We start from the raw sequence: 61,726 nt of genomic DNA, 5'->3' as shown, positions 1-61,726 counted from the left end.
AAGGTCCTGTCTCCAAATACAGCCACATTCTGGAACACTGCGTTAGGCCAACATACAATTCGCATTTGGGGGTGGGAGCACAACTTAGGCCAGAGCAGGAGGTCTCGGCTCTTCCACCTGGGCCCCTGTACAGGCTGCCAAGCTTCCTCCCGCCCTGGCGATGGACTGCTCTCTGAGGACAGCCCTGAGGAGCGCAGGCTGAGGCAGCAAGGCCTTCATCGCCTCACGTCCGAAGTCACACGTACCCTCCGCTACCTGCCGCTGTTACGCGTGAGCACGGAGTCTGCTCACAACCAGGGAAGGCAAACGAGGCTCCGCTTTACGAAGGGAGGTCTGTCTACTGCAGGCTGCCCTCGACTATGTCCCCGTGGTCTCTCTTAGGGCCCAGTACAAAGAGTACGGCCTTTCCTGTTTTTCTCCTCGGTCTTCCACTGAAAGCCAATGCAGATCGAGGGCCCATCCCATGGAGTGCATTTTTCTTAAAATCGCAGGGGCATCCCTATTAACTCAAGTGTTTTTCTTCTCAATGATTTCTCTGCCGTGAGGAGATGAGTACCGTCTCCTTGGAGTGGGTGAGGGAGCCTGCTGTCCTCAGATTGGCAGCCTGGCTCCAGCTGGAGACAGTCCACAGTCTTAGGGAGGAAGACGGTGTGGGGTAATAATAGCCAACGGGAAATTTTTTCCAGTTAAATCTATGCATGCCTCAGCTTTTAGAGTGCGCCTGCACGGCTGGAGTTCTTGTTCAGAGCATTCACCCTGTCATTCTGCACTGAGGCTAAGACAGTGCAATTCACACATCAACGTGGTTCGGGGGAAAACTATCTCAGGACTTTTAACAATAAAGGCAGACCTGATTCAACTGTGTAGTTCTAACAGTTAGAAAAACAATTATTCATAAAGAAAAAAATGCAATCAAAGTATCAAAACTCAGTGTATGAGGTCTTACTAACTCTAATGGCTCAATGCTCACAGCTATATACATATTCCCATGGAGATTCGCTTGTTCAAAAGAACAAATTGGAAATGTTTTTAAAAATAGAGGTATTATGTAACTGAGACATGATTCTGAGATTCCCAAAATATATGCTCTTTCTCTGCTGGCTTTTCCACATTGTGTATTCATGAACCATCCTGGCTAATAATTGAAAATCTAGTTTTTAATAGAAATAAGCAAGTTAGGTAAAGAATTGTAACATTTTGGGAAATCTCATAGTCTTATATGTTGTACAAATAGATGAGAAGAGGAAAAACACCTATATTAACGTCTGGTTTCCAAAATAAACACCAACATTTTATTGGGAGAAAAAAGTCTAAGAAAAACCCAAACTCCAAAATCAACCCAACGGAGATTTACAATGAGATCTGCGTTAAATGAAGCACTGTACTTCCTTTCACTCAGGGCTGAGGACGCTCTCTCAATGTGAGCAGAAACAACATCTGACAGGAGCATGTTTGAAAGCTTTTATTGAACAGGCAATGAATATGTTGTGCAACGGCTAAGGACACAGATGCCTAGTGGAAAATTTTAAAAATTATTGTTGGAAACGGTCTGCGAGTTGATGCGCCCTGCTGTGCTCTTCCCGCCCCTTCACAGAGCGTCTGTCTTCAGGAAAACTGGCTGCTTTATCCCTGTTCTTGGACGCGGCATCCTTACGTACCACAAATACCACGCCCACGAGGGAAGGAGAGGAGCAGGCAGGACCCGCAGGCGGGGCTGTGGCCGCAGACACAGCCGATCTCAGGGGGAGGCACAGACACACGCTCTCCGGGTCCCGGTTTTGCATCCGTGTTTCACGGCTTCTTCCGTGTTGGAGCTCCTTTGATGAAGGCGATCCTGAAAGACTGGCATTCAGACCTCCGGGCACCGGGCCTTGCTCCTCGAACACCTTCTCAATGGTGTTCTTGTTTGCGGGCCCTGCTGGCCAGGCCCGTGGCTGTGTGTCTGTCCTCCCTGTTGGCCTGGCTCCCTCCTCCCCAGGCCCGCCCTCCCATAGCCGGATGATAAAAACCACTCCTACGGTTCAGCGTCTTTGCCTTCAGTGGCAGTTTTTTCACGAACGTGACCCATCAGTCAGGGTGGTGGGCATTTTTGTCACACGCTGTCAGCCTATTTTATGATCTGGGGCATGTCACTCCACGCCTGAGCCTTCTTTCTGGCGAGCTCCATCCAGGACGGCTGCTCGGCACTGGCATAGCTGGCTCTCTTCAGCTGGTGCAACTCCCTCTCCGCCATCGCCGCCGACTGGGCTGCTGGGGTGAAGACAACACAGACACACACACCAGCAACGCATTTGAATTTTCACTCACGCCTCTGCATTTCTTTAAGACACGCATCGAGGTCTAACTGTGGTCTCAAATGTGAAATCCTTAACGTACAAAAATGTAGAGAAGGTTTAGGCACAGAAAACCTGCTGTGACAAACAGACTGTCAGGAGGCTCCCATGCGGTGAGAGAGAATTTTCCAGAGGAAAACTACAGCCTGGGGGACTGTGTACAGGTGTGAATATTCTTAACATGACTGACCTGCACACTTAAAAATGGGTTAGGAGGTAAGTTTTGTTATGTGTATTTTACATAATTAAAAAGAAATTTAAGCCAAAACCAGTTTGGCTCAGTGTATAGAGCGTCGGCCTGCGGAATGGAAGGTCCCAGGATTGATTCTGGTCAAAAGCATGTACCTTGGTTGCGGGCACATCCCCAGTAGAGGGTGTGCAGGAGGCAGCTGATCGATGTTCCTCTCTCATCGATGTTTCTAACTCTCCATCCATCTCCCTTGCTCTTTGTAAAAAATCAATAACATATATTTAAAAAAATTTTAAAAGGTGCTAATGCATGGAATGTCAGAGATGAATGCTCTGCGAAGGAAGCCAGACACCCAAGAGTACGTGTTTTGTGATTCTGGGAATAGGACATGACTAAGAAAGGCAGGACGGTCGGTCAGCAGAGACTGAAAGTAGTTGTCATTGGTGGTTGCCTGGAGTGGGCGGGAATGGTGAGTGCCTGTAGGTGGTCCCAAAGCTGCTTTCTGGGTGAGGCTCTAAGACTGGACTGCGATGGTTGGACAACTCAGGAAACATGTGCTCACTGTCCGTTAGTACTCACTGACTGTACCTAAAACAGGTGCGTGATATGGCAATATCTCAATAAAAGCTATTTTAACAAATCCGTGTGTCAAGTAATTCAGAAAAAACAAACAAACAAACAAAACAAAAAAACAAAGCCAGTGGGCCCACCCCAGGAGGGGATTTCCGAGTGTTCGGGGCTGTTGGCAGGTTTCATACCCAAGTTCTGGTGGGACAAGGAGATCCCTCTTTGCAGCCCCTCCTGGAGGCAGAGCTTGCTCCCCTGCCGGCGGTCCGCGGGCTTTGCTGGGGTGATCAGGAAGGACTTGCTGCGGATGAAGTCGGCTTGCCTCACGGGCCCCTGTGAGGACACAAGGAGGACACTCTGCCCGTCACCCGAGCTCAGTGGGTCTGAGCAGAACCAGGCGGAGCCACGCGGTCTGTAACAGGAAGCATGTGGCTGGCGCTGTCTCGGGCTCTGCTTTGTGCTCTCACTGGCCCAGCCTTCAGCACCAGGAGCTCAGATGCCCTGGGACACACACAGGCGTCCTGGGTTCTGCCCTGTCCCCACCGCGGCCTCAGCCCGGACACTGGACCGCAGGGATCCCATTGGAAAGTGTAAATGAATGGTGTTTGCAAGTAGTTTTGAGGTTTTTACGACACGTGGTCTGCTCACAGAGCCCCAAACCAGATCGCTGGCTCACACTTGTTTATAAATGCTGTCTGCACGCAGGCATGGGGGCGATGAGATTTGGGTTAAGATGAAGAGGAGCGGGTCCTGCGGGTTCTGCCTCCCCCTCCTCCGCCCCCACGGCTGAAACAAGCCATGGCTTCACCGTGGTGGCTACTTTGGGGGGATGCGAATGTCATGATTCTCAGCCTGCTTCCAAGCACAGCTGTTGGGGATGAAAAAGTTGTTTTGAGTCCAGACTGCGAATGGACCCTGGGGCAGCCGCAGCCCTGGCTGGGAGGAGGGGACCCTGACTGGGAGGAGGGGACCCTGGGTGGGAGGAGGGGACCCTGGGTGGGAGGAGGGGACCCTGGGTTGGAGGAGGGGACCCTGCCTGCCCTGGCATCACTGCAGGCACTGGGCAGCAGCAGAGGCGGGGCTGGTCCACCCGAGCCAAGAGGCAGCTCTGACCTGGTCCCCGTCTGACTGAGGAGCTATTTTAACCTGCTCCACTTCTCCAGATGCTTGTTGCCTAGGAGGCAGGAGCAAAGCTGTCCCTCCCACCCGAGTGATCCACCTGCTCCTCCGCCTCCCTGACAGCCCTGCAGCCGAGGGCAGCTGGCAGCACGCAGCCCGGCCACGGGCTCTGTATCACCAGGCAGGAAGCATGGCCAGCGGGCCTCGGCCCCAGCCCGGCCACGGGCTCTGCGCCACCAGGCAGGAAGCGTGGCCCGCGGGCCTCGGCCCCAGCCCGGCCACGGGCTCTGCGCCACCAGGCAGGAAGCCTGGTTCCCGCGGGCCTCGGCCCCAGCCCGGCCACGGGCTCTGCACCACCAGGCAGGAAGCGTGGCCCGCGGGCCTCGGCCCCAGCCCGGCCACGGGCTCTGCACCACCAGGCAGGAAGCGTGGCCCGCGGGCCTCGGCCCGCCTCTCCCCCGCACCCACAGGCTCAGGAAGGCGTTGCTCTCTGCACCCACCTGGGCCCTCTCGGGGGCCTTGGCTGGCTTTCCTATCTCGGGCTCCAGGGTCTGGGCCCCAGGCTTGTCCTCCTGGTTGGGCGGCTGCTCCGGGGCCCCTCGCCGCTTCTGTGGGGTGATGGTGATCCAGGGTGGCCCAGACTGGCCCTCGGCTCCAGGCCCCGGGGCTGCGGGAGGCAGGCCCTTCTCTGTGGGTGGAAACACAAGGTTGTCAAAACACGCCTGGTCCCTCCGCAGTCTCACTGTCGTGGCTCCCACACCGAGGACCCCGGGGGCGAGGGGCGCAGGGGGTGGCAGGAGGGGGACTGACGTCGGGGAGCCTCTCTGGGGGGACTATTCCTTTTCTTTAGGGAACTCTGCTTCCTCATTTAAGGGTGCACCAAGGAGACTGTGCTTCTCTGGTCTGAGCCACAAACACTTAAATGCAGTCGCTCCTATACACACATTTTAGAGCTAACTTCCTCATAAGGGGTATTTTCTGGAATGACATGAAAGTACACAAGTAGATAAGATTTCTGTAACACAAGACCGTCATTTTACACACTTCCTGATTGCTTTGGGAATTGTAGACACATTCTTCTGTTTTTTCTTTTAAAAGTTGTAAGCATGCCCTTCCATTTGTAAAGAACGACACCCAAAACAGCCGCAGCTGTGTCCCTCCGTGTTCCGGAGAGTGGAGAAACAGTGCCTGTAAAACCATCACGTTTTGCTGAATTTTCTCCCACATTCACAGTGATCTTTGGGTGGTAAGGCTGTGGGCCATTCCCCTCCTCCTTTTTAACTCTCCTGTATTTTCATATTTTCTACAATGGGAAGTTATTACCTTCATTAAGAGAAATGGAAAGCAATCTTATTTATTTTTTTCAAGGATGAAATAAGCGGCTTCTCAGAGGTTCAAAAGTACTTTCTCTCTGAAGTACCCGAGACCCAAACATTGCAGCAGCTGCCCCCTGAACCTCTGCCTCCAGCACAAGGAACCAAGCCGACCTCGTGTCCACACGCCCATCCAGGCCTCCGGGGTCCCTCCCAGCGAGCGCCTGGCCAGCAGGCGAGGCAGCCTCATTGCAGCCGATGCCCCAGGGCAGGTGGCATCATTGTTCTCTGCGCTCTGCTCTGCTCTGCTGTGTTTGGGTGCCACTCTGTTTGTTCTTGTCTCTGCCTCCAGTTCAACCTGGAGTCCTTTCCCCTCCGTTGCCTGGTCACCAAGGAGGGATGAGGGACAGGAGCCCCTGAGCACCGGCCTCCGGCCAGCCGAGAGGGGCCCCTTGGGCCAGGCCCCTGGGGATGGCCCCTGCGCTACTCCTGGCTGCCCCCGAGGCCTTCACCACCCCATTCCCCGGGAGCCCTATCCCCCAGGAGCCCTGTCCGTCTGTCTGTCTCATCCATCCCTGGTCTCTTCCTGCAACTTCACCTCTTCCTGACCACAGCCATCCTCCCTGCTGCTTTGCATAAAGCTTGGGTCTCCCAAGCTCAAAGGAGAACCATCTCCATTGAGGTTTGAGGCCCCGTGAAGCCCCAGCTCTCGGTTCCCCCCACCCTCCACTTGTGGCCTCTGCCTGAGTCCCTCCAGCCAATCCCTAAGCCAGCCGCAGTGCTGCCCCCCGCCCCCCGCTGCACCAGAAGGATGGGTGTCTCTCCCACCCCCACCTGCTCACCCTGAGCCCGGCCTGACCTCGTGACCGCTCTAGGTGCCCTTCCTCCTTGTGCGGCCGCTCTCGGCCCTGCCAGACCCGCTCCGGAACCCGCAGGCTCTTCCTGGTTCCCACACCGGCCTTCATCGCTTCTTCTGTTCCACTCCTGATTTCAGCACTCATTGGCCCTGTTACCTCCCATCCAGCCCTAGCTCCTCCTCTAAGACACAGCCCGCGTTTCCCCTCCCCTTCTTCTCGCCCTCCCTTCCTTACAAAACTCAAGTCTAGTGTGGGAGACTACCAACAAGTAACCATGGTGGACACTGGGAAACGCTACAATTCATACAGTGCTGTGTGGACAGGGCCTGAGCGAGGGGCAGCAGCTGAGGGCGCTGTCTGGGGCTGGGGCCTGGAGGAGGAGAGCAGAGCTTCTGGGCGAGCAGGGGGCAGGCAGGCCGCCCAGGAGGAAAGGCAGAGGCCGGAAAGGTGCAGGGCCGGAGGGGAACTGGAAAGGGCCTCTGGCCTCTCCCTGTCCACATGGGGGCCTCCAGGGGCCAACCCAGGGTCACACTTGGAGGCTGTGTGAGAAGAACATCTGACTGGGGGACTGAGGAGGGAGGCTGCGTCGCAGTGCAGGGAGGGGATGAGGGATTGGATGCCATTCCAGAACCACCTCTTCTTGTCCAACAAGGCCATGCCCAGGTGCCACCTCCTCCATGCAGCCTGCTCTGGTCCCTCTCCCAATTCTCTGTAACTCCCTGAGACCTTGGCCCCAGGGTTGGTACTAGACATGTCTGCTAGCTGACCGTGTTCCCTACTGGTTCATGCTTCTGGTCATTGGAACTTATTTAACAAACACACGGCACAGACTACATACCTCGTCCTGTTCTATAATAAAAGAGCCCATTTACGATGTAATTTTATTTTACATGTTATTTATCTATCCAGACCTTGGCACATGAAAGGTAAGCTGGGTGGTTGTCTGTTTTATAGAAAGTCTACACTTCTCATTCCTGGTTATTAATCCCTCATTCACAGAGTCTGTACGCTATCTTCCTGAAATGTCTTTTTTTCTTTTTTTCAATCTTTGTTGACTAGAGGCCCAGTGCACAAATTTGTGCATCTTGAAAGGAACCATGGACCACAAGGCTGTGGTGGGCCCAGGAGCGGGTCTCAGTCCATCCTCTGCCCCAACCAGGCCACTCCCGCTGTAGCCCCAGTCCCCTGTCAGCCGCAGTCCTGCTGCCACCACCACTCCCATGCGCTACCGGCACCGGCCCTGCTTGCACCTGCTGACTGCCCCAATCGCCCCTCAGGAGCAGGGGGAGGTGGAGAAGACCTCAGGGGTGACCAGGGTCGGCAGCCACCGCTCGTACCTGCTGATGGCTCTGAGCGTTGGGACCAGCGCTGGGCACCAGTAGAGGGTGCAAGTGGGGCCAGTGCCAGCAGCAGGTGTGAGTGCCAGGCAGAATTGCAGCGTGTGGGAGCAAAGAATTTTCAGTTACCACCAGTGGTTTCCCTGAAGACAGCAACCGGAACCCCACCTTGGTCTGGTGCCCCCATTCACCTGCTCCACCATTCCGACACAGCCAACATCTGGCATGTTTTGCATGCACCCCCTGGTGGTCAGTGCACATCATAGTGCCCAGTTGTTTGGTTGTTCTGCTATTCAGTCTATTTGCATATTAGGGTTTTATATATATAGAAGATAGTATTACAGATGTTCCCCTCTTTTCTCCCCATTGCCTCCTCCACCTGGTTCCCGCCCCGCACCACCCCAGGCCTTCACCACCCTATTGTCTGTGTCCACAGGTAATGGATAGCCTATATAATAAAAGTCCAGGGACCGAACGGTGGAACAACCAGAATGACTGGTCGACCAGTCGCTGTGATGTGCACTGACCACCAGGGTGCAGATGCTCAATGCAGGAGCTGCTCCTGGTGGTCAGTGCACTCCCACAGTGGGAGCACCACTTGGCTGACCAGGATGAGCGGCAGGCCATGCCCCCCCACCAGTGCACGAATCCTGTGCACCGGGCCTCTAGATAAATATGCAAATTGACCATACCTTCATGATAGCCACCAGCCAGTCATGAGTGGGTATGCAAATTAACCCAACAAAGATGGTGGGATAATTTGCATATGCAGGCATGAACTGAAGACTAAAGACTGAAGTCTGATGACTGAAGACTGAAGAGGCTTGGCTTCTCTGCTGCGGCTGAAGCAAAGGCCTGGGTCCTGTTTACCAGAGGAAAACCAGTGCTGGCAGCCAGGAGAAGGAAGGCCTATTGCACAAATCATCGTGCAACGGGCCTCAAGTCTATAATAAAAGTGTAATATGCTAATTAGACCAGACAGACGACTGACCTTCCGGATGAAGCCAAGGCTGCGAGGGCCAAGGCGAGCCGCCGTGGCTGCGAGGACCGAGCCCCTTGCACCATGTGCATCGGGCCTCTAGTCTGCATATAAGATCTTTGGTTAATCTCTTCCTGCCCCCTGCACCTCCTTCCCTCTGAGATTGGTCAATCTGTTCCATGTTTCCAAACCTCTGATTCTATTTTATTTATTAGATTTCTTGATTATTGTTTTTAGACTCGATTGTTGAAAGATATGTATTAATTGCCATTTTAGTGTTCATATTTTTTATCTCTTCTTCTTCTTCTTCTTCTTCTTCTTCTTCTTCTTCTTCTTCTTCTTCTTCTTCTTCTTCCTCTTCAAGAATACACTTCAACATTTCATATAATACTGGTTTGGTGGTGATGAACTCCTTTAGTTTTTTCTTGTCTGTGAAGTTCTTTATCTGACCTTCAATTCTAAATGATAGCTTTGCTGGTAGAATAATCTTGGTTATAGGTCCTTACTATTCATCACTTTGAATATTTCTTGTCATTCCCGTCTGGCTTGCAAAGTTTTTGTTGAGAAATCAGCTGACAAAAATATGGGTGTCCCCTTGTGGGTAATGAACTATTTTTCTCATGCTGCTTTTAAGATTCTCTCTTTGTCTTTAACCCTTGGCCTTTTAATTATAATGTGTCTTAGTGTGGGCTTCTTTGGATTCCTCTTATTTGGGACTTTCTGTGCTTCCTGGACTTGTAAGTCTATTTCTTTCATCAGGAAGTTTTCTGTCATTTTTTCTTCAAATAGGTTTCAATATCTTGTCCTCTCTCATCTCCTGGCAACCCCATAATGTGAATGCTGGTATACTTGAAGTTGACCCAGAGGCTCCTTACACTAGCTTCATATTTTTTGATTCTTTTTTCTTTTTGCTTTTCTAATTGTTTTTTTTTGTTTGTTTGTTTTTTTTTTACTTTCCCATATTCAAATTTTTGATTTGATTACTAGAATTCTCTCCTCTACTGTTGAAACCCTATAAATTATTCTTTATTTCAGTTATCGTGTATGCTTAATTTTTGACTCGTCCTTTTTCATGTCTTTGAAATTCTCTCTAAGATCCGTAAAAGTCTCACTAAGTCCCCTGAAGTTCTCATCAAGATCCTTGAGCAACCTTATAACCATTGGTTTGAACTCTGTATCTACTAGTTTGTCTACTTCCATTTCTTTCATTTGTAACATGTTTCTTTGTCTCCACAGTTTGGCTGCTTCCCTTGTTTGCTTCTATGTATTAGGTAGAGCTTCTATGTCTCTTGGAGTTGGTAAAGTGGCCTTGTGTAGTAGGTGTCCTGCTGTGCTCAGTGGCTCAGTGTCCCCTGTCACCTGAGCTGGGCACTCTAGGTACACCCGTGTGGGCTGTGTGCGCAGTCTTGTTGTAGTTAAGCCTTGATTGCTGTTGGCATCACTGGGAGGAAATGAACTCCAGGCAGATGGGCTATGAGAACCAGCTGTGTCTACAATGGAAGAGCTTCTGTGCAGGAGACCCCTATGGAACAGGACTTGCTACAGTGGGGCTTTGGTGCTCACTGAGTCAGCTCCTTGAGTGTATTGCTGGTGGATGTGTAGAATTGTAATCTGTTACGGTATGAAGCTGTCCACCGGGTGCACTGGGGGCCTCCTAGGAGGTGCAAAGTCAGCCACTTCCTGGGAGCACCTGGCAGAAGTTAGAGATTTCTACAGATGGCTGCTACTTGTATTGGGCTAGGAAATGCCCAGACAAGGCCCAGCTGTGAAGCAAGGCAGGCTGGTTCTAGTGCTGGGTCTTGAGCCTCTTATTGATAGGCATGGAGGGGTGCTTGTTTGAGATATTTGAGCAAAGTCTGAAGTCTTAGCCAGGACAGGCCATTCATGTGGGAAAGCAACTGCAAGCAGTTTAGGTGGGGCTGTAAATTGGATGTTGTGGGGTCTTAGGGAATCACCAGGGCAGAGTGAACAGTATGGGCCATGTTGATGGAACCTCAGATATGGCTGCCAGTCATCTCTACATCAAGGGAGGGCCCAGCACAGGAATAATGGCCCTTGTGAGCACCCTTGTTTGGGAGAAAGTTTCCCCTGAGTTCCTGCCTTGGTGCTAGACAGTCTATTTTCTCCCTGTATGTCCCTGAATTTCTCCTAAAAGCTAGATACTGGAGCTCAGAGGAAGTGGGACAGTGTAAATTCGTGTGCAGGCCCTTTAAGAGGAACACCTGGGACTCCAGCAGCCTCTGTGTCACTCAGCCTCAATCCCCGCTGGTTTTTACAGCTCCAAGTTATGGGGACTTCTAGTCTCAGCTCTGAAACCCTGGGCTGGGGGTCTGGTGTGCAGCTGGGACCCCCTGTTTCTCACAGAAGGCCTTGGAGATATCTCTCCTGATTAAAAGACTGCCACACGTGAGTGTCGGACCAGCCTGTTCCATGCCGCCACCTCTCCTACCAGTCTCAGTGTGCTGTGTTCTTTACTTGTGTAGTTGCAGGACTTCCACTCAGCCAGATTTGAGGCGGTTCTGAATGATGGTTGTTCTGTGTTTTAGTTGTAATTTTGATGTGTCGGTGGGAGGCAGTGAGTTCAGGCATTTACCTACACTGCCATCTTGGTTCTCCTGGACTTTTTTTTAAAGGCTTAATTCACTTCTCCAGTATCTTCTTCACTCTCAGTGAAGTCGCTGGTTGTACCCTCTGCTCCCGTGTGGTCCAGGGTGTCAGGCTGTGCTGTCCTCTCAGCAGCGCCTAGCACGTTACCTCAGTCAACAAAACATTCTGAGTAATTCGGTCAAGACAAAGTGTACCTGGAGAAAAAAATTTCATCCCGGTTTTAACCAACAGCAGAATGGCGGCTGTGAAACACCAAGGCAGCCCAGCATCCGGGGACTCTGGCTGCCTCTCCAGCCCCCGTGCAGGGCAGTGGGAGGCATTGGACATGCCACTCTTACCACAGGACATGGCCTTGGTGAGGGCCTATGCCGTGCAATTGGATTATCCTCTTTGAGCCAAAAAGAGTGCTTGACACTCACTAGGGAGAGTTCTATGAAACAGGCCACACACAGTGCTCCTGGGATGGCTCTGGAGGAGGCCTGAGTACGAGGCTGCAGCCACGGTGGGCCACGGCTGCGGCTGTGCGCAAGGCCCACCGCTCACACCGAGAGCAACGCGAGCACACGGGCACTAAAGCGATTGCTGGGGTGTAGGGGGAGGCTCACCCGTGCTGAGCGTTTAGTCCGACTTCCGTTTGAAAGTTGTGTTTTTTAAAGCACGTATTGATCTGTTGTCAGTCTCTGCTTACACAGACAGCTCCTGATCGATACACGCTGGCCGTCTGCAGCTGCCCCTCGCCCTGTCCCGGCCCGGCTGTGTGCTCACTGCTGGCAGCTGCCGCGCTCCCGCACACCTACCTCATCTCCATGCTCCGCGAGGGCTTTTCCCAGAGCGAGCTCCTGCTCCTAAGCTCACGCACGGCTGTGTCCCAGTTCCACCTCAGATTAACCGTAGCACCATTCCTTCCTTTACGGAGTCAACAAACACAGCCGTCCTCACTGTTTATGAATCCCACCTGTGAGAACATTCCTAGTGCTCACACGTACTTGAAACGCCCGATCAATACCAATGACCCGCCGGGGCACCTGCAGACACGTGCACAGCAGCACGGTCACCCGCTGACCAGCGGGTGGAAGTGTGGTCAGAGGCTCCGGGAACCTCGGCCTGTCTCTCCCCGGGGCAATGGCTCAGCAGCTGCTCATTCAGACGTCACAGAGCGTAACTACTGCGGGGAACGAGAACCGTCTGTGCCTGGTGAGTGCCCCAGGCCCAGGCCCGTGGTGCGCGCCGAGACCACAGAGAGGAAGTTCCTTCCCATTAGCACATCTCTCCAGGGCACCACACACGCTCTCCTGCAAGAGCGCCCGTGGATGGAGGGGTCCGAGGCCCGGAAATGAGTTCCAGAGCTGCCAGAGGGGGGGCTGGGAGGGGCCTCTGGCTACTGCCTCATTGTCTTCTGGGTGGTGTTAAGTATGTGAAAATCCACTCAGATGCACACACAGGGTCTGTGTGCTTCTCTGCCTGTGTATCACTCTTCAATACAAAGTTAAAAAATAAACAAAACAAAAAACAAACAAACACTGAGACAGTCAGGGCTCACTCGGGGCATGGAGAGCCACCAGGAAAGGAGTCTCGGCTGTGCAGGCCTCCACTGGAGGAATGTATGAGTCTTTTCCCACCTGGGGACCGGAGGCCTGCTGGGTTTGTTTGTTGTTTCAGCACCAGCTCTAACTGTCAGCACACAGACATGAGGCGAATTCGCACTGTGGAGCTGTTTCCAGACGGTGCGTAGGTAAGGCTGCTGCGCGGAGCGGGTCGGGGGAGATGGCTCTCCGAAGGACGTCCTCCGTCAGGGGCAGACCCTTTCCATCCTCTTCCTCCTCCCTGCCCGCAAAGGCACCTGGGGTCCTGGGCCCACCTGCCTTTCCTACTGCCGCTCCCCTGCCCACCTGGGCTCCCCTTCCTGCCGTTCTCTGACGCTTCCCCTGGATCCACTCCTCCCCCACAAAGACCCCAGAACCACAGGGCAGACCGCCTCCCTCTCTGGTCACAGACTCACTTCACAGCCTCAAGGGCGATCCCTCGTCTCAGCCACCAGCACGCGGCCTCCGGGGCCAAGTGTCCCACCCTGTTCCCTACCCCAAGTCAGAGGCCCTGCCGTGACCTCCCCACCCGGCTCCTCGGAAACCGCCTTCCAACTGACACTTCTCCTCTCTCACAACCTGCACATGCACGTCAGGAAAAACTCATGCTGTTGCTTTAAACGCTCCTGAGAGCGTGTTTGTGTCATTCCAGGTGACACAAACTGCTCACCCGCATGGGACGCTCTGTCAGAGCCCACCAATAGTATCAGCACGTCCCAGTCTGTAACTGCTCTGGGGAAAAGCCCTGGAGCCAGAGCGTCCCTGGGCCGGCCTTCCCGGCGCGCCTGAGAGCAGAGCACGTTCACCGGACGGTGGAGGGTGCCTGCCAGGTGGGGTTTGTGCAGGACTCCGTGGTAGGAATGTACGGGATCTTTTCCTAAAAGAGGACCTGGGGCTCCCTGGTCCGTCTGTTGTTACAGCACCAGCACTCACTGTCTCAAGGCTCTGCTTCTCGTAGCAGAATTTGTGGGAAAACACTTTATAAAGAAACACCAACGTGTGCGTCACGCCTGGATGTGGACGTGTGGGGCTGGTCCCATGCAGGCATGTGACTGGGTGCCCCAGGGTCAGATGCTCTGACTGTTGCTTAACTACAGAAGCAGAACCCAACCCCAGGGGAGCAAGGCTGGCAGACATCCAGGGCTGTCCAGCCCCAGGCCGCAGCTCCTGGTGGAGCCTGGGAGCCAGCGACGGCTCCAGGGCACGGAGTTGAGCCTGAGGAGCCTGTGTACGTGCTCAGCCACCATGTGCGCAATGCACGCAGCTCAGAGCTGGGGTGGGGGAGGGGGAGAGATGGCACAGTTCCCACATCCTCTAAGAGCAGGCAACTGGCCTCCACTCCCTGCCAGGTGATACACGGATCTTCTAAGTATCTGGGATGGAAAGGCATTGGTATCCTAGATAATAATCCTACCTAATAGAAGAGTAATATGCAAATTAACCACATCTTCGCTACATCCACAAGCCACGTCCACCAGCCACGCCCACCAGCCAGAGTGTGTATGCAAATTAATCCCAAACAAGATGGCTGCAGCCACAGAGAGCAGGAGGGAGGCTTGGGTTTCCCTGGCAATGGAAGAAGCCAAGCTTCTGCAGCCTTGGCTGGCCTAGGCCTCCATTCCAGGCTACAAAGTTTCAAATATAGAAGGTAAAGAAATCCAAACAGAAATGGCAGCATCCACAGAGCAAGCAGAAGGCTTGGCTCTGCTTCAGGCTACAAAGTTTCAATTGTAGAAGGTAAATAAATTCCAGATACCAGGGCCTCTGCTTGGGTGACCAGGGAGCATGGCTGGCCTGCAAACCTCCACAGGCCCCTCGCTCATGCCGCCACATGCCCCAAAGGAATCCCCACCCTGATCCAGGACACCCTTCAGGGCAAACCAGCTGGCCCCCACCCATGCACCAGGCCTCTATCCTATTTAATAAAAGAGTAATATGCAGATTGACCATCAACACACAACATGGCTGCCCCCAGGTGGTCAGAGATCCTGCCCCCATGTGGACATAAGATGGCCAGCAGGGAGTGCAGTTGGGAGGGACCAGGCCTGCAAGAGAGGGCAGTTGAGAAGGACCAGGTCTGCAAGGGAGGCAATCAACCCTGCAGGGGAGGGCAGTTAGGGGTGACCAGGCCGGCAGAGGAGGGAAGTTGGGGGCAAACAGACTGGCAGGGGAGCAATTAGACATCAATCAGGCTGGCATGGAAGTGGTTATGGGGTGATCAGGCTGGCAGGCAGAAGCGGTTAGGGGCAATCAGGAAGGCAGACAGGCGAGCAATTGGGAGCCAGCAGTCCTGGATTGTGAGAGGGATGTCAGACTGCCGGTTTAGACCCAATCCCGATCTAAACGGGCGATTAAACATACCTCAAGGGGTCCCAGATTGGAGAGGGTGCAGGAGCTGCCCCCTGGTGGTCAGTGTGCTCCTGTAGGGAGCGCTGCTCAGCCAGAAGCTGGCGAGTGCAGCGGTGGTGGCCGGAGCCTCTCCCACCTCCGAGGCAGCGCTAAGGACGTCCCGCTGCCTTCAGTCAGACATCCCCCGAGGGCTTCCCGACTGCGAGAGGGTGCAGGCCGGGCTGAGGGGCCCCCCAGTGTATGGATTTTGTGCACTGGGGCTCTAGTTTGAATATAATTGTGAGCTACAGCAGAGGAAGGAGAGAAAGTAGTGACGTTATTATATTACATACGACCTCTTACAATTCAAAATGTACACAAACGTCCTGCCTTCCCGTCCTTCATTACGCCTGGCCCTCGCCCCTCCCAGATGGAGAGGGACAGTTCTCCGACCAGAGGCATGCCAACAGCTGAGGTGTACTTGGCCTTGACTCTCAGAGCAGCTTCACATGCGCAAGGAGCCCCACACGTCTCTGTGATGTCAGGGCACTTCCAGTCCCCATTTCAGAGACAGGAATGGAGTCTCTGCAGGACAGGACTTGTTCAGGGTCCAGGGCCAACACGTAATGAAGGGGCATCGCAAAGGGGCTTCCTGATTCCCAGTCCTCACACACCTCGTCACATACCATCTCCTATGAAGGGGTACGACCCCCAACTTTTCTACACACCGTTCCCTCCCCATCATCACCTGTCACTGACGCAGCACTACTGAGCTTCAGGCTGGGTGAGTCCCGGGCACGGTGGTAGTTTAACTGCCACCACTGGATGCCGACAGCACCTCCCTCGCCCCACCAGGAGCCCCGCTGGCACAGCACACTGTGCGGGCGGCCACAGGGTGTGTTCCCACAGCTCCCCGCTTTGTGAAGGAGACTGTTGTTGGAGATTGAACTGTAGAGCATTTGCTATGACCCCTGGCACTTGGTAAGGGCCAAGTAAACATCGGCTGCTGTTGTCATTAGCCATCCACTCCCTGCCCGTGTGCAAGTCCTGGGCAAATCGGCTGCAGACTGAACTGTGGGAAGTGGGTGTGCGGGACGGACACAGGTGTGCTGTGCGGGGAGCTGAAGAGACTTGCGAAGGGAAGGATAGGCTAAAAGGAAAGGTAGGTGTGGACAAAGTTGGTTTCCTTCAAGAATTCAAGACATATGAGTATACTTTTAGCGTGCCAGCAAAAGCATCCATCCCCCTTGTATTCTACCAAATGAATCTAAGTACATTGAAACAAAGGTCGGTCAGTGAGTCTCTGAGTTCATTTTCTCCCTGATACCCAGTTAGATGGGCTCTCTCCTCACTCCCTGTGACACACAGCCCCCCCCCCCCCTCCCGGGGGACCAGGTCCTGTGCTTTCCCATTGCTGCTGGGCCAGCGCAGTGCATGCGTGTGGCGGGAGCACATGAACTATTTGCCGAATGAGTGAAGTGTGATCTGGTGAGGCCGCGCATCCAGGAAGAGGCCAGAGCCTGACTGTCATTGTCACCAGGCCAGGCCGGGTGGAATGAGCTGGATTAGAGGCTGAGGCCGGTTACCAAATGAGGCCCCAGCTACTGTCCCAATATCTGCCATGTGACCACAACCCTACAGAAAACAAACCACACACACACACATGCACACACACACACATACACGCACACACACACATATATACACATGCACACACACAGACATGTACACACGCACACGTGCATACACGCGCGCAGAAAGATTAGAAGGAAAGTCCAACAGATTTAACACCTAGACAGTGGCCTCATAGGTGACTGCTCTTTCTATGGACACCTTGTATTTTATCAGTTTTCTACACGAGAGCCACTGACTGCTTTCTGCTAATTCTAGTCCTGTGGTTTAGACTCTGGCTGAGTGTCCTGACGCCCCGGCCATCCGCCTGCTCCGGCCGTCACAGACACCGGGCGCTCTGTGGTGGCTGCGCACAAGCGCGGCCCGGGCTTGCCGCCACCTCCCCGAGGTGGCCCTGCCAGGCCCGCCCGCTCGGCCAGCCAGGATCCTGGGTTTATGGCAACAACATGGAACTCTCCCAGCTTCCCTGTGGCAGCTCCTCGAGGCCTCTGAGGAAGGAAGAGGGAGTGTGAGCGGCGAGCACGGCTAGCAGGAGCGCTGGGAAGGCAGAGGGCACCCGTCGGGAGGCCTCAGCTCCTGGCCTGGCCTGTGCCTGAAGTGGGGACAGGGAGGTGGAGCCCCCGGGCCTGGGGCAAAGGGCCTACCACCGAGATAATCGACAGCAGTAACCAGGACTTTCTGAGCAATACTGTTACTAAAACTTCTATAACCTGTACGTTTTATATAAACGGAACTGCCTTCAGCGGCTGTCCTGTGGGAGCGAGGAGGAGGAGGACGGCAGAAGCAATAATGAACCAAACCACCAGCAGATCCAGCATCTGCGAACCTCAGAGGCTCTTCGCTGAGATCCTGCTCGGCCCTGCACGAGGCCGGCCTGCGCCCGAGCCCGGGCCCCCGGCAGCAGCCACCGCCTCTCCCGGCGGCGCTCCCCCCTCAGACACCTCCCCCTCGGGAGGGCCAGCTCCTGAGAGCCCCGGTCATTCTTCCCCTTGGTCTCTGCGAGGAAATGAAACTCCCAGAAGCGAACTCCGGCCAGTGCCCCCTCACCCAGTTTCTTCCGCCCTGGAATCCATCCCCCGGGGCTATTCTGTGCTCAGAGGCTGTGAACACAATTCTCTCTGCTGTGGAAGGAAGCCCCTGGTGAATACATACTATGCTGTATTTATAAATAAAAGAAAAAAGCCCAGCACAGGCACAGGGCATTGAGGGAAGCCTTCTGTGGGCGGAGAAGCCAGGGTCATCGGTGAGCCGCTCCGCTCCCCGAGGCGTCGCTCCCAGCTCTCAGCCCTTCTCAGCGAGCCCTGGAGGGACATTTCCAATCCCAGGCCACGAAGGGACGGAGCTGAGGTCAGGGGTTTACCTGGAAGACCAAGCCCCCTCCCACCTCCCTGGTTCAGCCGAAGGCATTGGGTCCCTCTACGGCAGCTTCAGCGACCGCGCTGGGACCGGGCGCAGGGCAGCCTCAGCTCCGGCCGCCCTGAAGCTCCCCACTGACGGTCCTGACGCGGCGGCAGCAGCAGCAGGAAATCAGGTGGAGCCAGGGGCCAGGACGGGCGAGCCTTTCCCTGGCTCTTCTCCCCGGACCGTCTGCACCCGGAGGGCCCCTTAGGGCCTGAGGCACTGCACACCCTCTTGCTCCCTCGCGAAGAGGGGACAGAGAGGATGGGAGCCTCGCCTCTGTCCGGGTTGCTGTGTGTGAGCTCACGTCTTCCTCCTGAGAGTGAGTGCCCTGATCTGGCGCTCAGGATGCGAGGTCCCTAGGACCGTGGTGGGCAAACTGCAGCTCGCCAGCCACATGCGGCTCTTTGGCCCCTTGCGTGTGGCTCTTCCACAAAATACCACGGCCTGGGCGAGGCTATTTTGAAGAAGTGGCGTTAGAAGTTTAAGTTTAAAAAATTTGGCTCGCAAGAGAAATTCCAATCGTTGTCCTGTTGCTATTTGGCTCTGTGGACCAATGAGTTTGCCGACCACGGCCCCAGGGGAACAGCTGGGCTCTGATTTCTTTTGTCCCCCAATGTGGTACTTTAGTAGAGCCTGGACTCAGAGCAGCCACTTAAAATATCCTGGAAGCTTTTGTATGTGTGTTTTGTTTGTACCTTGGTTGCGGGCACATCCCCGGTAGGGGGTGTGCAAGAGGCAGCTGGTCAATGATTCTCTCTCATCGATGTTTCTAGCTCTCTATCCCTCTTCCTTCCTCTCTGTGAAAAATCAATAAAATATATTTTTAAACATTTGCCATGAAGTTTCTCCCAGGGCCCCGGTCACCCGGGTCAGAGAGCCCCGCCCAGCAGAAGGCCGTCTCGCCTGAAACTCCACGAGTCCACGGTGACCACGTCTCCGCCGGAAACCTGCCGGCCTCTCCCGGTTCAGAAGGCGGAGCTGAAGGATATGCCGTCTCTCCGCCCCATCCTCACACGGCTCCCTGTGGGACCGGGAGCCACACCCCCCGGAGGGCTCACACCGGACAGAGGCTGTATGCGGGGGGCGTCCTGCCGGACACTCAGCCCGGGAGCCCGAGCATTAGACGGAGGAACCACCTTCTTGGGGGTGAAGGCCGGGACAGTAAGGGACAGGGGCCGATGCTTCCCTTAAAACCAAGAAGGCAGGTGCTGCGGAGACCCGCCCCAGCACAGCCAGAGGGCCTCCCGAGCTCCCAGCTCAGCGGCGGGCGTGGCCTGAGCCCGCGGGGCCGCCTGCCAGGAAACAAGGCCTTGCCGAGCGAGTGTGGACCATTCCTGACTGCTCTGAGCTGGCAGGACCTCCTGGCACGTGCCTCCCCTCTGTCTCCACGCCTGACTCTGACATGCGAGGGGCACCGGGAGGGATGCTGACTCCCTGCCAGTCTCCTGCGGGCAGGTTTTCCCCGTGGCTCCTCCCCGGTGGAGGTCCAGCAGACCATTCCCGCCCACTGACTGCCGCCGACCCCCCCCCCCACGCCCAGGGCCGGCTCTTACCGGCTCCCCGGCGGGGCGGCCGCTTCTCCGCCGGCCGGCTCTCCTTCCGGGGCGCGGGGGCCGGCTCTCCGGGGCTGCCGGTGGGGTCCGCGGGCGGGCATGGGAGGGTGAGGGCTTGCAGAAGCGGCTTCCGGGGCAGGGGTGGCTTGAAGCCCGTCTGCTCGGACGCCTGGGCCTTCCCCCGGCCCTGGCCGTTGGGGGACCTGGCTCCCCGGATCGTGGGGGGTGCCCCCGCGGGACACTTGTCGTCTTTGATGAGCAGCGTCAGTCCTCCCTTCTCCAGCCTGACCTCGGCGCTGTACCTCTTGGCCGCTTTCCCCTCGGGCGCGGGCGCGTCTCTGTGTCGGAAGGAGAGGGACGTGGCCCGGAGCTTGACGGGGAAGGGGCTCCTGTCCCCGCTCGGGGGCGGCTCCTGGGCGGCGGGGCGGGGCTCGCCCGTGGCCGGCGTGGCCGCCGCCTCCGGGGGCCTCTGCCTGGGCCGGGCCGGGCCAGCCCCCCTGCCCCCCGAGTCCTGAGGGCCGTGCCCAGCGGGGTTCTGGCGCTCTGGGGGCGCCGGGGGGTCATCCAGGGCGGCCTCGCTCCTCCAGGCTGGCCGGCTCCGCGCCAGGGGCAGCCGGGCGGCGGCGGGGGCCGGGGGGCCCGGGCGCGCCGGCCGCTCCCTGTGGGCCCCGTGCGGCCAGGCCCGGCCCGAGGACACGGAGAACTTCCTCCCGCCCCGGGGCCTGCCGGCCCCCCTCCCGGCTTTCTGCTCCGGCGCCTCCCGCTCCGCTCCCGGCTGCGGGGACTCGCCCTGCTCCGTGCTGGGGGGCTTCGGGGGAGCGGCCTCCTTGTCCGGGGCACAGGGGGCGGGCTCCTGTGGGGGTGTCTGGGGGGCGGGCTCCTGTGGGGGTGTCTGGGGGGCGGGCTCCTGTGGGGGTGTCTGGGGGGCGGGCTCCTGTGGGGGTGTCTGGGGGGCGGGCTCCTGTGGGGGTGTCTGGGAGGCGGGCTCCTGTGGGGGTGCCTCGGGGGCGGGCTCCTGTGGGGGTGTCTGGGGGGCGGGCTCCTGTGGGGGTGACTGGACGGCGGGCGGTGTGGGGGACACACTGAGGCTCCTGCTCGCGGGGACCTGGTGCTTCAGGCAGCTCCTGGAGGCCGGGGGGCGTGGGGCGAGGTCCTCCGAGCACTCTGCCTCTGCGCCCTCGGGACCAGGCACTGCCAGCGTCAGCTCCGCCTCCTCCTGCCCACCGTGGCCTGGCCCGCCTGGACCTGACGGAGTCTCCACGGGGGCGGCGGGGCGGGTGCCAGGAGGTGCCCTGTCCTCCTCGGGAACATGGGGAGACGAACTCCCAGCGTCTCCAGCTGCATCCTCAGAGCGGGGACATGGGCTTTCCAGGGATGGCTCCTGCTTGTGATGTCTGCCGCCGGGATCAGGGTGCGGGGAGTCTTCAGGCAAAAGTGGGCACTCCAAGCAGGGGGCGGGGCCTGGCACGGGCTCCGTGACCTCGGTGACCTTGGTGATCTCTGTGGCCTCCGTGACCTCTGTGACCTCCATGACCTCGGTGACTTCCATGACCTCCGTGACCTCCGGGGTGGCCTGGCGGCCGGAGGGGCTGTCCCCAGGGGGGCTCTCCACCTCCTCGGCGCTGGCGCTGAGCGCGGGGCAGTGCTGCAGGCGCGCCCGCCGGGCACGGGGCCCCCCAGGCGGCAGCGCAGGGGCCGGTCCCCGGGGCTCCGCCTGCCGCTCGGCACCGGGGGTCTCCTCTGCGCCGGCTGCGGGCACCGGCCCCTCGGCGGCCTCCTCCTCCTCCGGCGTGCAGGTCAGGTCGCCCAGGGACTCGGACTGCGCCCGCTAGGAGAGGAAGAGGACACAGCGTCACTGAGGGGAGCAGCAGCCCGCCCTGCCCGCGTGTGCCAGCTGCCCGCGTGTGCCAGCTGCCCGCGTGTGTCAGCTGCCCGCGTGTGCCAGCTGCCCGCGTGTGCCTGCTGCCCGCGTGTGCCAGCTGCCCGCGTGTGCCAGCTGCCCGCGTGTGCCTGCTGCCCGCGTGTGCCAGCTGCCCGCGTGTGCCAGCTGCCCGCGTGTGCCTGCTGCCCGCGTGTGCCAGCTGCCACGTAGGCATCCACGTCTGGGAGCCTCTCCTACTCCCCCTCCTGCTCTGTCCGGAGGCCGGCCTCACTTTTCAAACAAATGTCGCCCGAGGCCCCCATGGCCAGGCCGAGAACTGGTGGAGGGTGCTCACACAGCAAGGCCACGGAGAGGGGCGTGACCATGGAGGTCCACCACGTGCGCTCTGTGCTGCTGCTGCTCTCCTCCTGGGTCCTCCCGGGGCGGGAAGGATCGCCAGTCCCTCCGAGCTCCGAGGAGAGCCAGGCCATGTGACCTCGGAGGGGAGCCGGGCTGTGTGACCTTGGAGGGGAGCCGGGCCTGTGACCTCAGAGGGGAGCCGGGTGTGTGACCTCGGAGGGGAGCCGGGCCTGTGACCTCGGAGGGGAGCCGGGCCTGTGACCTCGGATGGGAGCCAGGCGGGTGACCTCGGAGGGGAACCGGGCCTGTGACCTCGGAGGGGAGCCGGGCTGTGTGACCTCGGAGGGAGCCGGGCCTGTGACCTCAGAGGGGAGCCAGGTGTGTGACCTCGGAGGGGAGCCGGGCCTGTGACCTCGGAGGGGAGCCGGGCCGTGTGACCTCGGAGGGGAACCGGGCCGGGTGACCTCAGAGGGGAGCCGGGCCGGGTGACCTCGGAGGGAGCCGGGCCTGTGACCTCAGAGGGGAGCCAGGTGTGTGACCTCGGAGGGGAGCCGGGCCTGTGACCTCGGAGGGGAGCCGGGCCGTGTGACCTCGGAGGGGAACCGGGCCGGGTGACCTCGGAGGGAGCCGGGCCTGTGACCTCGGAGGGGAGCCGGGCCTGTGACCTCGGAGGGGAGCCGGGCCTGTGACCTCGGAGGGGAGCCGGGCGTGTGACCTCAGAGGGGAGCCGGGCCGTGTGACCTCGGAGGGGAGCCAGGCGTGTGACCTCAGAGGGGAGCCGGGCCGTGTGACCTCGGAGGAGAGTCGGGCCGTGTGACCTCAGAGGGGAGCCGGGCGGGTGACCTCGGAAGGGAGCCGGGCCGTGTGACCTCGGAGGGGAGCCGGGCCTGTGACCTCGGAGGGGAGCCGGGCCTGTGACCTCGGAAGGGAGCCGGCCGTGTGACCTCGGAGGGGAGCCGGGCGGGTGACCTCGGAGGGGAGCCGGGCCTGTGACCTCGGAGGGGAGCCGGGCCTGTGACCTCGGAGGGGAGCCGGGCCGGGTGACCTCGGAGGGGAGCCGGGTCGGGTGACCTCGGACGGGAGCCGGGCGGGTGACCTCGGAGGGGAGCCGGGCCTGTGACCTCGGAGGGGAGCCGGGCCTGTGACCTCGGACGGGAGCCTGGCCTGTGACCTCGGAGGGGAGCCGGGCGGGTGACCTCGGAGGGGAGCCGGGCCTGTGACCTCGGAGGGAGCCGGGCCTGTGACCTCGGAGGGGAGCCGGGCGTGTGACCTCAGAGGGGAGCCGGGCCGTGTGACCTCGGAGGGGAGCCAGGCGTGTGACCTCAGAGGGGAGCCGGGCCGTGTGACCTCGGAGGGGAGCCGAGCCTGTGACCTCGGAGGGAGCCGGGCCCGGTGACCTCGGAGGGGAGCCGGGCGGGTGACCTCGGAGGGGAGCCGAGCCTGTGACCTCAGAGGGGAGCCGGGCGGGTGACCTCGGAGGAGAGTCGGGCCTGTGACCTCAGAGGGGAGCCGGGCCGTGTGACCTCGGAGGGGAGCTGGGTGTGTGACCTCAGAGGGGAGCCGGGCCGTGTGACCTCGGAGGAGAGTCGGGCCGTGTGACCTCAGAGGGGAGCCGGGCCGTGTGACCTCGGAGGGGAGCTGGGTGTGTGACCTCAGAGGGGAGCCGGGCCGTGTGACCTCGGAGGAGAGTCGGGCCGTGTGACCTCAGAGGGGAGCCGGGCCGTGTGACCTCGGAGGGGAGCCGGGCCGGTGACCTCAAAGGGGAGCCGGGCGGGTGACCTCAAAGGGGAGCCGGGCCGTGAAACAGGGCTCTGTGGAGCCAGCCTCCCCTCAGCACTTGCTCCTGGCGAGGGCAGGCTGTTTGCCTAAAACACGATTCCCTGCATGTCAGACAGGATCCACAGTGACCACAGCTCTCAGGGTGAAGGCCACACTTTCGGCTAAACTTAGCCTTACTGTCTCTGCTCATGGTATCCTCCAGCTCCCTCCTCAGGCCCAGCCAAGCCCCCTGCTGTCTGGCCGACTGTGGGTCCGCCAGGGCACCGCACCTCACCCCAGGGCGCAAACCCCACTGCGACAGAAAGCCCGCCTCCCCCGCTCCGCCTCCCTCTCCCCGCACACCGGCTGCGGGGGCCTCTTCCTCCGAGGCCTGGACCTGGGCCTGGCCCTCCTGCGGAGCACAGCCGGCCCCGCTCTCCGGAGAGAGGAGAGGAAGGCAATCGCTTCGCACTCAGAAGCGGGACGTGACCGTGACCAGCGGCTGTGGCCTGGACGGTCTGTGAGAGCTGACCGGCCGGGAGTCACCAGGCCAGCGAGCTCGCTCCCCCCCTCGGGCGGCACTCCGGGGCCAGCCATAGGTCCCGGCGTCCGTCCATGTTATTTTTAACCGTTTCCAGCCAGCGCCTCCTTGCCGAAGGGACACGGGACCACTGGCATGTCCGAACAATACCTCAGCCAGCCCTCGCCAAGACGCACAATTCCACTCCTCCGGGCATGGAAAGAGGAAGGCGTGTAAGGAAAGCTACAGCAGGATTTTCAAAAGCTGCAGGTACAAAGGCATCAGGGCCTTCTGCTGGTACAGGAAATGGTGCCGTTGGAGCCCCTTTAAAAGGCCCGGAGGCCCCGCTGTCAGCACGGAGCGGGGCAGCTCCACGGCCCCCGGCGGAGCCACCGCCAGCCCGAGGCCCAGGGAGGCCGCGGGGCGAAGGCTGGCGTGGAGCACGGACCCCGGAGTGTGAGGAAAATGAGACATTTGTGTGTGTGTGTGTGTGTGTGTGTGTGTGTGAGTGTCTGTGTGTGTGTGTGTGTGTGTGTGAGTGTCTGGGTATGTGTGTGTGTGTGTGTGAGTGTCTGTGTGTGTGTGTGTGTGTGTGTGTGAGTGTCTGTGTGTGTGTGTGTGTGTGTGTGAGTGTCTGTGTGTGTGTGTGTGTGTGTGTGTGAGTGTCTGGGTATGTGTGTGTGTGTGTGTGTGTGTGGGGTGTGTGGGTGTGTGTGGGTGTGTGTGTGTGTGTGTGTGGGTGTGGGTGTGTGGGTGTGTGTGGGTGTGTGGGTGTGTGTGTGTGTGTGTGGGTGTGTGTGTGTGGGGTGTGTGTGTGTGTGTGTGTGGATGTGTGTGTGGGTATGTGTGTGGGGGGGGGTGTGTGTGTGTGTGGGTGTGTGTGTGTGTGGGGTGTGTGTGTGTGTGTGAGTGTGTGTGTGTGTGGGTGTGTGTGTGTGTGGGGGGGTGTGTGTGTGGGGTGTGTGTGTGTGTGTGTGTGTGTGTGTGGGTCTGTGTGTGTGTTGGTGTGTGTGTGGGCAGGGGGTGGGCGGTGCTGGCAGCCTGACTTTATCCCTAAGCACATTCCTGTTAGCCTATGGTCTCCTCACGGCCCTTCCTTATTATCTGGTCCTGCAGGACCAGTCCACCAAGTCCTCCTCCCATTCCAGAGGCCATAACCATGAACAATACACACCCAGAGGGTTATCAGCGCTGGCGCCAGGCCAGCCTTCAGGTGTGCTCTCACAGCCTCCCGCCCAGCACATGAGGCTCTGTGCAGAGCCTGTGAAAGGGCCAGAGGCTGATCCTCATCTGGGGACAAAGAAAGCGAAGGGCTCTCAAGGGAAAGCCTCCTCAGGACCTGGAGACCTGACCCCTGGCCACGGTACCGGGACATGTGAAACGCCTTATCTCTGCGTGCTCCTGCCTGTTTTCCGTCACCTGGTAAATTCTGTAACAAGAGGGTGAGCTTGGACGTGGAGCAGAGGGTCAGGCACAGCATGCGTGTGTGCCCCGTCTCCATGGCTCCCTGATCCCCATGCCCTCACCAGCCCCCCAGCACGAGTCCGAGGGCAGCACCTGCTCCTCTGCAGGCGGAAGCCACCGCCGATGAGCAGCGTGGGGTGAGGAGGGGCCAGCTCTGTCAGAGCCCTGGGCGCCCCCTTGATCCAGCCTGCCATCCTGCGGATCCGGGGAGCTCATGGCATCCCGCTCCTGGCACTGCGGGGGGAGGCGGACGGACGGGTGGGGAGGGGCACGCCGACGTTTACCGGTGTCCCTGTCTGTGCTGGAGCCCGCAGGCCGGCCCCGTGCAGACGGGAACAGCGAGGTCACAGCCTGCGCCTGTCCCCTGCCCTCTGCCTCAGAGGCTGACAGGCGCAGCCAAACGCACACCGGGATGGGACGTGTTTCTCAAACGTGAAAGAAACACGATTTGAGGCCTAATGATTTCACTCGACCACGGAAGACTGGGCTCTGGAGGCAAGAAAGCCCTTCTGCTTTCTCCCAGAGCACGGCAGAGGCAGACCTCGGCGACGGGCAGGGCAGTTTGCCCCACGTGGACAGGGCGGGGTGCCCAGCTGGCAGGGAAGGCGCCTGGCAGCAGGAGGAAGGAGTAAAGTGGAGGCTCTGCAGGTGCCTGAGCCGGGTGGGGAGGTGGGGGGTGGGGAGACAGATCCCGGCTGTTAGAAAAGCCGGGCGGCTTGGACCTCACTGGCCAGCGAAGCCCAGAGGGGGCGTGAACCCACGGACACGCAGGGCCAGGAGGGCAGCAGAGGGCAGCGTGGCGGCTCCGCCCCACCCGCAGAGCAGGATGGAGCATCAGAAAGCAGCTGAGTCCCAGGGGCCACGGCACCAGGAAGGTCCTCGTGGCTGGGAAGAGGGACCTCGTGGGCGGAGGACACAGAAGACAGCCTCCAGCTGAGGACCGAGCCAGGACACCGGGGACCGGGCAGATGCCTCTGCCCCATCGGGAAAACGCGCAGACCTCCCAAACTTAACACCCGCGGCTGCTCCCTCCAAGGAAAAGGAGGCGAGGGGCGGACACGGCAGTTTAAGTTAAGGGTAGACTGTTTGCCCAGACTGGGAAGAGCAGGCTCTTGCTGTTCTGAAATGTGGTTAAGAGCTAAGTCAAGTTCAAGAGCGAAGAAAGAGGCACAGCTCTTCTTCCCGGAGCAGAAAGGGGTGCTGCCCTCCCTTCCCGTGAAGCAGGAGCCGCTGGGCTGGTGACACGCGCCCCTGTGGGCCACAGACCCCATGGGAATAGCGCACACTGAGGATCAGCGGGAGCTGCCTCCGTCCCTGCCCGGCTCCGCGCGGCCGAGGACGCAGGCCAGAGCGACTGGGCCTTGGCTCCACCCCTCCCCACCGGCCCCCTCAGAGCTCCCACTGGAAATGCTCCTGCACACGCCCTGGTCCCGGCTCCGGGAGCCACATGCACTGGAGGTGACACAGCTCGCCTCCTCCTGCAGCACTGGTCCTCTCACAACCAGCCTTTCACACCACGCCAAGCCTTCCAGCACGAGCTTCAGAGCACATGCCCAGAGGGGAGCCCTGTCTCGGGGGCTCCCCGACATCCTCAGTGGCCCCCTGCCACCGTCTCCAGCTGGTCCCGGGGGCCTGTCAGCCCCATCTTTCCTGAGGGGCGGAGGGAGGCAATGGCGAACACTGTCAGTGAGGTCTCTCTCAGCACCGGGCGCTGCCCGGCTCAGCCTCTGGGATGCGGCGGTGTCCGTACCACCCAGCTGGGAGAAGGCACCTTCCCTACAGGGGCGGTGACTCCCTGGGGCCCTGAGTGAGTTCTCACCTCCCCCAGCCGTGACTGCCCCTGCCCCGGCCGCAGCCCCAGGGGCCTGTCCTCGCAGGGCACCCTCCCTCTGCGACCACGCAGGCTCGCCGGGCGGTGTCCATCTGGTGGCTGCTTCTGCCATCACCCCTTCCCTGTGTGCTCGTTCATTCGTGCATTCTACAGCGGTTTGCTGGGCCAGCCCTGGGCGGACCGGGCCCGGGGCTGGAGTCCGGCTGGGACCAGGCCTCGGAGCAGACCGGCAGGAAACAGGGAGCACGCTTTCCAAAGGCCACGCTGGTGGCCTGTGCTGTGAGGGGGTGAGTGCTGCGGGGGAGGGGCGCTCCCACAGGCTCACCTGTGGGGACAGGACCTCTGAGCTGAGACCCCGAGGCTGAGGAGGCGCTGCCAGGAGACCCAGGGGGACAAGGCCTGTGCCCGGAGGCAGGGCGGCTCCGAGAGCTCAGGAGCAGGAGGAGGCAGAGAAGAGGAAGTCTGAGGCAGCTGGAGGGGGCGGCGGGGGGAGTGTGCGTGCTGGAGTGTGGACTTCGCTGAGTGCAGAGGGAAGGCAAGGAGAGGCGGCACACAGCCAGCAGGCTCTTGATAAGGGGCTGCAGAGTGAGTGAATGAATGAAGGATGAGTGAAGGAAGAGTGAATGAATGAGTGAAGGATGAATGAATGAAGGATGAATGAAAGAGGGAAGAGTGAATGAGTGAATGAGTGGATGAATGAAGGATGAACGAAGGAAGTGTTTCTGTGCGGGAGAGACATAGTAATTGATGCTGTGGATGGGACCCGGGGGGGGGGGGGCAGCTGACCCTGGGCGGGGAGAGGCGGGGAGAGGCGGGGAGAGAAGGATTACCGAGGACAGGCGCCTCATCTTGCTGGAGCGCTGGTTGCGGGGCTTCACCAGGAGCTTGTGCTTGGCCGCGGAGTTGTCCAGGCAGGAGGAGGACTCGGGGGGGCAGCTGAAGTCAGCCACGGGCGCCCCGCTGCTGGCCGCGGTCCGGGGGCGGGCCGGGACGTCGCCCGGGGGCCCGGAGGAGGTCTGGTCTGGAGAGGGCGGCCGGGACGAGGGAGCCAAAGAGACCTTCAAAGAGAAGGAGAAACAGCAATGTTAGTTCTCAACGCGATCGACACCAACTTCGTGCTTTCACCCCCGTCTTCCCGGGAGGGCCCGTTTCACACGGAGTCTCAACGGGAGGGTTAAGCATCGGGCCACCGCCTGGAAACCTGCCACCGTTCCACTCCTTCCACGGCCTCGCAGAGAGCCTGCGCCCCAGGCCCCTCAGCAGACAGCTGCCGTCACCCTCCCACGGCTGCGGGCACCCCCATCACTGTCTGCGTCACCGCCGTCACCCCCACGGCTGCGGGCACCCTCGTCGCCGCCGTCACCCCCACGGCTGCGGGCACCCTCATCGCCGCCGTCACCCCCACGGCTGCGGGCACCCTCACCGCTGCGGGCACAGGCACAGACAGAGCCCGCTGCTTTGCTGACAGCTCGACTGCCCCAGGGCAGAGCCGGGCGGTCCTGTCTCTGGAAGCGGAGGGTGGCCAGTCAGCAGTGTGACCTCCAGGCGGGGGCACAGGGTGTGTGAAGCCCCTGGGCAGACCATCACCTGGGCCTGGGCTGCCCACCCTGGATGTTTCTGTGTCTTTCCATATTCTCCCGGGGAATCTGGTTTAAGTTACCATCAGTTAAGCTACAACATTTCACTCATTTAAACTGCAGAGGAGAGTGACTGACAGCTAAGGGCGAAGTGCTGCCGGGGCGTCTGGCTGTCACATGCCGGACGATGGCAGCACCCTCTCCCTGCACCGCCCCGCGCCCTGCACCGCCCCGCTCCCTGCACCGCCCCGCGTCCTGCACCGCCCCGCGCCCTGCACCGCCCCGCGCCCTGCACCGCCTCTCTCCCTGCACCGCCCCGCGCCCTGCACCGCCCCGCGCCCTGCACCGCCCCGCTCCCTGCACCGCCCCGCGCCCTGCACCGCCCCGCGCCCTGCCACCGCCCCGCTCCCTGCACTGCCTCTCTCCCTGCACCGCCCCGCGCCCTGCACCGCCCCGCGCCCTGCCACCGCCCCGCGCCCTGCCACCGCCCCGCTCCCTGCACTGCCTCTCTCCCTGCACCGCCCCGCGCCCTGCACCGCCCCGCGCCCTGCCACCGCCCCGCTCCATGCACCGCCCCGCGCCCCGCCACCGCCCCGCTCCATGCACCGCCCCGCGCCCTGCCACCGCCCCGCTCCATGCACCGCCCCGCGCCCCGCCACCGCCCAGCGCCCTGCCACCGCCCCTCTCCCTGCACCGCCCCGCGCCCTGCACCGCCCCGCGCCCTGCCACCGCCCCGCTCCATACACCGCCCCGCGCCCTGCCACCGCCCCGCTCCATGCACCGCCCCGCGCCCCGCCACCGCCCAGCGCCCCGCCACGGCCCCGCGCCCCGCCACGGCCCCGCGCCCCGCCACGGCCCCGCGCCCCGCCACCGCCCCGCGCCCCGCCACCGCCCAGTGCCCTGCCACCGCCCTGCGCCCTGCCACCGCCCCGCTCCCTGCAGCTCTTCCCCTTGAGGCCTGAGCTGCCCCCTGCAGAGACCTGTCAGTCAGTGACAGAGGCGCAACTGTCAGCATGGCGAACAGCCCCAGGACCAGTGAGGAGACCTGGGAGGGGGAGCTAGGAAGTGCTGGCTTGAGCTAGGGCCCTGTCACCTGCAAACAAACTTTCTCTTCTAGCACGGCACTCACTGTGAGCATAAGCTTACATGGGTTTTCCAGGGTTGTTGATTTTCCTTTTCTTTTTCCTCTGGAGTAAAGTACACAGAAGATTTAGCGTCAAGGCCATTTATAAGAGTGCAGTGCAGAGGGATGAGATACATTCTTATTACTGTGCAACCATCACCACCGTCCGCCCTAGGATTTCTCTCCTGAGGCTAAATCCCTGTGCCCCCTGAGCTCCTCCTCCCAGGCCCTCTCCCAGCCCTGGCCCGCAACTCAGCTTCTGTCTCTGAGGGTGCTCTGTCTCTGTAAAGGTGCTTTCTGTCTCTCTGAGCGTGCTTTCTGTCTCTGAGCGTGCTTTCTGTCTCTGTGAGCGTGCTCTCTGTCTCTGTGAGCGAGCTCTCTGTCTCTGAGCGTGCTCTCTGTCTCTGTGAGCGTGCTCTCTGTCTCTGTGAGCGTGCTCTCTGTCTCTGAGCGTGCTCTCTGTCTCTGTGAGCGTGCTCTCTGTCTCTGTGAGCATGCTCTCTGTCTCTGAGCGTGCTCTGTCTCTGTGAGCGTGCTCTCTGTCTCTGAGCGTGCTTTCTGTCTCTGTGAGCGTGCTCTCTGTCTCTGAGCGTGCTTTCTGTCTCTGAGCGTGCTCTCTGTCTCTGAGCGTGCTCTCTGTCTCTGAGCGTGCTTTCTGTTCCTCTGAGCGTGCTTCCTGTCCCTCTGAGCGTGCTCTCTGTCCCTCTGAGCGTGCTTTCTGTCTCTGTGGGCGTGCTTTCTGTCTCTGTGGGCGTGCTTTCTGTCTCTGTGAGCGTGCTCTCTGTCTCTGAGCGTGCTTTCTGTCTCTGTGGGCTTGCTTCCTGTCTCTGTGGGCGTGCTTTCTGTCTCTGTGGGCGTGCTTTCTGTCTCTGTGGGCGTGCTTTCTGTCTCTGTGAGCGTGCTCTCTGTCTCTGAGCATGCTTTCTGTCTCTGTGGGCGTGCTTCCTGTCTCTGTGGGCGTGCTTTCTGTCTCTGTGAGTGTGCTCTCTGTGTCTGAGCGTGCTCTCTGTCTCTGTGAGCGTGCTTTCTGTCTCTCTGAGCGTGCTCTCTGTCTCTCTGAGCATGCTCTCTGTCTCTCTGAGCGTGCTCTCTGTCTCTCTAAGCGTGCTTTCTGTCTCTGTGGGCGTGCTTTCTGTCTCTCTGAGCGTGCTCTCTGTCTCTGTGAGCGTGCTTTCTGTCTCTCTGAGCGTGCTCTCTGTCTCTCTGAGCGTGCTTTCTGTCTCTGTGGGCGTGCTTTCTGTCTCTGTGGGCGTGCTTTCTGTCTCTGTGGGCGTGCTTTCTGTCTCTGTGGGCGTGCTCTCTGTCTCTGAGCGTGCTCTCTGTCTCTGTGAGCGTGCTCTCTGTCTCTGAGCGTGCTCTCTGTCTCTGAGCGTGCTCTCTGTCTCTCTGAGCGTGTTCTCTGTCTCTCTGAGCGTGCTCTCTGTCTCTGAGCATGCTCTCTGTCTCTGTGAGCGTGCTCTCTGTCTCTGAGCGTGCTCTCTGTCTCTGTGAGCGTGCTCTCTGTCTCTGAGCGTGCTCTCTGTCTCTGAGCGTGCTCTCTGTCTCTCTGAGCGTGCTCTCTGTCTCTCTGAGCGTGCTCTCTGTCTCTCTGAGCTTGCTCTCTGTCTCTCTGAGCGTGCTCTCTGTATCTCTGAGCTTGCTCTCTGTCTCTCGGAGCGTGCTCTCTGTCTCTGAGCGTGCTCTCTGTCCCTCTGAGCGTGCTCTCTGTCTCTCTGAGCGTGCTCTCTGTCTCTGTGAGCGTGCTTTCTGTCTCTGTGGGCGTGCTTTCTGTCTCTGTGGGCGTGCTTTCTGTCTCTGTGAGTGTGCTCTCTGTCACTGAGCGTGCTCTCTGTCTGTGAGAGTGCTCTCTCTCTCTTTGAGCGTGCTCTCTGTCTCTGAGCGTGCTCTCTGTCTCTGAGCGTGCTCTCTGTCTCTGAGCGTGCTCTCTGTCTCTGTGGGCGTGCTCTCTGTCTCTGAGCGTGCTCTCTGTCTCTGAGCGTGCTCTCTGTCTCTGAGCGTGCTCTCTGACTCTGAGCGTGCTTTCTGTCTCTGTGGGCGTGCTCTCTGTCTCTGTGCGTGCTCTCTGTCTCTGTGGGCGTGCTCTCTGTCTCTGTGGGCGTGCTCTCTGTCTCTGTGGGCGTGCTCTCTGTCTCTGTGGGCGTGCTCTCTGTCTCTGTGAGGGTGCTCTCTGTCTCTCTGAGCGTGCTTTCTGTCACTGTGAGCGTGCTCTCCGTCTCTGAGCGTGCTCTCTGTCTCTGAGCGTGCTCTCTGTCTCTGAGCGTGCTTTCTGTCTCTGAGCGTGCTCTCTGTCTCTGAGCGTGCTCTCTGTCTCTGAGCGTGCTTTCTGTTCCTCTGAGCGTGCTTCCTGTCCCTCTGAGCGTGCTCTCTGTCCCTCTGAGCGTGCTTTCTGTCTCTCTGGGCGTGCTTTCTGTCTCTGTGGGCGTGCTTTCTGTCTCTGTGGGCGTGCTCTCTGTCTCTGAGCGTGCTTTCTGTCTCTGTGGGCGTGCTTCCTGTCTCTGTGGGCGTGCTTTCTGTCTCTGTGGGCGTGCTTTCTGTCTCTGTGGGCGTGCTTTCTGTCTCTGTGAGCGTGCTCTCTGTCTCTGAGCATGCTTTCTGTCTCTGTGGGCGTGCTTCCTGTCTCTGTGGGCGTGCTTTCTGTCTCTGTGAGTGTGCTCTCTGTGTCTGAGCGTGCTCTCTGTCTCTGTGAGCGTGCTTTCTGTCTCTCTGAGCGTGCTCTCTGTCTCTCTGAGCATGCTCTCTGTCTCTCTGAGCGTGCTCTCTGTCTCTCTAAGCGTGCTTTCTGTCTCTGTGGGCGTGCTTTCTGTCTCTCTGACCGTGCTCTCTGTCTCTGTGAGCGTGCTTTCTGACTCTCTGAGCGTGCTCTCTGTCTCTCTGAGCGTGCTTTCTGTCTCTGTGGGCGTGCTTTCTGTCTCTGTGGGCGTGCTTTCTGTCTCTGTGGGCGTGCTCTCTGTCTCTGAGCGTGCTCTCTGTCTCTGTGAGCGTGCTCTCTGTCTCTGAGCGTGCTCTCTGTCTCTGAGCGTGCTCTCTGTCTCTCTGAGCGTGCTCTCTGTCTCTCTGAGCGTGCTCTTTGTCTCTGAGCATGCTCTCTGTCTCTGTGAGCGTGCTCTCTGTCTCTGAGCGTGCTCTCTGTCTCTGTGAGCGTGCTCTCTGTCTCTGAGCGTGCTCTCTGTCTCTGAGCGTGCTCTCTGTCTCTCTGAGCGTGCTCTCTGTCTCTCTGAGCGTGCTCTCTGTCTCTCTGAGCTTGCTCTCTGTCTCTCTGAGCGTGCTCTCTGTCTCTCTGAGCTTGCTCTCTGTCTCTCGGAGCGTGCTCTCTGTCTCGGAGCGTGCTCTCTGTCCCTCTGAGCGTGCTCTCTGTCTCTCTGAGCGTGCTCTCTGTCTCTGTGAGCGTGCTTTCTGTCTCTGTGGGCGTGCTTTCTGTCTCTGTGGGCGTGCTTTCTGTCTCTGTGAGTGTGCTCTCTGTCACTGAGCGTGCTCTCTGTCTGTGAGAGTGCTCTCTGTCTCTTTGAGCGTGCTCTCTGTCTCTGAGCGTGCTCTCTGTCTCTGAGCGTGCTCTCTGTCTCTGAGCGTACTCTCTGTCTCTGAGCGTGCTCTCTGTCTCTGTGGGCGTGCTCTCTGTCTCTGAGCGTGCTCTCTGTCTCTGAGCGTGCTCTCTGACTCTGTGGGCGTGCTCTCTGTCTCTGTGGGCGTGCTCTCTGTCTCTGTGGGCGTGCTCTCTGTCTCTGTGCGTGCTCTCTGTCTCTGTGGGCGTGCTCTCTGTCTCTGTGGGCGTGCTCTCTGTCTCTGTGGGCGTGCTCTCTGTCTCTGTGGGCGTGCTCTCTGTCTCTGTGAGGGTGCTCTCTGTCTCTCTGAGCGTGCTTTCTGTCACTGTGAGCGTGCTCTCCGTCTCTGAGCGTGCTCTCTGTCTCTGAGCGTGCTCTCTGTCTCTGAGCGTGCTCTCTGTCTCTGAGCGTGCTCTCTGTCTCTGAGCGTGCTTTATGTCTCTGAGCATGCTTTCTGTCTCTGTGGGCGTGCTCTCTGTCTCTGTGCGTGCTCTCTGTCTCTGTGGGCGTGCTCTCTGTCTCTGTGGGCGTGCTCTCTGTCTCTGTGAGCGTGCTCTCTGTCTCTGTGAGCGTGCTCTCTGTCTCTGTGAGCGTGCTCTCTGTCTCTGTGAGCGTGCTCTCTGTCTCTGTGAGCGTGCTCTCTGTATCTCTGAGCGTGCTCTCTGTCTCTGTGAGCGTGCTCTCTGTCTCTGTGAGCGTGCTCTCTGTCTCTGTGAGCGTGCTCTCTGTCTCTGTGAGCGTGCTCTCTGTCTCTGTGCGTGCTCTCTGTCTCTGTGAGCGTGCTCTCTGTCTCTTTGAGAGTGCTCTCTGTCTCTCTGAGCATGCTTTCTGTCACTGTGAGCGTGCTCTCCGTCTCTGAGCGTGCTCTCCGTCTCTGAGCGTGCTCTCTGTCTCTGAGCGTGCTCTCTTTCTCTGAGCGTGCTCTGTCTCTGATCGTGCTCTCTGTCTCTGAGCGTGCTCTCTGTCTCTGAGCGTGCTTTCTGTCTCTGAGTGTGCTTTCTGTCTCTGTGGGCGTGCTCTCTGTCTCTGTGGGCGTGCTCTCTGTCTCTGAGCGTGCTCTCTGTCTCTGTGGGCGTGCTCTCTGTCTCTGTGGGCGTGCTCTCTGTCTCTCTGAGCGTGCTCTCTGTCTCTGAGCGTGCTCTCTGTCTCTGAGCGTGCTCTCTGTCTCTGAGCGTGCTCTCTGTCTCTGAGCGTGCTCTCTGTCTCTGTGGGCGTGCTTTCTGTCTCTGAGCGTGCTCTCTGTCTCTCTGAGCGTGCTCTCTGTCTCTGAGCGTGCTCTCTGTCTCTCTGAGCGTGCTCTCTGTCTCTGAGCGTGCTCTCTGTCTCTGAGCGTGCTCTCTGTCTCTGAGCGTGCTCTCGGTCTCTGAGCGTGCTCTCTGTCTCTGTAAGCGTGCTTTCTGTCTCTGTGAGCGTGCTCTCTGTCTCTGTAAGCGTGCTCTCTGTCTCTGTGAGCGTGCTCTCTGTCTCTGTGAGCGTGCTCTCTGTCTCTGTGAGCGTGCTTTCCGTCTCTGAGCGTGCTCTCCGTCTCTGAGCGTGCTCTCCGTCTCTGAGCGTGCTCTCCGTCTCTGTGAGCGTGCTTTCTGTCTCTCTGAGCGTGCTTTCTGTTTCTGTGAGCGTGCTCTCTGTATCTCTGAGCGAGCTCTCTGTCTCTGTGAGCGTGCTCTCTGTCTCTCTGAGTGTGCTCTCCGTCTCTGTGAGCGTGCTCTCTGTCTCTCTGAGCGTGCTCTCTGTCTCTGTGAGCGTGCTCTCTGTCTCTGTGAGCGTGCTCTCTGTCTCTCTGAGCGTGCTCTGTCTCTCTGAGCGTGCTCTCTGTCTCTCTGAGCGTGCTCTCTGTCACTGTGAGCGTGCTCTCTGTCTCTGTGAGCGTGCTCTCTGTCTCTGTGAGCGTGCTCTCTGTGTCTGTGAGCGTGCTCTCTGTCTCTGTGAGCGTGCTCTCTGTCTCTCTGAGCGTGCTTTCTGTCACTGTGAGCGTGCTCTCCGTCTCTGAGCGTGCTCTCTGTCTCTGAGCGTGCTCTCTGTCTCTGAGCGTGCTTTCTGTCTCTGTGGGCGTGGTCTCTGTCTCTGTGCGTGCTCTCTGTCTCTGAGCGTGCTTTCTGTCTCTGTGGGCGTGCTCTCTGTCTCTCTGAGCGTGCTTTCTGTCACTGTGAGCGTGCTCTCTGTCTCTGAGCGTGCTCTCGGTCTCTGAGCGTGCTCTCTGTCTCTGTAAGCGTGCTTTCTGTCTCTGTGAGCGTGCTCTCTGTCTCTGTAAGCGTGCTCTCTGTCTCTGTGAGCGTGCTCTCTGTCTCTGTGAGCGTGCTCTCTGTCTCTGTGAGCGTGCTTTCCGTCTCTGAGCGTGCTCTCCGTCTCTGAGCGTGCTCTCCGTCTCTGAGCGTGCTCTCCGTCTCTGTGAGCGTGCTTTCTGTCTCTCTGAGCGTGCTTTCTGTTTCTGTGAGCGTGCTCTCTGTATCTCTGAGCGAGCTCTCTGTCTCTGTGAGCGTGCTCTCTGTCTCTCTGAGTGTGCTCTCCGTCTCTGTGAGCGTGCTCTCTGTCTCTGAGCGTGCTCTCTGTCTCTGTGAGCGTGCTCTCTGTCTCTCTGAGCGTGCTTTCTGTCACTGTGAGCGAGCTCTCCGTCTCTGAGCGTGCTCTCTGTCTCTGAGCGTGCTCTCTGTCTCTGAGCGTGCTTTCTGTCTCTTTGGGCGTGCTCTCTGTCTCTCTGAGCGTGCTCTCTGTCTCTGAGCGTGCTCTCTGTCTCTGAGCGTGCTCTCTGTCTCTGAGCGTGCTTTCTGTCTCTGAGCGTGCTCTCTGTCTCTGTGGGAGTGCTCTCTGTCTCTGTGGGCGTGCTCTCTGTCTCTCTGAGCGTGCTCTCTGTCTCTGAGCGTGCTCTCTGTCTCTGAGCGTGCTGTCTGTCTCTGAGCGTTCTCTCTGTCTCTGTAAGCGTGCTCTCTGTCTCTGTGAGCGTGCTTTCTGTCTCTGAGCGTGCTCTCCGTCTCTGAGCGTGCTCTCCGTCTCTGAGCGTGCTCTCCGTCTCTGTGAGCGTGCTCTCTGTCTCTCTGAGCGTGCTTTCTGTTTCTGTGAGCGTGCTCTCTGTATCTCTGAGCGAGCTCTCCGTCTCTGTGAGCGTGCTCTCCGTCTCTCTGAGCGTGCTCTCCGTCTCTGTGAGCGTGCTCTCCGTCTCTGAGCGTGCTCTCTGTCTCTGATCGTGCTCTCTGTCTCTGAGCGTGCTCTCTGTCTCTGAGCGTGCTCTCTGTCTCTGAGCGTGCTGTCTGTCTCTGAGCGTGCTCTCTGTCTCTGTGGGCGTGCTCTCTGTCTCTGTGCGTGCTCTCTGTCTCTGTGGGCGTGCTCTCTGTCTCTGTGGGCGTGCTCTCTGTCTCTGAGCGTGCTCTCTGTCTCTGACGGTGCTTTCTGTCTCTGAGCGTGCTCTCTGTCTCTGAGCGTGCTCTCTGTCCCTCTGAGCGTGCTCTCTGTCTCTGAGCGTGCTCTCTGTCTCTGAGCGTGCTCTGTCTCTCTGAGCGTGCTCTCTGTCCCTCTGAGCGTGCTCTCTGTCTCTCTGGGCGTGCTTTCTGTCTCTGTCGTCGTGCTTTCTGTCTCTGTGAGTGTGCTCTCCGTCTCTGTGAGTGTGCTCTCTGTCTCTGAGCGTGCTCTCCGTCTCTGAGCGTGCTCTCCGTCTCTGTAAGCGTGCTCTCCGTCTCTGTGAGCGTGCTCTCCGTCTCTGTGAGCGTGCTCTCCGTCTCTGTGAGCGTGCTCTCCGACTCTGAGCGTGCTCTCAGTCTCTGAGCGTGCTCTCCGTCTCTGAGCGTGCTCTCCGTCTCTGTGAGCGTGCTCTCTGTCTCTGTGAGCGTGCTCTCTGTATCTCTGAGCGTGCTCTCTGTCTCTGTGAGCGTGCTCTCTGTCTCTGTGAGCCTGCTCTCTGTCTCTCATAGCGTGCTCTTTGTCTCTGTGAGCGTGCTCTCTGTCTGTGAGCGTGCTCTCTGTCTGTGAGCGTGCTCTCTGTCTGTGAGCGTGCTCTCTGTCTCTGTGAGCGTGCTCTCTGTCTCTGTGAGCGTGCTCTCTGTCTCTGTGAGCGTGCTCTCTGTCTCTGAGCGTGCTCTCTGTCTCTGAGAGCGTGCTCTCTGTCTCTGTGAGCGTGCTCTCTGTCTCTCTGAGCGTGCTCTCTGACTCTGTGAGCGTGCTCTCCGTCTCTGTGAGCGTGCTCTCCGTCTCTGTGAGCGTGCTCTCCGTCTCTGAGCGTGCTATCTGTCTCTGAGCGTGCTCTCTGTCTCTGAGCGTGCTCTCTGTCTCTGAGCGTGCTCTCTGTCTCTGAGCGTGATCTCTGTCTCTGAGCGTGCTGTCTGTCTCTGAGCGTGCTCTCTGTCTCTGTGGGCGTGCTCTCTGTCTGTGTGCGTGCTCTCTGTCTCTGTGGGCGTGCTCTCTGTCTCTGTGGGCGTGCTCTCTGTCTCTCTGAGCGTGCTCTCTGTCTCTGAGCGTGCTCTCTGTCTCTGACGGTGCTTTCTGTCTCTGAGCATGCTCTCTGTCTCTGAGCGTGCTCTCTGTCCCTCTGAGCGTGCTCTCTGTCTCTGAGCGTGCTCTCTGTCTCTGAGCGTGCTCTGTCTCTCTGAGCGTGCTCTCTGTCCCTCTGAGCGTGCTCTCTGTCTCTCTGGGCGTGCTTTCTGTCTCTGTGGGCGTGCTTTCTGTCTCTGTCGGCGTGCTTTCTGTCTCTGTGAGTGTGCTCTCTGTCTCTGAGCGTGCTCTCTGTCTCTGAGCGTGCTCTCCGTCTCTGAGCGTTCTCTCCGTCTCTGTAAGCGTGCTCTCCGTCTCTGTGAGCGTGGTCTCCGTCTCTGTGAGCGTGCTCTCCGTCTCTGAGCGTGCTCTCCGAATCTGAGCGTGCTCTCCGTCTCTGTGAGCGTGCTCTCTGTATCTCTGAGCGTGCTCTCTGTCTCTGTGAGCGTGCTCTCTGTCTCTGTGAGCCTGCTCTCTGTCTCTCAGAGCGTGCTCTCTGTCTCTGAGAGCGTGCTCTCTGTCTCTGTGAGCGTGCTCTCTGTCTCTCAGAGCGTGCTCTCTGTCTGTGAGCGTGCTCTCTGTCTCTGTGAGCGTGCTCTCTGTCTCTGTGAGCGTGCTCTCTGTTTCTGTGAGCGTGCTCTCTGTATCTCTGAGCGAGCTCTCCGTCTCTGTGAGCGTGCTCTCCGTCTCTCTGAGCGTGCTCTCCGTCTCTGTGAGCGTGCTGTCCGTCTCTGAGCGTGCTCTCTGTCTCTGATCGTGCTCTCTGTCTCTGAGCGTGCTCTCTGTCTCTGAGCGTGCTCTCTGTCTCAGAGTGTGCTCTCTGTCTCTGAGCGTGCTCTCTGTCTCTGAGCGTGCTCTGTCTCTCTGAGCGTGCTCTCTGTCCCTCTGAGCGTGCTCTCTGTCTCTCTGGGCGTGCTTTCTGTCTCTGTGGGCGTGCTTTCTGTCTCTGTCGTCGTGCTTTCTGTCTCTGTGAGTGTGCTCTCTGTCTCTGAGCGTGCTCTCCGTCTCTGAGCGTGCTCTCCGTCTCTGAGCGTGCTCTCCTTCTCTGTAAGCGTGCTCTCCGTCTCTGTGAGCGTGCTCTCTGTCTCTGTGAGCGTGCTCTCCGTCTCTGAGCGTGCTCTCTGTCTCTGAGCGTGCTCTCTGTCTCTGAGCGTGCTCTCTGTCTCTGAGCGTGCTCTCTGTCTCTGAGCGTGATCTCTGTCTCTGAGCGTGCTGTCTGTCTCTGAGCGTGCTCTCTGTCTCTGTGGGCGTGTTCTCTGTCTCTGTGCGTGCTCTCTGTCTCTGTGGGCGTGCTCTCTGTCTCTGTGGGCGTGCTCTCTGTCTCTCTGAGCGTGCTCTCTGTCTCTGAGCGTGCTCTCTGTCTCTGACTGTGCTTTCTGTCTCTGAGCGTGCTTTCTGTCTCTGAGCGTGCTCTCTGTCCCTCTGAGCGTGCTCTCTGTCTCTGAGCGTGCTCTCTGTCTCTGAGGGTGCTCTGTCTCTCTGAGCGTGCTCTCTGTCCCTCTGAGCGTGCTCTCCGTCTCTCTGGGCGTGCTTTCTGTCTCTGCGGGCATGCTTTCTGTCTCTGTCGGCGTGCTTTCTGTCTCTGTGAGTGTGCTCTCTGTCTCTGAGCGTGCTCTCCGTCTCTGAGCGTGCTCTCCGTCTCTGAGCGTGCTCTCCGTCTCTGTGAGCGTGCTCTCCGTCTCTGTGAGCGTGCTCTCCGTCTCTGTGAGCGTGCTCTCCGTCTCTGAGCGTGCTCTCCGTCTCTGAGCGTGCTCTCCGTCTCTGTGAGCGTGCTCTCCGTCTCTGTGAGCGTGCTCTCCGTCTCTGTGAGCGTGCTCTCTGTATCTCTGAGCGTGCTCTCTGTCTCTGTGAGCGTGCTCTCTGTCTCTGTGAGCCTGCTCTCTGTTTCTCAGAGCGTGCTCTCTGTCTCTGTGAGCGTGCTCTCTGTCTCTGTGAGCGTGCTCTCTGTCTGTGAGCGTGCTCTCTGTCTGTGAGCGTGCTCTCTGTCTGTGAGCGTGCTCTCTGTCTCTGTGAGCGTGCTCTCTGTCTCTGTGAGCGTGCTCTCTGTCTCTGTGAGCGTGCTCTCTGTCTCTGAGCGTGCTCTCTGTCTCTGAGAGCGTGCTCTCTGTCCCTGTGAGCGTGCTCTCTGTCTCTCTGAGCGTGCTCTCTGACTCTGTGAGCGTGCTCTCTGTCTCTGTGAGCGTGCTCTCTGTCTCTGTGAGCGTGCTCTCTGTCTCTCTGAGCGTGCTCTCTGTCTCTGTGAGCGTGCTCTCTGTATCTCTGAGGGTGCTCTCTGTCTCTGTGAGCGTGCTGTCTGTCTCTCTGAGCGTGCTCTCTGTCTCTGTGAGCGTGCTCTCTGTCTCTGTGAGCGTGCTCTCTGTCTCTGTGAGCGTGCTCTCTGTCTCTGTGAGCGTGCTCTCTGTCTCTCTGAGCGTGCTTTCTCTCACTGTGAGCGTGCTCTCCGTCTCTGAGCGTGCTCTCCGTCTCTGAGCGTGCTCTCCGTCTCTGAGCGTGCTCTCTGTCTCTGAGCGTGCTTTCTGTCTCTGTGGGCGTGGTCTCTGTCTCTGTGCGTGCTCTCTGTCTCTGAGCATGCTTTCTGTCTCTGTGGGCGTGCTCTCTGTCTCTCTGAGCGTGCTTTCTGTCACTGTGAGCGTGCTCTCCGTCTCTGAGCGTGCTCTCTGTCTCTGAGCGTGCTCTCTGTCTCTGAGCGTGCTTTCTGTCTCTGTGGGCGTGCTCTCTGTCTCTGAGCGTGCTCTCTGTCTCTGTGAGCGTGCTCTCTGTCTCTCTGAGCGTGCTTTCTGTCACTGTGAGCGTGCTCTCCGTCTCTGAGCGTGCTCTCTGTCTCTGAGCGTGCTCTCTGTCTCTGAGCGTGCTTTCTGTCTCTGTGGGCGTGGTCTCTGTCTCTGTGCGTGCTCTCTGTCTCTGAGCATGCTTTCTGTCTCTGTGGGCGTGCTCTCTGTCTCTCTGAGCGTGCTTTCTGTCACTGTGAGCGTGCTCTCCGTCTCTGAGCGTGCTCTCTGTCTCTGAGCGTGCTCTCTGTCTCTGAGCGTGCTTTCTGTCTCTGTGGGCGTGCTCTCTGTCTCTGAGCGTGCTCTCTGTCTCTGTGAGCGTGCTCTCTGTCTCTCTGAGCGTGCTTTCTGTCACTGTGAGCGTGCTCTCCGTCTCTGAGCGTGCTCTCCGTCTCTGAGCGGGCTCTCTGTCTCTGAGCGTGCTTTCTGTCTCTGTGGGCGTGCTCTCTGTCTCTCTGAGCGTGCTCTCTGTCTCTGAGCGTGCTCTCTGTCTCTGAGCGTGCTCTCTGTCTCTGAGCGTGCTCTCTGTCTCTCTGAGCGTGCTCTCTGACTCTGTGAGCGTGCTCTCTGTCTCTGTGAGCGTGCTCTCTGTCTCTGTGAGCGTGCTCTCTGTCTGTGAGCGTGCTCTCTGTCTGTGAGCGTGCTCTCTGTCTGTGAGCGTGCTCTCTGTCTCTGTGAGCGTGCTCTCTGTCTCTGTGAGCGTGCTCTCTGTCTCTGTGAGCGTGCTCTCTGTCTCTGAGCGTGCTCTCTGTCTCTGAGAGCGTGCTCTCTGTCTCTGTGAGCGTGCTCTCTGTCTCTCTGAGCGTGCTCTCTGACTCTGTGAGCGTGCTCTCTGTCTCTGTGAGCGTGCTCTCTGTCTCTCTGAGCGTGCTCTCTGTCTCTGAGCGTGCTCTCTGTCTCTGTGAGCGTGCTCTCTGTCTCTGTGGGCGTGCTCTCTGTCTCTGTGGGCGTGCTCTCTGTCTCTGATCGTGCTCTCTGTCTCTGAGCGTGCTCTCTGTCTCTGTGGGCGTGCTCTCTTTCTCTGTGAGCGTGCTCTCTGTCTCTGTGAGCGTGCTCTCTGTCTCTCTGAGCGTGCTTTCTGTCACTGTGAGCGTGCTCTCCGTCTCTGAGCGTGCTCTCTGTCTCTGAGCGTGCTCTCTGTCTCTGAGCGTGCTTTCTGTCTCTGTGGGCGTGGTCTCTGTCTCTGTGCGTGCTCTCTGTCTCTGAGCATGCTTTCTGTCTCTGTGGGCGTGCTCTCTGTCTCTCTGAGCGTGCTTTCTGTCACTGTGAGCGTGCTCTCCGTCTCTGAGCGTGCTCTCTGTCTCTGAGCGTGCTCTCTGTCTCTGAGCGTGCTTTCTGTCTCTGTGGGCGTGCTCTCTGTCTCTGAGCGTGCTCTCTGTCTCTGTGAGCGTGCTCTCTGTCTCTCTGAGCGTGCTTTCTGTCACTGTGAGCGTGCTCTCCGTCTCTGAGCGTGCTCTCCGTCTCTGAGCGGGCTCTCTGTCTCTGAGCGTGCTTTCTGTCTCTGTGGGCGTGCTCTCTGTCTCTCTGAGCGTGCTCTCTGTCTCTGAGCGTGCTCTCTGTCTCTGAGCGTGCTCTCTGTCTCTGAGCGTGCTCTCTGTCTCTCTGAGCGTGCTCTCTGACTCTGTGAGCGTGCTCTCTGTCTCTGTGAGCGTGCTCTCTGTCTCTGTGAGCGTGCTCTCTGTCTGTGAGCGTGCTCTCTGTCTGTGAGCGTGCTCTCTGTCTGTGAGCGTGCTCTCTGTCTCTGTGAGCGTGCTCTCTGTCTCTGTGAGCGTGCTCTCTGTCTCTGTGAGCGTGCTCTCTGTCTCTGAGCGTGCTCTCTGTCTCTGAGAGCGTGCTCTCTGTCTCTGTGAGCGTGCTCTCTGTCTCTCTGAGCGTGCTCTCTGACTCTGTGAGCGTGCTCTCTGTCTCTGTGAGCGTGCTCTCTGTCTCTCTGAGCGTGCTCTCTGTCTCTGAGTGTGCTCTCTGTCTCTGTGAGCGTGCTCTCTGTCTCTGTGGGCGTGCTCTCTGTCTCTGTGGGCGTGCTCTCTGTCTCTGATCGTGCTCTCTGTCTCTGAGCGTGCTCTCTTTCTCTGTGGGCGTGCTCTCTGTCTCTGTGAGCGTGCTCTCTGTCTCTGTGAGCGTGCTCTCTGTCTCTCTGAGCGTGCTTTCTGTCACTGTGAGCGTGCTCTCCGTCTCTGAGCGTGCTCTCTGTCTCTGAGCGTGCTCTCTGTCTCTGAGCGTGCTTTCTGTCTCTGTGGGCGTGGTCTCTGTCTCTGTGCGTGCTCTCTGTCTCTGAGCATGCTTTCTGTCTCTGTGGGCGTGCTCTCTGTCTCTCTGAGTGTGCTTTCTGTCACTGTGAGCGTGCTCTCCGTCTCTGAGCGTGCTCTCTGTCTCTGAGCGTGCTCTCTGTCTCTGAGCGTGCTTTCTGTCTCTGTGGGCGTGCTCTCTGTCTCTGTGCGTGCCTCTGTCTCTGAGCGTGCTCTCTGTCTCTGTGAGCGTGCTCTCTGTCTCTCTGAGCGTGCTTTCTGTCACTGTGAGCGTGCTCTCCGTCTCTGAGCGTGCTCTCCGTCTCTGAGCGGGCTCTCTGTCTCTGAGCGTGCTTTCTGTCTCTGTGGGCGTGCTCTCTGTCTCTCTGAGCGTGCTCTCTGTCTCTGAGCGTGCTCTCTGTCTCTGAGCGTGCTCTCTGTCTCTGAGCGTGCTTTCTGTCTCTGAGCGTGCTCTCTGTCTCTGTGGGCGTGCTTTCTGTCTCTGTGGGCGTGCTCTCTGTCTCTCTGAGCGTGCTCTCTGTCTCTGAGCGTGCTCTCTGTCTCTGAGCGTGCTGTCTGTCTCTGAGCGTGCTCTCTGTCTCTGTAAGCGTGCTCTCTGTCTCTGTGAGCGTGCTTTCTGTCTCTGAGCGTGCTCTCTGTCTCTGAGCGTGCTGTCTGTCTCTGAGCGTGCTGTCTGTCTCTGAGCGTGCTGTCTGTCTCTGTAAGCGTGCTCTCTGTCTCTGTGAGCGTGCTTTCTGTCTCTGAGCGTGCTTTCCGTCTCTGAGCGTGCTCTCCGTCTCTGAGCGTGCTCTCCGTCTCTGTGAGCGTGCTCTCTGTCTCTCTGAGCGTGCTTTCTGTTTCTGTGAGCGTGCGCTCTGTATCTCTGAGCGAGCTCTCTGTCTCTGTGAGCGTGCTCTCCGTCTCTCTGAGCGTGCTCTCCGTCTCTGTGAGCGTGCTCTCCGTCTCTGAGCGTGCTCTCTGTCTCTGAGCGTGCTCTCTGTCTCTGAGCGTGCTCTCTGTCTCTGAGCGTGCTGTCTGTCTCTGAGCGTGCTCTCTGTCTCTGTGGGCGTGCTCTCTGTCTCTGTGCGTGCTCTCTGTCTCTGTGGGCGTGCTCTCTGTCTCTGTGGGCGTGCTCTCTGTCTCTGAGCGTGCTCTCTGTCTCTGACGGTGCTTTCTGTCTCTGAGCGTGCTTTCTGTCTCTGAGCGTGCTCTCTGTCCCTCTGAGCGTGCTCTCTGTCTCTGAGCGTGCTCTCTGTCTCTGAGCGTGCTCTGTCTCTCTGAGCGTGCTCTCTGTCCCTCTGAGCGTGCTCTCTGTCTCTCTGGGCGTGCTTTCTGTCTCTGTCGTCGTGCTTTCTGTCTCTGTGAGTGTGCTCTCCGTCTCTGTGAGTGTGCTCTCCGTCTCTGAGCGTGCTCTCCGTCTCTGAGCGTGCTCTCCGTCTCTGTAAGCGTGCTCTCCGTCTCTGTGAGCGTGCTCTCCGTCTCTGTGAGCGTGCTCTCCGTCTCTGTGAGCGTGCTCTCCGACTCTGAGCGTGCTCTCAGTCTCTGAGCGTGCTCTCCGTCTCTGAGCGTGCTCTCTGTCTCTGTGAGCGTGCTCTCTGTCTCTGTGAGCCTGCTCTCTGTCTCTCAGAGCGTGCTCTCTGTCTCTGTGAGTGTGCTCTCTGTCTGTGAGCGTGCTCTCTGTCTGTGAGCGTGCTCTCTGTCTCTGTGAGCATGCTCTCTGTCTCTGTGAGCGTGCTCTCTGTCTCTGTGAGCGTGCTCTCTGTCTCTGTGAGCGTGCTCTCTGTCTCTGAGCGTGCTCTCTGTCTCTGAGAGCGTGCTCTCTGTCTCTGTGAGCGTGCTCTCTGTCTCTCTGAGCGTGCTCTCCGACTCTGTGAGCGTGCTCTCCGTCTCTGTGAGCGTGCTCTCCGTCTCTGTGAGCGTGCTCTCCGTCTCTGAGCGTGCTATCTGTCTCTGAGCGTGCTCTCTGTCTCTGAGCGTGCTCTCTGTCTCTGAGCGTGCTCTCTGTCTCTGAGCGTGATCTCTGTCTCTGAGCGTGCTGTCTGTCTCTGAGCGTGCTCTCTGTCTCTGTGGGCGTGCTCTCTGTCTCTGTGGGCGTGCTCTCTGTCTCTGTGGGCGTGCTCTCTGTCTCTGTGGGCGTGCTCTCTGTCTCTCTGAGCGTGCTCTCTGTCTCTGAGCGTGCTCTCTGTCTCTGACGGTGCTTTCTGTCTCTGAGCGTGCTCTCTGTCTCTGAGCGTGCTCTCTGTCCCTCTGAGCGTGCTCTCTGTCTCTGAGCGTGCTCTCTGTCTCTGAGCGTGCTCTGTCTCTCTGAGCGTGCTCTCTGTCCCTCTGAGCGTGCTCTCTGTCTCTCTGGGCGTGCTTTCTGTCTCTGTGGGCGTGCTTTCTGTCTCTGTCGTCGTGCTTTCTGTCTCTGTGAGTGTGCTCTCTGTCTCTGAGCGTGCTCTCTGTCTCTGAGCGTGCTCTCCGTCTCTGAGCGTGCTCTCCGTCTCTGTAAGCGTGCTCTCCGTCTCTGTGAGCGTGCTCTCCGTCTCTGAGCGTGCTCTCCGAATCTGAGCGTGCTCTCCGTCTCTGTGAGCGTGCTCTCTGTATCTCTGAGCGTGCTCTCTGTCTCTGTGAGCGTGCTCTCTGTCTCTGTGAGCCTGCTCTCTGTCTCTCAGAGCGTGCTCTCTGTCTCTGAGAGCGTGCTCTCTGTCTCTGTGAGCGTGCTCTCTGTCTCTCAGAGCGTGCTCTCTGTCTGTGAGCGTGCTCTCTGTCTCTGTGAGCGTGCTCTCTGTCTCTGTGAGCGTGCTCTCCGTCTCTGTGAGCGTGCTCTCCGTCTCTGAGCGTGCTATCTGTCTCTGAGCGTGCTCTCTGTCTCTGAGCGTGCTCTCTGTCTCTGAGCGTGCTCTCTGTCTCTGAGCGTGATCTCTGTCTCTGAGCGTGCTGTCTGTCTCTGAGCGTGCTCTCTGTCTCTGTGGGCGTGCTCTCTGTCTCTGTGCGTGCTCTCTGTCTCTGTGGGCGTGCTCTCTGTCTCTGTGGGCGTGCTCTCTGTCTCTCTGAGCGTGCTCTCTGTCTCTGAGCGTGCTCTCTGTCTCTGACGGTGCTTTCTGTCTCTGAGCGTGCTCTCTGTCTCTGAGCGTGCTCTCTGTCCCTCTGAGCGTGCTCTCTGTCTCTGAGCGTGCTCTCTGTCTCTGAGCGTGCTCTCTGTCCCTCTGAGCGTGCTCTCTGTCTCTCTGGGCGTGCTTTCTGTCTCTGTGGGCGTGCTTTCTGTCTCTGTCGTCGTGCTTTCTGTCTCTGTGAGTGTGCTCTCTGTCTCTGAGCGTGCTCTCTGTCTCTGAGCGTGCTCTCCGTCTCTGAGCGTGCTCTCCGTCTCTGTAAGCGTGCTCTCCGTCTCTGTGAGCGTGCTCTCCGTCTCTGTGAGCGTGCTCTCCGTCTCTGAGCGTGCTCTCCGAATCTGAGCGTGCTCTCCGTCTCTGTGAGCGTGCTCTCTGTATCTCTGAGCGTGCTCTCTGTCTCTGTGAGCGTGCTCTCTGTCTCTGTGAGCCTGCTCTCTGTCTCTCAGAGCGTGCTCTCTGTCTCTGAGAGCGTGCTCTCTGTCTCTGTGAGCGTGCTCTCTGTCTCTCAGAGCGTGCTCTCTGTCTGTGAGCGTGCTCTCTGTCTCTGTGAGCGTGCTCTCTGTCTCTGTGAGCGTGCTCTCTGTTTCTGTGAGCGTGCTCTCCGTATCTCTGAGCGAGCTCTCCGTCTCTGTGAGCGTGCTCTCCGTCTCTCTGAGCGTGCTCTCCGTCTCTGTGAGCGTGCTGTCCGTCTCTGAGCGTGCTCTCTGTCTCTGATCGTGCTCTCTGTCTCTGAGCGTGCTCTCTGTCTCTGAGCGTGCTCTCTGTCTCTGAGCGTGCTCTCTGTCTCTGAGCGTGCTGTCTGTCTCTGAGCGTGCTCTCTGTCTCTGTGGGCGTGCTCTCTGTCTCTGTGCGTGCTCTCTGTCTCTGTGGGCGTGCTCTCTGTCTCTGTGGGCGTGCTCTCTGTCTCTGAGCGTGCTCTCTGTCTCTGACGGTGCTTTCTGTCTCTGAGCGTGCTTTCTGTCTCTGAGCGTGCTCTCTGTCCCTCTGAGCGTGCTCTCTGTCTCTGAGCGTGCTCTCTGTCTCTGAGCGTGCTCTGTCTCTCTGAGCGTGCTCTCTGTCCCTCTGAGCGTGCTCTCTGTCTCTCTGGGCGTGCTTTCTGTCTCTGTGGGCGTGCTTTCTGTCTCTGTCGTCGTGCTTTCTGTCTCTGTGAGTGTGCTCTCTGTCTCTGAGCGTGCTCTCTGTCTCTGAGCGTGCTCTGTCTCTCTGAGCGTGCTCTCTGTCCCTCTGAGCGTGCTCTCTGTCCCTCTGAGCGTGCTCTCTGTCTCTCTGGGCGTGCTTTCTGTCTCTGTGGGCGTGCTTTCTGTCTCTGTCGTCGTGCTTTCTGTCTCTGTGAGTGTGCTCTCCGTCTCTGAGCGTGCTCTCCGTCTCTGTAAGCGTGCTCTCCGTCTCTGTGAGCGTGCTCTCCGTCTCTGTGAGCGTGCTCTCCGACTCTGAGCGTGCTCTCCGTCTCTGAGCGTGCTCTCCGTCTCTGTGAGCGTGCTCTCTGTCTCTGTGAGCGTGCTCTCTGTATCTCTGAGCGTGCTCTCTGTCTCTGTGAGCGTGCTCTCTGTCTCTGTGAGCCTGCTCTCTGTCTCTCAGAGCGTGCTCTCTGTCTCTGTGAGCGTGCTCTCTGTCTCTGTGAGCGTGCTCTCTGTCTGTGAGCGTGCTCTCTGTCTGTGAGCGTGCTCTCTGTCTGTGAGCGTGCTCTCTGTCTCTGTGAGCGTGCTCTCTGTCTCTGTGAGCGTGCTCTCTGTCTCTGTGAGCGTGCTCTCTGTCTCTGAGCGTGCTCTCTGTCTCTGAGAGCGTGCTCTCTGTCTCTGTGAGCGTGCTCTCTGTCTCTCTGAGCGTGCTCTCTGACTCTGTGAGCGTGCTCTCTGTCTCTGTGAGCGTGCTCTCTGTCTCTGTGAGCGTGCTCTCTGTCTCTCTGAGCGTGCTCTCTGTCTCTGTGAGCGTGCTCTCTGTATCTCTGAGCGTGCTCTCTGTCTCTGTGAGCGTGCTGTCTGTCTCTCTGAGCGTGCTCTCTGTCTCTGTGAGCGTGCTCTCTGTCTCTGTGAGCGTGCTCTCTGTCTCTGTGAGCGTGCTCTCTGTCTCTGTGAGCGTGCTCTCTGTCTCTGTAAGCGTGCTCTCTGTCTCTCTGAGCGTGCTTTCTCTCACTGTGAGCGTGCTCTCCGTCTCTGAGCGTGCTCTCTGTCTCTGAGCGTGCTCTCTGTCTCTGAGCGTGCTCTCTGTCTCTGAGCGTGCTCTGTCTCTGAGCGTGCTCTCTGTCTCTGGCGTGCTCTCTGTCTCTGAGCGTGCTTTCTGTCTCTGAGCGTGCTCTCTGTCTCTGTGGGCGTGCTCTCTGTCTCTGAGCGTGCTCTCTGTCTCTGTGGGCGTGCTCTCTGTCTCTGTGGGCGTGCTCTCTGTCTCTCTGAGCGTGCTCTCTGTCTCTGAGCGTGCTCTCTGTCTCTCAGCGTGCTCTCGGTCTCTGAGCGTGGTCTCTGTCTCTGTAAGCGTGCTCTCTGTCTCTGTGCGTGTTCTCTGTCTCTGTGGGCGTGCTCTCTGTCTCTGTGGGCGTGCTCTCTGTCTCTGTGGGCGTGCTCTCTGTCCCTCTGAGCGTGCTCTCTGTCTCTGAGCGTGCTCTCTGTCTCTGAGCGTGCTCTGTCTCTCTGAGCGTGCTCTCTGTCCCTCTGAGCGTGCTCTCTGTCTCTCTGGGCGTGCTTTCTGTCTCTGTGGGCGTGCTTTCTGTCTCTGTCGGCGTGCTTTCTGTCTCTGTGAGTGTGCTCTCTGTCTCTGAGCGTGCTCTCTGTCTCTGAGCGTGCTCTCCGTCTCTGAGCGTGCTCTCCGTCTCTGTAAGCGTGCTCTCCGTCTCTGTGAGCGTGCTCTCCGTCTCTGTGAGCGTGCTCTCCGTCTCTGAGCGTGCTCTCCGTCTCTGAGCGTGCTCTCCGTCTCTGTGAGCGTGCTCTCTGTCTCTGTGAGCGTGCTCTCTGTATCTCTGAGCGTGCTCTCTGTCTCTGTGAGCGTGCTCTCTGTCTCTGTGAGCGTGCTCTCTGTATCTCTGAGCGTGCTCTCTGTCTCTGTGAGCGTGCTCTCTGTCTCTGTGAGCCTGCTCTCTGTCTCTCAGAGCGTGCTCTCTGTCTCTGTGAGCGTGCTCTCTGTCTCTGTGAGCGTGCTCTCTGTCTCTGTGAGCGTGCTCTCTGTCTGTGAGCGTGCTCTCTGTCTGTGAGCGTGCTCTCTGTCTGTGAGCGTGCTCTCTGTCTCTGTGAGCGTGCTCTCTGTCTCTGTGAGCGTGCTCTCTGTCTCTGTGAGCGTGCTCTCTGTCTCTGAGCGTGCTCTCTGTCTCTGAGAGCGTGCTCTCTGTCTCTGTGAGCGTGCTCTCTGTCTCTGTGAGCGTGCTCTCTGACTCTGTGAGCGTGCTCTCTGTCTCTGTGAGCGTGCTCTCTGTCTCTGTGAGCGTGCTCTCTGTCTCTCTGAGCGTGCTCTCTGTCTCTGTGAGCGTGCTCTCTGTATCTCTGAGGGTGCTCTCTGTCTCTGTGAGCGTGCTGTCTGTCTCTCTGAGCGTGCTCTCTGTCTCTGTGAGCGTGCTCTCTGTCTCTGTGAGCGTGCTCTCTGTCTCTGGGAGCGTGCTCTCTGTCTCTGTGAGCGTGCTCTCTGTCTCTGTGAGCGTGCTCTCTATCTCTGAGCATGCTCTCTGTCTCTGAGCGTGCTTTCTGTCTCTGTGGGCGTGGTCTCTGTCTCTGTGCTTGCTCTCTGTCTCTGAGCATGCTTTCTGTCTCTGTGGGCGTGCTCTCTGTCTCTCTGAGCGTGCTTTCTGTCACTGTGAGCGTGCTCTCCGTCTCTGAGCGTGCTCTCTGTCTCTGAGCGTGCTCTCTGTCTCTGAGCGTGCTTTCTGTCTCTGTGGGCGTGCTCTCTGTCTCTGTGCGTGCTCTCTGTCTCTGAGCGTGCTCTCTGTCTCTGTGAGCGTGCTCTCTGTCTCTCTGAGCGTGCTTTCTGTCACTGTGAGCGTGCTCTCCGTCTCTGAGCGTGCTCTCTGTCTCTGAGCGGGCTCTCTGTCTCTGAGCGTGCTTTCTGTCTCTGTGGGCGTGCTCTCTGTCTCTCTGAGCGTGCTCTCTGTCTCTGAGCGTGCTCTCTGTCTCTGAGCGTGCTCTCTGTCTCTGAGCGTGCTTTCTGTCTCTGAGCGTGCTCTCTGTCTCTGTGGGCGTGCTTTCTGTCTCTGTGGGCGTGCTCTCTGTCTCTCTGAGCGTGCTCTCTGTCTCTGAGCGTGCTCTCTGTCTCTGAGCGTGCTGTCTGTCTCTGAGCGTGCTCTCTGTCTCTGTAAGCGTGCTCTCTGTCTCTGTGAGCGTGCTTTCTGTCTCTGAGCGTGCTTTCCGTCTCTGAGCGTGCTCTCCGTGTCTGAGCGTGCTCTCCGTCTCTGTGAGCGTGCTCTCTGTCTCTCTGAGCGTGCTTTCTGTTTCTGTGAGCGTGCTCTCTGTATCTCTGAGCGAGCTCTCTGTCTCTGTGAGCGTGCTCTCCGTCTCTCTGAGCGTGCTCTCCATCTCTGTGAGCGTGCTCTCCGTCTCTGAGCGTGCTCTCCGTCTCTGATCGTGCTCTCTGTCTCTGAGCGTGCTCTCTGTCTCTGAGCGTGCTCTCTGTCTCTGAGCGTGCTCTCTGTCTCTGAGCGTGCTCTCTGTCTCTGAGCGTGCTCTGTCTCTCTGAGCGTGCTCTCTGTCCCTCTGAGCGTGCTCTCTGTCCCTCTGGGCGTGCTCTCTGTCTCTCTGGGCGTGCTTTCTGTCTCTGTGGGCGTGCTTTCTGTCTCTGTCGTCGTGCTTTCTGTCTCTGTGATCGTGCTCTCCGTCTCTGAGCGTGCTCTCCGTCTCTGAGCGTGCTCTCCGTCTCTGAGCGTGCTCTCCGTCTCTGTAAGCGTGCTCTCCGTCTCTGTGAGCGTGCTCTCCGTCTCTGTGAGCGTGCTCTCCGACTCTGAGCGTGCTCTCCGTCTCTGAGCGTGCTCTCCGTCTCTGTGAGCGTGCTCTCTGTCTCTGTGAGCGTGCTCTCTGTATCTCTGAGCGTGCTCTCTGTCTCTGTGAGCGTGCTCTCTGTCTCTGTGAGCCTGCTCTCTGTCTCTCAGAGCGTGCTCTCTGTCTCTGTGAGCGTGCTCTCTGTCTCTGTGAGCGTGCTCTCTGTCTGTGAGCGTGCTCTCTGTCTGTGGGCGTGCTTTCTTTCTCTGAGCGTGCTCTCTGTCTCTCTGAGCGTGCTCTCTGTCTCTGAGCGTGCTCTCTGTCTCTCTGAGCGTGCTCTCTGTATCTCTGAGCGTGCTCTCTGTATCTCTGAGCGTGCTCTCCGTCTCTGAGCGTGCTCTCCGACTCTGAGCATGCTATCCGTCTCTGAGCGTGCTCTCCGTCTCTGAGCGTGCTCTCCGTCTCTGAGCGTGCTCTCCGTCTCTGTGAGCGTGCTCTCCGTCTCTGTGAGCGTGCTCTCCGTCTCTGTGAGCGTGCTCTTTGTCTCTGTGAGCGTGCTCTCCGTCTCTGTGAGCGTGCTCTCCGTCTCTGAGCGTGCTCTCCGTCTCTGTGAGCGTGCTCTCTGTCTCTGTGAGCGTGCTCTCCGTCTCTGTGAGCGTGCTCTCTGTCTCTGAGCGTGCTCTCTGTCTCTCTGAGCGTGCTCTCTGTCTCTGTGGGCGTGCTCTCTGTCTCTAAGCGTGCTCTCTGTCTCTGTGGGCGTGCTCTCTGTCTCTGTGGGCGTGCTCTCTGTCTCTCTGGGCGTGCTCTCTGTCTCTGAGCGTGCTCTCTGTCTCTGAGCGTGCTTTCTGTCTCTGAGCGTGCTTTCTGACTCTGAGCGTGCTCTCTGTCTCTGTGGGCGTGCTCTCTGTCTCTGAGCGTGCTCTCTGTCTCTCTGAGCGTGCTCTCTGTCTCTGTGAGCGTGCTTTCTGTCTCTGTGAGCGTGCTTTCTTTCTCTGTGAGCGTGCTCTCTGTCTCTGAGCGTGCTCTCTGTCTCTGAGTGTGCTCTCTGTCTCTGAGCGTGCTTTCTGTCTCTGTGAGCGTGCTCTCTGTCTCTGAGCGTGCTCTCTGTCTCTGAGCGTGCTCTCTGTCTCTGAGCGTGCTTTCTGTCTCTGAGCGTGCTCTCTGTCTCTGTGAGCGTGCTGTTTGTCTCTGTGAGCGTGCTCTCTGTCTCTGAGCGTGCTCTCTGTCTCTGTGAGCGTGCTTTCTGTCTCTGTGAGCGTGCTCTCTGTCTCTGAGCGTGCTCTCTGTCTCTGAGCGTGCTTTCTGTCTCTGTGAGCGTGCTTTCTGTCTCTGTGAGCGTGCTGTCTGTCTCTGTGAGCGTGCTCTCTGTCTTTGAGCGTGCTCTCTGTCTCTGTGAGCGTGCTCTCTGTCTCTGAGCGTGCTTTCTGTCTCTCAGCGTGCTTTCTGTCTCTGAGCGTGCTCTCTGTCTCTGTGAGCGTGCTCTCTGTCTCTGAGCGTGCTCTCTGTCTCTGTGAGCGTGCTCTCTGTCTCTGTGAGCGTGCTCTCTGTCTCTGTGAGCGTGCTCTCTGTCTCTGAGCGTGCTCTCTGTCTCTGTGAGCGTGCTCTCTGTCTCTGTGAGCGTGCTCTCTGTCTCTGTGAGCGTGCTCTCTGTCTCTGAGCGTGCTCTCTGTCTCTGTGAGCGTGCTCTCTGTCTCTGAGCGTGCTCTCTGTCTCTGTCAGCGTGCTCTCTGTCTCTGAGCTTGCTCTCTGTCTCTGTGAGCGTGCTCTCTGTCTCTGAGCGTGCTCTCTGTCTCTGTGAGCGTGCTCTCTGTCCTTGTGAGCGTGCTCTCTGTCTCTGTGAGCGTGCTCTCTGTGTCTGTGAGCGTGCTCTCTGTCTCTGTGAGCGTGCTCTCTGTCTCTGTGAGCGTGCTCTCTGTCTCTCTGAGCGTGCTTTCCGTCACTATGAGCGTGCTCTCTGTCTCTGAGCGTGCTCTCTGTCTCTCTGAGCGTGCTCTCTGTCTCTGAGCGTGCTCTCTGTCTCTGAACGTGCTCTCTGTCTCTGAGCGTGCTTTCCATCTCTGAGCGTGCTCTCCGTCTCTATGGGCGTGCTCTCTGTCTCTCTGGGCGTGCTCTCTGTCTCTCTGAGCGTGCTCTCTGTCTCTGAGCGTGCTTTCTGTCTCTGAGCGTGCTCTCTGTCTCTGAGCGTGCTCTCTGTCTCTGTGGGCGTGCTTTCTTTCTCTGAGCGTGCTCTCTGTCTCTCTGAGCGTCCTCTCTGTCTCTGAGCGTGCTCTCTGTCTCTCTGAGCGTGCTCTCTGTCTCTGAGCGTGCTCTCTGTCTCTGTGAGCGTGCTGTTTGTCTCTGTGAGCGTGCTTTCTGTCTCTGAGCGTGCTCTCTGTCTCTGAGCGTGCTCTCTGTCTCTGTGAGCGTGCTCTCTGTCTCTCTGAGCGTGCTCTCTGTCTCTCTGAGCGTGCTTTCCGTCACTGTGAGCGTGCTCTCCGTTTCTGAGCGTGCTCTCTGTCTCTGAGCGTGCTCTCTGTCTCTCTGAGCGTGCTCTCTGTCTCTCTGAGCGTGCTCTCCGTCACTGTGAGCGTGCTCTCTGTCTCTGAGCATGCTCTCTGTCTCTGAGCGTGCTCTCTGTCTCTGAGGGTGCTTTCCGTCTCTGAGCGTGCTCTCCGTCTCTATGGGCGTGCTCTCTGTCTCTCTGGGCATGCTCTCTGTCTCTCTGAGCGTGCTCTCTGTCTCTGAGCGTGCTTTCTGTCTCTGAGCGTGCTCTCTGTCTCTGAGCGTGCTCTCTGTCTCTGTGGGCGTGCTTTCTTTCTCTGAGCGTGCTCTCTGTCTCTCTGAGCGTCCTCTCTGTCTCTGAGCGTGCTCTCTGTCTCTCTGAGCGTGCTCTCTGTCTCTGAGCGCGCTTTCTGTCTCTGAGCGTGCTCTCCGTCTCTGAGCGTGCTCTCCGTCTCTGAGCGTGCTCTCCGTCTAAGAGCGTGCTCTCCGTCTCTGAGCGTGCTCTCCGTCTCTGAGCGTGCTCTCCGTCTCTGTGAGCGTGCTCTCCGTCTCTGTGAGCGTGCTTTCCGTCTCTGAGCCTGCTTTCCGTCTCTGAGCGTGCTCTACGTCTCTGAGCGTGCTCTCCGTCTCTGTGAGCGTGCTCTCCGTCTCTGTGAGCGTGCTCTCCGTCTCTGTGAGCGTGCTCTCCGTCTCTGAGCGTGCTCTCCGTCTCTGTGAGCGTGCTCTCCGTCTCTGTGAGCGTGCTCTCTGTCTCTGAGCGCGCTCTCTGTCTCTGTGAGCGTGCTCTCTGTCTCTCTGAGCGTGCTCTCTGTCTCTGAGCGTGCTCTCTGTCCTTGTGAGCGTGCTCTCTGTCTCTGTGGGCGTGCTCTCTGTCTCTGAGCGTGCTCTCTGTCTCTGTGGGCGTGCTCTCTGTCTCTGAGCGTGCTCTCTGTCTCTGAGCGTGCTCTCTGTCCCTGTGAGCGTGCTCTCTGTCTCTGTGGGCGTGCTCTCTGTCTCTGTGGGCGTGCTCTCTGTCTGTGTGGGCGTGCTCTCTGTCTCTGAGCGTGCTCTCTGTCTCTGAGCGTGCTCTCTGTCTCTGAGCGTGCTCTCTGTCTCTGAGCGTGCTCTCTGTCTCTGAGCGTGCTCTCTGTCTCTGTGAGCGTGCTCTCTGTCTCTCTGAGCGTGCTCTCTGTCTCCCTGAGCGTGCTCTCTGTCTCTCGGAGCGTGCTCTCTGTCTCTCTGAGCGTGCTCTCTGTCTCTGTGAGCGTGCTCTCTGTCTCTGTGAGCGTGCTCTCTGTCTCTCTGAGCGTGCTTTCCGTCACTGTGAGCGTGCTTTCCGTCACTGTGAGCGTGCTCTCCGTCTCAGAGCGTGCTCTCTGTCTCTGAGCGTGCTCTCTGTCTCTGAGCGTGCTCTCTGTCTCTGAGCGTGCTCTCTGTCTCTGAGCGTGCTCTCTCTCTCTGAGCGTGCTTTCTGTCTCTGAGCGTGCTTTCCGTCTCTGTGGGCGTGCTCTCTGTCTCTGAGCGTGCTCTCTGTCTCTATGGGCTTGCTCTCTGTCTCTGTGGGCGTGCTCTCTGTCTCTCTGGGCGTGCTCTCTGTCTCTGAGCGTGCTCTCTGTCTCTGAGCGTGCTCTCTGTCTCTGAGCGTGCTCTCTGTCTCTGTGGGCGTGCTTTCTTTCTCTGAGCGTGCTCTCTGTCTCTCTGAGCGTGCTCTCTGTCTCTGAGCGTGCTCTCTGTCTCTCTGAGCGTGCTCTCCGTCTCTGAGCGTGCTCTCCGTCTCTGAGTGTGCTCTCCGTCTCTGAGCGTGCTCTCCGACTCTGAGCGTGCTCTCCGTCTCTGAGCGTGCTCTCCGTCTCTGAGCGTGCTCTCCGTCTCTGTGAGCGTGCTCTCCGTCTCTGTGAGCGTGCTCTCCGTCTCTGTGAGCGTGCTCTCCGTCTCTGTGAGCGTGCTCTCCGTCTCTGTGAGCGTGCTCTCTGTCTCTGAGCGTGCTTTCTGTCTCTGAGCGTGCTTTCTGTCTCTGTGAGCGTGCTCTCTGTCTCTGAGCGTGTTCTCTGTCTCTGAGCGTGCTCTCTGTCTCTGAGCGTGCTCTCTGTCTCTGAGCGTGCTCTCTGTCTCTGTGAGCGTGCTTTCTGTCTCTGTGAGCGAGCTTTCTGTCTCTGTGAGCGTGCTCTCTGTCTCTGAGCGTGCTCTCTGTCTCTGAGCGTGCTTTCTGTCTCTGTTAGCGTGCTTTCTGTCTCTGTGAGCGTGCTCTCTGTCTCTGAGCGTGCTCTCTGTCTCTGTGAGCGTGCTCTCTGTCTCTCTGAGCGTGCTCTCTGTCTCTGAGCGTGCTCTCTGCCCTTGTGAGCGTGCTCTCTGTCTCTGTGGGCGTGCTCTCTGTCTCTGTGGGCGTGCTCTCTGTCTCTGAGCGTGCTCTCTGTCTCTGTGGGCGTGCTCTCTGTCTCTGAGCGTGCTCTCTGTCTCTGAGCGTGCTTTCCGTCTCTGAGCGTGCTCTCCGTCTCTATGGGCGTGCTCTCTGTCTCTCTGGGCGTGCTCTCTGTCTCTCTGAGCGTGCTCTCTGTCTCTGAGCGTGCTCTCTGTCTCTGAGCGTGCTCTCTGTCTCTGAGCGTGCTCTCTGTCTCTGTGGGCGTGCTTTCTTTCTCTGAGCGTGCTCTCTGTCTCTCTGAGCGTGCTCTCTGTCTCTGAGCGCGCTTTCTGTCTCTGAGCGTGCTCTCCGTCTCTGAGCGTGCTCTCCGTCTCTGAGCGTGCTCTCCGTCTAAGAGCGTGCTCTCCGTCTCTGAGCGTGCTCTCCGACTCTGAGCGTGCTCTCCGTCTCTGAGCGTGCTCTCCGTCTCTGAGCGTGCTCTCCGTCTCTGTGAGCGTGCTCTCCGTCTCTGTGAGCGTGCTCTCCGTCTCTGTGAGCGTGCTCTCCGTCTCTGTGAGCGTGCTCTCCGTCTCTGTGAGCGTGCTCTCTGTCTCTGAGCGTGCTTTCTGTCTCTGAGCGTGCTTTCTGTCTCTGTGAGCGTGCTGTCTGTCTCTGAGCGTGTTCTCTGTCTCTGAGCGTGCTCTCTGTCTCTGAGCGTGCTCTCTGTCTCTGAGCGTGCTCTCTGTCTCTGTGAGCGTGCTTTCTGTCTCTGTGAGCGTGCTCTCTGTCTCTGTGAGCGTGCTCTCTGTCACTGAGCGTGCTCTCTGTCTCTGAGCGTGCTTTCTGTCTCTGTTAGCGTGCTTTCTGTCTCTGTGAGCGTGCTCTCTGTCTCTGAGCGTGCTCTCTGTCTCTGTGAGCGTGCTCTCTGTCTCTCTGAGCGTGCTCTCTGTCTCTGAGCGTGCTCTCTGTCCTTGTGAGCGTGCTCTCTGTCTCTGTGGGCGTGCTCTCTGTCTCTGTGGGCGTGCTCTCTGTCTCTGAGCGTGCTCTCTGTCTCTGTGGGCGTGCTCTCTGTCTCTGAGCGTGCTCTCTGTCTCTGAGCGTGCTTTCCGTCTCTGAGCGTGCTCTCCGTCTCTATGGGCGTGCTCTCTGTCTCTCTGGGCGTGCTCTCTGTCTCTCTGAGCGTGCTCTCTGTCTCTGAGCGTGCTCTCTGTCTCTGAGCGTGCTCTCTGTCTCTGAGCGTGCTCTCTGTCTCTGTGGGCGTGCTTTCTTTCTCTGAGCGTGCTCTCTGTCTCTCTGAGCGTCCTCTCTGTCTCTGAGCGTGCTCTCTGTCTCTCTGAGCGTGCTCTCTGTCTCTGAGCGCGCTTTCTGTCTCTGAGCGTGCTCTCCGTCTCTGAGCGTGCTCTCCGTCTCTGAGCGTGCTCTCCGTCTAAGAGCGTGCTCTCCGTCTCTGAGCGTGCTCTCCGTCTCTGAGCGTGCTCTCCGTCTCTGTGAGCGTGCTCTCCGTCTCTGTGAGCGTGCTTTCCGTCTCTGAGCCTGCTTTCCGTCTCTGAGCGTGCTCTACGTCTCTGAGCGTGCTGTCCGTCTCTGTGAGCGTGCTCTCCGTCTCTGTGAGCGTGCTCTCCGTCTCTGTGAGCGTGCTCTCCGTCTCTGAGCGTGCTCTCCGTCTCTGTGAGCGTGCTCTCCGTCTCTGTGAGCGTGCTCTCCGTCTCTGTGAGCGTGCTCTCTGTCTCTGTGAGCGTGCTCTCTGTCTCTGAGCGTGCTCTCTGTCTCTCTGAGCGTGCTCTCTGTCTCTGTGGGCGTGCTCTCTGTCTCTGAGCATGCTCTCTGTCTCTGTGGGCGTGCTCTCTGTCTCTGTGGGCGTGCTCTCTGTCTCTCTGGGCGTGCTCTCTGTCTCTGTGCGTGCTCTCTGTCTCTGAGCGTGCTTTCTGTCTCTGAGCGTGCTTTCTGTCTCTGAGCGTGCTCTCTGTCTCTGTGGGCGTGCTCTCTGTCTCTGAGCGTGCCCTCTGTCTCTCTGAGCGTGCTCTCTGTCTCTCTGAGCGTGCTTTCTGTCTCTGTGAGCGTGCTTTCTGTCTCTGTGAGCGTGCTCTCTGTCTCTGAGCGTGCTCTCTGTCTCTGAGCGTGCTCTCTGTCTCTGAGCGTGCTTTCTGTCTCTGAGCGTGCTCTCTGTCTCTGTGAGCGTGCTCTCTGTCTCTGAGCGTGCTCTCGGTCTCTGAGCGTGCTCTCTGTCTCTGAGCGTGCTCTCTGTCTCTGTGAGCGTGCTTTCTGTCTCTGTGAGCGTGCTTTCTGTCTCTGTGAGCGTGCTCTCTGTCTCTGAGCGTGCTCTCTGTCTCTGAGCGTGCTTTCTGTCTCTGTTAGCGTGCTTTCTGTCTCTGTGAGCGTGCTCTCTGTCTCTGAGCGTGCTCTCTGTCTCTGTGAGCGTGCTCTCTGTCTCTCTGAGCGTGCTCTCTGTCTCTGAGCGTGCTCTCTGTCCTTGTGAGCGTGCTCTCTGTCTCTGTGGGCGTGCTCTCTGTCTCTGAGCGTGCTCTCTGTCTCTGTGGGCGTGCTCTCTGTCTCTGAGCGTGCTCTCTGTCTCTGAGCATGCTCTCTGTCCCTGTGAGCGTGCTCTCTGTCTCTGTGGGCGTGCTCTCTGTCTCTGAGCGTGCTCTCTGTCTCTGAGCGTGCTCTCTGTCTCTGAGCGTGCTCTCTGTCTCTGTGGGCGTGCTTTCTTTCTCTGAGCGTGCTCTCTGTCTCTCTGAGCGTCCTCTCTGTCTCTGAGCGTGCTCTCTGTCTCTCTGAGCGTGCTCTCTGTCTCTGAGCGCGCTTTCTGTCTCTGAGCGTGCTCTCCGTCTCTGAGCGTGCTCTCCGTCTCTGAGCGTGCTCTCCGTCTAAGAGCGTGCTCTCCGTCTCTGAGCGTGCTCTCCGTCTCTGAGCGTGCTCTCCGTCTCTGTGAGCGTGCTCTCCGTCTCTGTGAGCGTGCTTTCCGTCTCTGAGCCTGCTTTCCGTCTCTGAGCGTGCTCTACGTCTCTGAGCGTGCTGTCCGTCTCTGTGAGCGTGCTCTCCGTCTCTGTGAGCGTGCTCTCCGTCTCTGTGAGCGTGCTCTCCGTCTCTGAGCGTGCTCTCCGTCTCTGTGAGCGTGCTCTCCGTCTCTGTGAGCGTGCTCTCCGTCTCTGTGAGCGTGCTCTCTGTCTCTGTGAGCGTGCTCTCTGTCTCTGAGCGTGCTCTCTGTCTCTCTGAGCGTGCTCTCTGTCTCTGTGGGCGTGCTCTCTGTCTCTGAGCATGCTCTCTGTCTCTGTGGGCGTGCTCTCTGTCTCTGTGGGCGTGCTCTCTGTCTCTCTGGGCGTGCTCTCTGTCTCTGTGCGTGCTCTCTGTCTCTGAGCGTGCTTTCTGTCTCTGAGCGTGCTTTCTGTCTCTGAGCGTGCTCTCTGTCTCTGTGGGCGTGCTCTCTGTCTCTGAGCGTGCCCTCTGTCTCTCTGAGCGTGCTCTCTGTCTCTCTGAGCGTGCTTTCTGTCTCTGTGAGCGTGCTTTCTGTCTCTGTGAGCGTGCTCTCTGTCTCTGAGCGTGCTCTCTGTCTCTGAGCGTGCTCTCTGTCTCTGAGCGTGCTTTCTGTCTCTGAGCGTGCTCTCTGTCTCTGTGAGCGTGCTCTCTGTCTCTGAGCGTGCTCTCGGTCTCTGAGCGTGCTCTCTGTCTCTGAGCGTGCTCTCTGTCTCTGTGAGCGTGCTTTCTGTCTCTGTGAGCGTGCTTTCTGTCTCTGTGAGCGTGCTCTCTGTCTCTGAGCGTGCTCTCTGTCTCTGAGCGTGCTTTCTGTCTCTGTTAGCGTGCTTTCTGTCTCTGTGAGCGTGCTCTCTGTCTCTGAGCGTGCTCTCTGTCTCTGTGAGCGTGCTCTCTGTCTCTCTGAGCGTGCTCTCTGTCTCTGAGCGTGCTCTCTGTCCTTGTGAGCGTGCTCTCTGTCTCTGTGGGCGTGCTCTCTGTCTCTGAGCGTGCTCTCTGTCTCTGTGGGCGTGCTCTCTGTCTCTGAGCGTGCTCTCTGTCTCTGAGCGTGCTCTCTGTCCCTGTGAGCGTGCTCTCTGTCTCTGTGGGCGTGCTCTCTGTCTCTGAGCGTGCTCTCTGTCTGTGTGGGCGTGCTCTCTGTCTCTGAGCGTGCTCTCTGTCTCTGAGCGTGCTCTCTGTCTCTGAGCGTGCTCTCTGTCTCTCTTAGCGTGCTCTCTGTCTCTGAGCGTGCTCTCTGTCTCTGAGCGTGCTCTCTGTCTCTGAGCGTGCTCTCTGTCTCTGTGAGCGTGCTCTCTGTCTCTCTGAGCGTGCTCTCTGTCTCCCTGAGCGTGCTCTCTATCTCTCTGAGCGTGCTCTCTGTCTCTCTGAGCGTGCTCTCTGTCTCTCTGAGCGTGCTCTCTGTCTCTGTGAGCGTGCTCTCTGTCTCTGTGAGCGTGCTCTCTGTCTCTCTGAGCGTGCTTTCCGTCACTGTGAGCGTGCTTTCCGTCACTGTGAGCGTGCTCTCCGTCTCAGAGCGTGCTCTCTGTCTCTGAGCGTGCTCTCTGTCTCTGAGCGTGCTCTCTGTCTCTGAGCGTGCTCTCTCTCTCTGAGCGTGCTTTCTGTCTCTGAGCGTGCTTTCCGTCTCTGTGGGCGTGCTCTCTGTCTCTGAGCGTGCTCTCTGTCTCTATGGGCGTGCTCTCTGTCTCTGTGGGCGTGCTCTCTGTCTCTCTGGGCGTGCTCTCTGTCTCTGAGCGTGCTTTCTGTCTCTGAGCGTGCTCTCTGTCTCTGAGCGTGCTCTCTGTCTCTGTGGGCGTGCTTTCTTTCTCTGAGCGTGCTCTCTGTCTCTCTGAGCGTGCTCTTTGTCTCTGAGCGTGCTCTCTGTCTCTCTGAGCGTGCTCTCCGTCTCTGAGCGTGCTTTCCGTCTCTGAGCGTGCTCTCCGTCTCTGAGCATGCTCTCCGACTCTGAGCGTGCTCTCCGTCTCTGAGCGTGCTCTCCGTCTCTGAGCGTGCTCTCCGTCTCTGAGCGTGCTCTCCGTCTCTGTGAGCGTGCTCTCCGTCTCTGTGAGCGTGCTCTTCGTCTCTGTGAGCGTGCTCTCCGTCTCTGTGAGCGTGCTCTCCGTCTCTGTGACCGTGCTCTCCGTCTCTGAGCGTGCTCTCCGTCTCTGTGAGCGTGCTCTCCGTCTCTGTGAGCGTGCTCTCCGTCTCTGTGAGCGTGCTCTCTGTCTCTGAGCGTGCTCTCTGTCTCTCTGAGCGTGCTCTCTGTCTCTGTGGGCGTGCTCTCTGTCTCTGAGCGTGCTCTCTGTCTCTGTGGGCGTGCTCTCTGTCTCTGTGGGCCTGCTCTCTGTCTCTCTGGGAGTGCTCTCTGTCTCTGAGCGTGCTCTCTGTCTCTGAGCGTGCTTTCTGTCTCTGAGCGTGCTCTCTGTCTCTGTGGGCGTGCTCTCTGTCTCTGTGGGCGTGCTCTCTGTCTCTGAGCGTGCTCTCTGTCTCTGAGCGTGCTCTCTGTCTCTGTGAGCGTGCTTTCTGTCTCTGAGCGTGCTCTCTGTCTCTGAGCGTGCTCTCTGTCTCTGAGCGTGCTTTCTGTCTCTGAGCGTGCTCTCTGTCTCTGTGAGCGTGCTTTCTGTCTCTGAGCGTGCTCTCTGTCTCTGAGCGTGCTCTCTGTCTCTGTGAGCGTGCTCTCTGTCTCTGTGAGCCTGCTCTCTGTCTCTCAGAGCGTGCTCTCTG

The 61,726-nt window shown here is 58.7% G+C and overlaps 1 protein-coding gene across 1 annotated transcript; it reads right to left on the bottom strand.

Moving 5' to 3' along the window:
* Positions 1-1,447: 1,447 nt before the first annotated feature.
* LOC311631164 (CRACD-like protein) lies at positions 1,448-28,980 on the bottom strand (the record flags this gene model as incomplete). The annotated part of the gene is made up of 7 exons (XM_084900979.1): positions 1,448-2,250; positions 3,282-3,423; positions 4,710-4,897; positions 19,800-21,288; positions 21,352-21,627; positions 28,424-28,651; positions 28,900-28,980. The coding sequence occupies 7 exons, from the start codon at positions 28,978-28,980 to the stop codon at positions 2,108-2,110; spliced, it is 2,547 nt and encodes an 848-aa protein (XP_084757105.1). The 3' UTR covers positions 1,448-2,107.
* Positions 28,981-61,726: the final 32,746 nt, after the last annotated feature.

The sequence above is a fragment of the Pipistrellus hanaki genome (assembly GCF_964339955.1).
Source record: "Pipistrellus hanaki genome assembly, chromosome: 12".
In the NCBI taxonomy this organism is placed as follows: domain Eukaryota; kingdom Metazoa; phylum Chordata; class Mammalia; order Chiroptera; family Vespertilionidae; genus Pipistrellus; species Pipistrellus hanaki.
The sequence above is the reverse complement of the archived record's forward strand: the minus strand, read 5'-3'. Positions and strand labels throughout refer to the sequence as shown.